Below are 67,603 nucleotides of genomic sequence, written 5' to 3' on the forward strand. Positions count from 1 at the left end.
GCTATCACTACAGGCTCTGTAGAACATAAATGGATAATAAGGGAACACTATAAACAACTCTACCCATATAAATTCAACAACTTGGATGAAATTAACCAATACCTTGAAAACCACAAACTACCTAAACTCACGCAATATGAAACAGATGATATAAAGAATTGATTTGGGCTTCCCTGGTGGCGCAGTGGTTGAGAGTCCGCCTGTCGATGCAGGGGACACGGGTTCGTGCCCCGGTCCGGGAAGATCCCACATGCCGTGAAGCGGCTGGGCCCGTGAGCCATGGCCGCTGAGCCTGCGCTTCCGGAGCCTGTGCTCCGCAATGGGAGAGGCCACAACAGTGAGAGGCGCGCGTACCGCAAAAAAAAAAAAAATTGATCTGTAGTTTCAAAAAAACAACTTCCTATCTCAGTGGCCCCACAACTAGTTTGGTGATTCACTGAAAAGACTCACAGGACTCCATATAAAGTTATACTCAAGGTTAAGATTTATTACAGCAAAGGATGCAGTGCAGGAGCAGCAGGAAAAAGATATTCATAGGCAAAAGCTGGAGGGGTCAAATGCATACTTTCTTATCTCTCTACAGGGATAGCACAGACACACCTTCTCCACGTGCAAACTGCAGGGACATATGTGAGATGTCCTTGCCTAGGAAATTCTACTTGAGTCTTGGAATCCAACATTTTTTTTTAATTTATTTATTTACTTATTTATTTATTTTTGGCTGCATTGGGTCTTCATTGCTGCACATGGGCTTTCTCTAGTTGTGGTGAGTGGGGGCTATTCTTTGTTGTGGTGCACAGGCTTCTCATTGTGGTGGCTTCTCTTGCAGAGCACAGACTCTAGGCATGTGGGCTTCAGTAGTTGTGGCTCGTGGGCTCTAGAGCACAGGCTCAGTAGTTGTGGTGCACGGGCTTAGTTGCTCTGCAGCACGTGGAATCTTCCCAGACCAGGGCTTGAACCCATGTCCCCTGCATTGGCAGGTGGATTCTTAACTACTGCGCCACCAGGGAAGTCCGGAATCCAACATTCTTAAAGGGAGTTGGTCACATACCTGCCATGTGACCAAGCATGGCCCCAAACCAGGCACCAGGGGCACATCATGAATCATTACATTTACTTTAAACATGCTGACAGCCTAGTTCTTCTCAACCCACTACTTGGGGCATATAGAATAACATCTACCCATTGCTATGTGAACATTCCAGAAATGTAGTTCTCAGAGTTTGACCAAGGGTCATCACCATGGATATAGAGACAAGTGAGAAATGAGTAAAACAGACCTGCTGCATTCAACATACACAGATAGTTTCACTGGAGAATTCTACCCATATTTAAAGAAATACTAACACCAATTATACACAATCTCCAGAAAAGAGAAGAAGGCGCACCTTCTACCTTATATTATGAGGCCAGTATTACCATGACAGCAAAACCAAACACTAGAGACATATATTCCCCATAAACACAGATGTAAAATCTTCAACAGAATACTAGCAGATTGAATCCAGTGCTATATAAGAACAATTTTACATCACAACCAATGTAGGGTTAATTCCCAAAATGCAAGGTTGGTTCGATATTCAAAAACCATGCAACTAGAGATTATCATACTAATTGAAGTAAGTCAGAAAGAGAAAGACAAAAACCATATGATATCATATATATGTGGAATCTAAAATATGACACAAATGAACCTATATATGAAACAGAAACAGAATCACGGACATAGAGAACAGACTGGAGCTTGCCAAGGGGGAGGGGGTTGGGGGAAGAATGGAGTGGGAGGCTGGGGTTAGCAGATGTAAGCTTTTATATATAGAATGGATAAACAACAAGGTCTTACTGTATAGCACAGAGAATTATATTCAATATCCTATGATAAACCATAATGGAAAAGAATATTTTAAAAAGAATGTATATATATGTATAACTGAATCACTTTGCTATACAGCAGAAATTAACACAACATTGTAAATCAACTCTACCTTAATTAAAAAAAATTTTAAATGTAATCCACCATATTAACAGGCTAAAGAAGAAAAGCCATACGATCATATCAACTGATATAGAAAAGCGTTTGACAAAATTCAACACCCATTTGTGATAAAAACTCTCAGCTAACTTGGACTAGAAGGGAACTTCTTCAACCCAATAAGGAACATCTACTAAAAACCTACAGTGAACATTATACTTAGTGGTGAAAGCCTGAATGCTTTCCTCCTAATACTGGGAACGAAGCAAAGATTTCTGCTCTCACCACTCTTATTCAATATACTGGAAGACATAACCAAAGCAATAAGGCAAGAAAAGGAAATTAAAAGCATACAGATTGAAAAGGAAGAAATTAAACTGTCCCTATTTTCAGATGATATGATTGTTTACCAAAAAACAAACCCTCAAAAAACAACAACAATTAAAAAAAAAAAACTTCTAGAACTAACAAGTGAGTTCAACAAGGTCTCAGGATACAAGATCAACATACAAAAATTACAATCATGTACACAATAATTACAAATAACACACATCTATTAGAACAACTAAAATGAAAAATACTAACAATAGCAAATACTGGAAAGAATGCAGAGAAATTGGATCTCTCCCATCTTTCCAATGGGACATTCCCTTTTGCCAGATGTCTGGGGCACTATCAAAACCAGAACCACTTTCAGCTAAATTCCCTGCTTGAGTTTTCTTATACCACCTCTGGAATGCAGATTTAGTCTACTATTCCTCAGGGAGGCTAGGTTTGGTTTACTATCTCACCGGAATCTTTTCCCTGTGCCAAAAGAACACAGGTTTACATCTGGTCTAACCTTACCCTGAATCCAAAAGTGTGTTGGGTTAGGGATAGTTGGCTTTTTCTTATCTCTCACCTTAGATGTCCCTTGGACTTTCACTTCTGTCCCTCTCAAGCCATGAGGTAAGCAAAACTGTAATTCAGTTTCATAACAGTTCCCTGCTGAGCTGGTAAATACCTTCAGGGCAAAAGCAGTTTTAAGAGTTCATTCACACATCAAAAGCAAAGGCAAGAAAAGCAAAAATAAACAAGTAAGACTACATCAAAGTAAAAAGCTCTGCACAGCAAAGGAAATCATCAACAAAATGAAAAGGCAACCTATGGAATGGAAGAAAATATTTGCAAGTCATATATCTGATAAGGGGTTAATACTCGAAATATATAAAGTACTCATACAACTCAACTGCAAAAAACAAACAAATAATCTGATCAAAAAATGGGCAAAGGACCTGAACAGACATTTCTCCAAACAAGACAACAAATGGCCAACGGGTACATGAAAAAGTTCTCAACATTACTAATCATCAGGAAAATGCAAATCAAAACCACAATGAGATATCACCTGATACCTCTTAGAATAGCTATTATCAAAAAAGGCAGAGATAACAAGTGTTGGCAAGGATGTGGAGAAAAGGGAACCCTTGTGCACTGTTTTTGGGAACGTAAATTAGTGCAGCCACTATGGAAAACAGTACGGTGGTTCCTCAAAAATTTAAAAATAAAACCACTGTATGATCTAGCAATTCCACTTCTGGGTCTTTATCTGAAAAATGAAAAAGAAAACACTAACTCAAAAAGATATCTGCACCTCCATGTTCATTGCAGCATTATTTACAACAGCCAAGATTTGGAATAACCATATGTGGTGATGGATGTTAACTATTAACTACACTTACTGTGGTCATCATTTCACGATATTATATACACATATATAGGATCATTGTGTTGTACACCTGAAACTAATATCATGTTATATGTCAAGTATATCTCAATTTTTTAAAAAAATGTATTTACCACCTCTGAGTCTGTCTTCTAAATCATGGCCTGGTAATGTTTTGCTATCTTTGTTAGGTCTTTAGTGTTTTCAAAATGCTTTATTAGATGTCAGCTAGCATTTTAGTTGCCCTCAGTGGGAAGGTTGGCCTGAATAACCTAGGAAGTGGAAATGTCCACAGCATACAAACACCCTGTTCACTCTGTTTAAGATGACCTTCTCCACCTAACGAGCATATCCTTTATGACCCAGCCAAAACTTTCTCAAGTCTTCTAAGAAGAGTTCCCAAAGCACTGCACACACTGCACCGTTACAGGCTTTGTGTTTCTCTATTGTTGGTATGAGTCTCAAGAAGTATGGTCTGTGTCTTCTTCATTCATAAATCATCAGGCACTGAGTTTGGTTGAGGACATGTAGACACGAACTTTAGTCCCTGACCTCAAAGGAGTCACAGCTTTTAAAAGAGAAATAGAGAGATTTATAATTATACATGATGGGAGCTGAGAGAGCTGGGAGCAGAAGAGGCTGCAGAAATCCACAGGAGAGACGCCTCACTGAGACCAAGAGGGTATCCCAAGAGGGATACTTGAGCTTAATCTTGAAAGACATCTAAGAGTTAATGGGCCAAAGAGGGAATTAGCCCTCAGCAAAGGGAGCTATCTGTGCAAAGGTCCAGAAGTATGAGAGATCCTGGTGTAAGTAGAACAGTTATGGGAGGTGAGACAGGACCAAGAAAATCTGAAACTGAGCAGTGTCAGGAACTGGTCTGCTGTTGAGAAGATTCTTCTGGTAGCAGGGAGCAGACAGCCCATGCAGTGCGGAGGGTAATGACCCAAGACCAAGAGCAAGTCGATAGCAGAAGTGCTGCTGAAGTTACTAATCGTCTCTGTCCTGTATGTCAGTCTCTCCTCTGCTGGCGCTTCCCCCACTGGTACTTGACCATGTGCAGGTCTCTTTCAATTAATGATTAATGACAATAATCAACTAACTATAATAAATACATATATAAAACTGTACCCACGTGTCCTCCTCTATCTGCCACCTATCTCGTTTCTCCAACCGACTTCCTCCGTTCCCTCTAACTGAACCGCCACAGCACTTCCCTTTTTGCTAAATCCAAGCAATCCTTTTCTTACTTGACTTTGCAGCAGTCTGTGATAATATGGACCCTTCCCTTCTTAAAACTCTTTCCTTGGCTTAGGCATTCATATTCCTGGTTCTCCTCCCATCTCTTGGGCTACTCTTCAACCTTCACTTAAAAGGGTCTCCGACTGTCTCCCTAAGCTCACCTCCTTCTCACTCTCCAGTCCAAGGGAGAAACTGCTTTCTTCCCGTCCTGATGCTGATGCTGCTTGGATCCCCACACGCTGCACAGCACATCCTCCTGATTTCTAAGCCCATCATCCCCAGCATGTGGGTGTCTACTCTTCTTCCGCCACACATCCTGCCCCCTCGCTCTCTGCACCCGCTCTACTTAGCAGACCTGGCGATCCTACCATCAAATATCTCTGGCATCCATTCTCCACCCTCCCTGCTTAATCCAGACCCTCCCTAAATCACTCCTCACAGGATCAATGCATCGCCCCATCTTTCCCTCAATATCATTCTCCCTTGTGCTGCCAGAGTGATTTTGTTAAGACATAAATCTGATCATGCTAGTCTCCTGCTTAGAACTTTCAACAGCTCCCTATTGCCCACTGGATGAAGGCCCAGCTCCTTTAACTTAGCACACAGGCCCTGCATCATCTGGACCCTGCTGCCTCTCTAGCCTCATCCCTCATCCCCTGCCATTCCCTGATAACAGTCCTTTATGGAAACCCTTTATGATTTATTGAGCACCTATTTTTTTTCAGGTAATGTGCATTATTTCATTTGATCCTCAAAACAACAGTATGAAATGGTTATTATTATTTCCATCTTAAAGATGATAAAAATGAGGCTAAGAGATGTTGAGAAACTCGCTCGAGGTCATTCAGCTATTAGGTACTGGACCCGGATCCAACTGGGAGCCGGACTCCAAAGTCGTATTCTTAGCTTTCACCCTAAACTGTGCTTGATCCCTTTCTATGCCTGGCCAGCTACTCCTCAGCTTTCAAAACTCAGTCCTGCCATCACCTCTTCAAAACTTGGCTTTAACTTTCTTGCATTCAAGACCCCTCCCCTCTGTGCTCTCATCATCAGCATAACTGAATGAGAACACTCTGCCCATCATATTGTAATAATTGCTTTACCATTTTCCCTCACTAAACAATGACTTTGTGTTGAGAAGGGTCTGGGTTTTTCCTTATCTTTGTAGTTCTCGCACTTGACATTATACCAGGCACGTGGTGGGTCCTAAATAAAGTTTGTTGGGTTTTTTTTGCCTGCGTTGGGTCTTCATTGCTGTGTGCAGGCTTTCTCTAATTGCGGTGAGTGGGGGCTACTCTTTGTTGCAGCGCGCGGGCTTCTCATTGTAGTAGCTTCTCTTGTTGCGGAGCACGGGCTCTAGGCGCGTGGGCTTCAGTAGTTGTGGCACGCGGGCTCAGGAGTTGTGGCTCATGGGCTTAGTTGCTCCGCGGCATGTGGGATCTTCCCGGACCAGGGCTCGAGCCCATGTCCCCTACATTGGCAGGAGGGTTCTTAACCACAGGGAAGTCCCCTGAATAAAGTTTTACTGTATGGAATTCCTGGCTCTGCTACTTGCTAGCTTGTGGAAACCTAGCAAAGTTATTTCACCTCTTTGTGCCTCAATGTTCTCACCTGAGCTTGTGTCTTCTTCTGGAAAATGGGTATAATAATAGCCACCATGGAGAGTTGCTGGAAGGATGAAGGGAGAATTTATCTGCAGGCCGGTATACAGTAAGTGCTCAAAAAGTAATGCCCGTTATTAGACTGTAATATACACTTTCATGAAGGTTGGCTTCTCTACCCCACCCTTAGGGCTAAACACCTTTATTAACATTTCATGCGAATCAACTGGGACTGGGCTCCTGCCCCACCAGCCCTGAGAGGCTGCAGGGTGTGTGGTCAGAGGAAAGACCCTTCCCCACACCCAGAGCTCCCTGCAGGGTTGTCAGGGCCAGCTAAGGGGGCCGCTCTGGACGCTGAGAGCTGAGGGGAAGTGGGGTGACCCAGGTCTGGCCAGAGCAGGGGAGGAAAGTTCATTGGGGCTCACAGGTCTCCAAGTCTAGCCCCTCACTGAGCACAAGAACTACCACCCCGCGTGCTTCAGAAAGGGCACCGAACGAAGCCCATCTCTGTGCTCCTCCCTCCAGCCCCTCCAGACTCACCAAGTGAGGGAGCTCCCCACCCCCTGTCCCCCGCAAATCCCTGCAGCGGAACACCAGGTAGGGTTATCAGAATGGTGAGGGGCCACAGAACCCTGGCGATCATAGGAGGTGTGCAAAGACCTTTGTTTTAGTGCCTTTTGGAGTTAAGCTCCAGTATCTGAAAAACTCTCTCTGCACTCCACACTCAGAGAGAATGGCAGAAGCCATCAGAGAGGCCAGGGGTGCACAAGGCTTGCCTGGGAACCAGGTCCAGAAGGCTCTGGAACAGAACCCAAGGGAGGATTGCGTTGTGCACTTACCAAGGCTTCGTAAAGAAGATTTTTGTGTAATTAGAAAAAGAAATGAGTTTTCTCATGCAAAATGACTTTTGCATGTTGTTTAGTTTGCCAGGGCTGCCCTAACAAAGTACCACAAACTGGGAAGGGTTCCCAGTTCTGGAGGCTAGAAGCCCAAGATCAAGGTGTTGCAGGGTTAGTTCCTTCTGAGGCCCCTCTCCTTGAGTGGTACGTGGCCATCTTCTCGCTGTGTCCTCACACTTCCGCTCTGTGTGTCCGTGTCCTAATTTCCTCATCTTCTGAGGACACCGGTCATATTGGCTAATGGCCTCATCGTTAACTTAATTACTTCTTTAAAGATCTTATCTCCAAATACAGTCATCCTGGGAGACTGGAGGTTAGGATTTCAACACATGAATTTGGGGGCTCACGATTCAGCCCATAAAGCTCAGGCAATTCCACATTGAACAAAGAGCTTCCAAGCACATACAGATTTATCTAAACTCCAAAGTTCTTTGGGCTTTTCCACTGCTTTCATCTTCTCTCAGCTGTTAAATCAGTAAGAGTCCCAATGTTTTAAAAATACCTTCACAATTTTGACATTTAGGAAGGCTCAATGCCTTAGCTGGCTCTCAGATTTGCCCAGCTTGATATGATCTCATTTTTTTTCAGAGGAAGCAGCCTCTGTTCAGCTTTTAGTCACAGCTGGCCTTCTGGAACATCCTTTCTAGCATCTGAACACTTCCAAGTGGTGGGAGGGGATGTCTTCGAGACTGGAACATGTTGAGTAATCTAGCTCACGCAGACACTCTTCTTCAAGAAGGACTGAGCTACCTAACTTTTTACCAGAAACAGATGATTGTGCGTCAGAATTACTTTTTTAAAAAGCTGATCTACCACGTATCAAAAGAAATATTAGTGCATAGGAAAACCGCTGTGGACCGAGAACCAGGAGACCTAGGAGCTCTGAGAACGTTACTTCACCTCTTCAATCTCGTTTTTTCACTTAAAACACGAGTGGCTGGATTAAAGGTCTTCAGCTCATTCCTGCTATAAAATTCTAAACGTTAGATATGAAACAAACATGCAGCTCTCATCACACCGGCATCCTCCCAATTCACCCTAAAACTACAGATTAAATTCGGACCTTCGCAGAGTTACCCAGCTACCACTCATCTCAGATATTCCTTAGCAACGCGGAGACGTAGCCCCCGGGAGGGGCCGGGATTACAGGGCACAGCCATGACCAGGCTGCAGGGATTTAGAGCCAGCAGGCACGATTCTGTCATGAGGCCTCCCCAGTTAACCAAAACAGATTCTTCTGACTTGGCCCTCACGCTCTCCCAGTGTCTTATGGAGCCCTGCCCCATGACGTACAAAGGTCCTTGCTTTCCTATAGTTATTAGTTTTAGGATCTTTTGAAAACTATGAACCCGTTCTTCTCCCCCAAGTGTATTTGCATATATGTGTATACATTTTTTCCCACATACAATTTTGTGGAGTTCACGAACCCTTTCAAAGCCCAAGTGTAGATACTGTCACCTACCCCCAGGTCAAGGACCCTGGATGTCTGCTGGACTATCAGGGAGCAAAGAGGATGGTGTGTTCAGTGACCAACTTCATTCTCCTCTTATAAAAACAGAGCTCAGCTCAAAACAGATAGCAAACTATTCTAACTATTAGAAGCGTGGCTATTTCTTTGTCAAGCAATTTATGAAATTTTAAAAAATATTTTGGTTTTCAAACTATTGTACTTGTGTTTTATTTTTATTTGTTTATTTATTTGGCCAAGTGGCCTGCAGGATCTTAGTTCCGCGACCAGGGATCAAACCCAGGCCTCGGCAGTGAAAGCACCGAATCCTAACCACTGGACTGCCCAGGAACTCCTTGTACTTGTGTTTTAAAAGGTGTTTTACGAATGAAACTTCACTTAACAAGAATACTGATTGTGGCTATTTAGCTCAGGGTATGAATAATTCCTGCAGCTCTTGGTAGATTATGGTTAGAAATCTTGTACCTACCCCTGCCCTGCAATAAATATTTTTGCTTTCTTCAACAGTAGGTGTCAAAGCAGCTAATTTTGTTGCTCTATCATTGTGTAAGTTCATACTTATGAGGAGGAAATCACTGAAAAAGGCTTGAAACTAACGATCATTTTGCATGAATCATGCATAGTTTATTGAATAAATGAAATTAAAAAAAGGGTGTTTTATACTTTTGAATAATGTCTACAGAACAATGAATGTGTGAATGCATGTGTAAAAACAATGAATGCTTTAATGAAAAACATTTACATTTAAAAATATACTTTGCATCATGTTTTGTTTAATTACTATCTTAAAGTAAATGTGACCTATGTCACCTCCTCCTATTTCCCCAGGTTATCAGAAATTGATGGTGCCTTCTCACTATACTACACAGGTTTCAAGGGAATAATTAAATTATTTAAGTGAGCTGACAACTTCCAAGCATCTTTTTTCATACTGATTTATCTACAAATAGTCACTACTTCAGTAAAGAACATTCCTATTACAAAATGACCCTCAAGGGTTTTTATTAATTAATACTAACCCAGGTCAATTTACAGTACTTGAAAGTGATAAAACTACACACTTTAAAAAAAAAGAAAAAAACTCACAACGTTCAGTGAAAGACCCGCCATAATACTCTCCTCATACACTAATTAGTTTGAATTCATGTGTGAAATTAAAGTGTAGCAACCAGGAAAATAAAGCAATGTAAGTGAGAAATCGGAATAATAATCTAGTATATTCAATAAATTGGATTATTTTTAATATCATGCTAGTATTGTTTAGGGGAGTGTGAAATAATAGAAAATAAATGTATCGGTCTCTGCCCCCTATTCCTGGCACAGAGCTCCTAAAACCCTTGTAATTTCTTAAAAAAAGCACTAGGAGCGTAGGAGCATCTTTTGTTCTGATGTTTGGTGCTCGACCCTGGTTCCTGACACAGGGTTCCTAAATCCCTTGGAATTTCCTGAGTGATAGGAGCGTCTTTAGTTCTAATAGGATGACTCTTGGTGGGTTCCTGAAGGAGAGGCTTGTTACCAGAAAGACCAAGACATGATGAGAAGCCTAGAATTTTCAGCCCCACCCTCATTCTCCAGAGAGGGGAGATGGGCTGGAAGTGGAGTTAATGACCCATCATGCCTACGTGAGGACGCCTCGCTAAAAATCCCAAATGTTTGGGGTTCACAGAGCTGCTGGGTTAAGGCACAAGTCCATGTGCCAGGAGGGTGGTGCACCCCCAACTCAAAGGGAACAGAAACTCCTGAGCTCAGGACCCCTCCAGACCTCAACTTACGTATCTTCTCATCTGGCTGTATTCTTTATTATATAATAAACCGGTAAACGTGTTTGCCTGTGTTCTGTGAGCTGTTCTAGCAGAGTCGAATCCAAGGAGGGATGCTCATGGGAACCTTCAGTTTGTAGCCAAGTCAGACAGGAGTTACAGGTAAACTGGGGAACTATCACTCGAGACTGGCATCTAAAGTTGGGGGGGCCAGTCTTGTGGGACTGAGCCTGTCACCTGCAGGGTCTGTGCTAACTCTAGCGTCAGAACTGAATTGAATGGTAAGACACCCAGCTGGTGTCACAGAGAATTGCTCGGTGTGGGAAAACCCCACACATCTGGTGTCATAAGTGCTGCGATTGTGGTTGTAGCATGAGAGTAAAAGAGAGACCCAACAGGAAGAGTGAGTCTTACACAGGCGGTGAGCCTGGGACTGAGATTATAGAAGAAATAGATGACATAAGATATGAGGAAGTTATACCCTAGGTCTTCAGCAGGCGGAGAGTGATTCAAAAGTTTAGTGAAAATATTATTTCTCAACTACCCTAATGAAAGCATTATCACTTTAAAACAAATTCCATGCTAACCAGATAGGTCCTCTGATAATTGACCTGATTTCTTTGAAAACAAAAGCCCTATGTCCAGACTGGGGCTTCCCATCTTTAGAGAGATGCGGCCCTTTTATTTTCCCTATAGCCGTGTAAGCTCCGTGGCATGTTGTTGGTCAAGATCAAGAGAATAGAGATAAGGGTTTAATGATTTAAATGTATAAAACGTTTTCACTCCTATAATGTGCCAATTTGTTACACTCCCTGCTGTTCAGATAATCCTGGCAAACTATACAGAAAAAGGCAGTTCAGCAGTTGTGGGCCTGGAAATAGACAAAGTAAAGCCTTCAGATGACCATAAAGGGTCCTACTGATGAGAATATGTGTACAGTGTATCTTTCTTTTTATATATGACTGACTTATTTCACTTAGCATGCCTTCAATGTCCATCTATGTTGCCGAAAATGGCAGGATTTCATTCTTTTTTTTACAGCTGGTAGTATTCCATTGTGTATGTATCACATCTTCTTTATCCATTCCCCCATATCTTGGCTATTGTAAATACTGCTGCAATGAACACAGAGGTGCAGATAGCATTTTGAATTAGCGTTTTTGTGTTCTTCAGATAAATACCCAGAAGTGGAGATAGAAGGGTCACATGGTACTTCTATTCCTAGTTTTTTGAGGAATCTCCGTACCATTGAATAAAAGTGGCCAAAGTGGCCTTGTCTTATTCCTGATCTTAGAAAACAAGCTTTCAGGGACTTCCCTGGTGGCACAGTGGTTAAGACTCTGTGCTCCCAAAGCAGGGGGCCTGAGTTCGATCCCTGGTCAGGGAACTAGATCCCACTGCCACAATTAAGACTTTGCATGCCACAACTAAGGAGCCCGCGAGCTGCAACTAAGACCTGGCACAACCAAATAAATAAATTAAATTAATATATTTTAAAAAATAATAAAAACCATTCACTTTAAAAAAAGAAAAAGAAAACAAGCTTTCAGCTTTTCACCTTTGAGTATGATTTTAGCTGTGGGTTTTTCATATATACAGGCTTTCTTATGTTGAGGTATGTTCCCTCAATACTCACTCTGTTAGAGTTTTATGATAAATGGGTGTTGAACTTTGTCAAATGCTTTCTATGCATCTATTGAGATGATGATATGATTTTTATCCTTCATTTTGTTAACGTGATGTATCTTGTTGATTGATTTCTGGATGTTGAACCGTCTGTGCATCCCTGGAATAAATCCCTCTTGATCACGGTCTATGATCCTTTTAATGTATTGCTGGCTTCAGTTTACTAATATTTTGTTGAGGATTTTAGAATCTATGTTCATCAAGGATATTGGCCTGTAGTTTTCTTTTTTTGTGGTGTCCTTGGCTGGTTTTGGTATCAGGGTAATGCTGATAAAATGTGCTGATGAAATGTAAAATGTGTTGGGAAGGTTTCCCTCCAACTAGATATTCTACTTCTTCTGGCAGCTGGAATTCATTGCTGAATAAAAACTCACTGATCCAGAAATTTCTCTTGCCTCTTTCTGATTTTTGCCTCCTTCCCTTTTCCAAATCCTAAGACCAAAGTGGTAAACAGCAAAGGCGATGTCATTCCCAGAACAGACAAGTAGGAAAATCACACCTAAATAGTTTAAGGTACATCTGTTGTTTGCCGGGGGGGTGGGGTGGGGGGAACTTTGTCTGTTATTGCCCTCTGAAACGCACTCATTTGGAAGAGGCACTCCAAATAAATTAAATGAAATTATTCATTGTCTAAATGAATGGCTTTATGGATAATCACCATGGCTGAGAGATAACATTGCTGTGGTAACTACCACTGCTGCCCTGTCTTTTCCACTTTAGTGGCCTGAAAGAGTAAAGTCATTTCTCCATATGCTTACCACACCTCCCCCCATTCCTCATTTCTTTTAAAGTCTTTTTCTGCCCCTGTCACACTAGTGAAATTATTCTAAGCTCTCTAGGCTCTGATAACTATTATAAAATGTTTATTATGTGTGCCAAGTGCTTTACAATCATTATCTCATGTTCCCTCCTCATAACAGATCCACTAGGAAGGCATTCGTATTTTCATCCTGATTTTTCAGCTGATGAAACTGAAGCTTAACTAGATAAGGCAAATTGATCACAGTCACAAGTCTATAGAGAAATGAGGCTCAATTTGACTTTTCCGCTGTCCAGTGGTTCTCAAACTCCAGCGTTCATCGGAACCACCTACAGCATTTGTAAAAATACCGACTGCTGGGCTCCATCACCAGATATCCTAATTCCGCAGGTGTGGAGCCGGGCTCGATAATTCACATTTCTAAACAATTCTCAGGTGATGCCCATGCTGCTAATCTGGGGGACCGAATTTAAGAACCACTGTTTCGGGACTTCCCTGGTGGCACAGAGGTTAAGAATGTGCCTGCCAATTCAGGGGACATGGGTTCGATCCCTGGTCGGGGAGAATCCCACATGCCAAGGAGCAACTAAGCCCGTGAGCCACAATTACTGAGCCTGCGCTCTAAAGCCCGTGAGCCACAACTACTGAGCTCCCGCGCCACAACTACTGAAGCCCATGCACCTAGAGCCCCGTGTTCTGCAACAAGAGAAGCCACCGCAATGAGAAGCCCACGCACCGCAAGGAAGAGTAGCCCCCGCTCGCAGCAACTAGGGAAAGCCCGCGCGCAGCAACGAAGACCCAATGCAGCCAAAAAAGCCCAAAAAAACCAAAAAACCCACTGTTTCACACCCTTGCTCCTCAAAGTGTGTTGGATAATCCACAGCAACGTCCTCTGGGAGCTTATTAGAAACCCAACATCTTGGGCCTAACCCTAAACCTCCTGAATCTGACTCTGCACTTTTAACAAGATCCCAGGTGATTCATGGGCACGTTGTGTGCACTCATCACATACTTTCGAGCCAAGACAGCCTCTAAAGGAGGCAACAGGTAAATTTTAATTTACAGTGGGCCTCGCTGGGGCATGGGTTAGCAAGTAGGACTTCATTCAGCCCGGGGCACAAGGGCGAGTTATGAGGTTCGAGGCTCCCAGGCCTCGGCACCGCCGCCTCCACCTCTCAGTCGTCCCGCGCCCCGCCCCTCCCGCGCCCCGCCCCTCCCGCGCCCCGCCCCTCCCGCGCCCCGCCCCTCCCGCGCCCCGCCCCTCCCGCGCCCCGCCCCTCCCGCGCCCCGCCCCTCCCGCGCCCCGCCCCTCCCGCGCCCCGCCCCTCCCGCGCCCCGCCCCAGGCTTCTCTCGGCTCCGCCTCCCTACGGAGGGCGACTACTGCGCAGAGGCAGACGCCGCGCTCTTCCCCCTCGGGGCTCCCCGGATCCTCCGGATCACCGAGCACTTCTCCTAGAGCAGCCCCTGAGGAGGTGCCTGTACCCACTTCTCCCATCTTCGGGTGCCGACCGAACCGCCACCCGGAAGTGCAAACGTCTCCGAGGTTCTTAGCGTCTTTTTTAGAACGCCTGCCGTTACTCTTTCATTCACCCCACGAACGATTCTTGGGTGTCTGCCCTTTGGCAGAGAGATGAACAAGACACGGCCCCTGTCCACATAAAGGATTGTAGGACTGGGTGATAAATGCTGTACCTCCTAGGGGCTGGAGGCGCGGGGGCCGGATAGAAGAAAGATGTCCCGGAGGGTAACGGCCCTGAGCCCGGCTGCTAGTTGCGGGCCAAGTAGGGGCTCAGGTGTTTGGTGGATGCAGATCTCCGGTTGGAGAACATTCCGGGTGAAAGAAAGGTGGCCGTCCCACGAACACTCTCCGTGTGCAGGGTGCGTGGGTGCCTGGAGATGAAGCTGGAGAGGTAAGCAGAGGCGATCCTGAAGGGCTTCGTATGCATAAGAAATTTAAACAATGTCCTGAGTAGTCTAGACGGTATTTTAATCAGGAGACGATAAGTCTGATTTGCACTTTAAAATGCAGCTGGCAGCCAGGCTGGGTTGGAGGAGGAAAACACGTTTAGGCTGTTAGAGAATGGCGACAGAATGGAGGCAGAGATCACCTCTGCCTATGTATTTATTCGTTAGCTGTCTTTTCTCTTCCACTAAGATGTAACTTACATGGGGGAAGGACTATGTCTGTTTAGTTCATTTCTCTTACCCGGCACTTAGAAGGGTGCCTGGTACACAGTAGACCCTTAACAAATGTTGGTTGGATGGATGAATAAATCAATTTGCGGTTGATAGGACTTCCTAACTAATGAAATAGTAGATGAAAGTGGGAAGTAGAAGAGACAGATCACTGAAGATTGGAAGAACACAAGTAGTGGAACCCTGTTTAGTGGGTGTTTGCTGAGAACTTCTCCTGGGCTGAATACTGACAAGATGCTGTAAGGCCAGCATCTTGTCCAGAACAAGCTCCAATTTCTGGTGTAGTCAAGGGAGGGAATCTGCCACCAAGTACCACTTCTAGGTTTTAGTTCCACCAACAAAAAATGTCCGTTTCTTTTCTGCCCACTCACAGGACTGAATTTGAGAAGTACATACTTTGTTTTGTTTTGAGTATTATCGGCCACAGACCTAGAATCCAGATGACTATGACTTTAAGGCTGTTTATTATTATATTGATGTAACGTAATATTGGTGCGCCATCATTTAATAAAACCATTCCTTGGTGCTTTTTTTGTTTGTTTACCTTCGCAGATATGCAGGAATGAATATCTTTTTTTTCAATAAATTTTCTTTATTCAGCATTACATTTTTTTAGATTTACCATGTTGATAAATGTGTCTGTACTTCATTCATTTTCAGTGTTCTATATTCATTTCTATGTGTATATACCATAAAGTATTCATTCTTAAATTCATATAAAAGGTATTTGGGTTGTTTCCAGTTTGAGGGTTTTTTACCCCTGTGCAAGTTTCTCACTGATGAATAGCTGGCAGTGGAATTCCTAGATCAGAGGTATTCATCTCTTTTTTTTTTTTAATTTTACTTTTTTATACAGCAGGTTTTTTTTTTTTTTTTTTTGCAGTACGCGGGCCTCTCACTGCTGTGGCCTCTCCCGTTGCGGAGCACAGGCTCCGGACGCGCAGGCTCAGCGGCCATGGCTCACGGGCCCAGCCGCTCCACGGCATGTGGGATCCTCCCGGACCGGGGCACGAACCCGTGTCCCCTGCATCGGCAGGCAGACTCTCAACCACTGCGCCACCAGGGAAGCCCGGCAGGTTCTTATTAGTTACCTATTTTACACATATTAGTGTATACATGTCAATCCCAATCTCCCAATTCATCCCACCACCACCCCCATCCCCCCGCCGCTTTCCCCCCTTGGTGTCCATACATTTGTTCTCTACATCTGTGTCTCTATTTCTGCCTTGCAAACCAGTTCATCTGTACCATTTTTCTAGATTCCACAGATATGTGTTAATATATGATATTTTTCTCTTTCTGACTTACTTCACTCTATATGACAGTCTCCAGGTCCATCCACGTCACTACAAATGACCCAATTTCGTTCCTTTTTATGGCTGAGTAATATTCCGTTGTATATATGTACCACATCTTCTTTAAGGATTGAATATCTTCATGTCTTTTCTTTCTTTCTTCTTTTTTTTTTGGCTTTTGTTGAATATTTTTTCCTCACAGGAGTAGATTACTAGTTAAATAATATTTTATCTTATAGCTCTTACTATATATTGCCTGATTCTCTTCCAAAAAGTTAATCATGGCAACAACAATATCCATTTATGCAACAGTTACAAATTGAGTATCTACTGGCGCTAGGCATTGAGCTCCAGGAGCATAAGATGAGCAAGATAGACAGACCCTGCCCTCCTGTCGCTTCCAGTCTAGTACAGGAGGGTGGCATTTATCAGCTCATCACACAATAATTAGAAACTAACACATAGTGTGAACTAAAAATACAGGCCGCTTGCCAAGAGGCAGAAACCAGTTTTACAACAATCTCAGCAGCACTGGTGGTGGTTTGGGGGGTTTTGTTGTCAATTTTACTACCGTATTTTACTAAAAAAATGGTTTATCAGGATTGTTTTGCCTGTTTTGAATTAATCTGAATTTTTCCTTCCTCATTCATCTACTGCTTAAGGGAAGTCCTCTACCATGCAAAACCAAAAAATTACAAATTTACACCTACATTTTTTAAAGATGAAAAACTAGAGAGTACTTACAAACGTGTCATATCCTTTCTTTCTATTTATTCTTTAACTGACTCTTCATCGCGGAAGCTGAAGCAGGACTCGGGTTTGAATCCCAGCTCCTCCACTTCTAGCTCTGTGACCTTGGGCAGATGACTTAAGCTTTTTGAGCCTCTGTTTCCTTATGGATCAAATGGAGCTCATACCTTCCTGGTATGATTTTGGACCACAGGTCATGTGTGAGCATTCCTTTATGGGAGAAAAGAAGAGACGAGAGCAGAATAAAGTCTCTGGCTCCTGGCAGATGTTATTACCATACCCAAAGCAATACTTGTGTGGTTCACAAAAACACAGGGCAAACTAAGAAAGGAAGGAGCGGGTTATCGTTTTATATTCTGGAAATGTAGGACTGGTAATGCTCTGCGTCTCTACAGGAGACCTCACCTAGTCTGGATGCCAGGGAAGGCCTTCCCTAAGGAAGAGCCTTAGCGCTTAGAACTGAGAGTCAGTAGGAGCTCACCAGGTCACTCAGGGCACAAACCTATCTGTCACCCTACCTCCCTCTCACACATCCGATCCATCAGCAGAGCCTGCTGACTCTCCCTTCTGACCATATACCCTGAACCCCTTCTCCCCCACTGCTGCGGCGGTAGACCAGGTCACCACTGCCTCTTGCCTGGGCCACCACAGCAGCCACCAGAGAGATTCCTTTATGATGGATCATTTCACTGTGTTGCCCAAAACCCTCCAGCGTTTTCCCATCACTCATCAAATTAAATCCAGATTCCTTCCCAGAGTCTACAAGGCCTTACGTGATCTGCCCCTGGCTACCTCTCTGCCCTCATTTTCTAAACAACTCGTGTGCGTTCCTTCCTTAAGGCTTTTGCACCTGCCCATTTGTCTGCTTGGAATGTTCTTCCGCCATTTACCTGCATGGCTCATTCACGCCCTTCAGTTCTCTGCCCAGGTGTCACCTCTCCAGGGTGGGCTTCTTTGAGCTCTCCTCCAATAGTATCCTCTTCTTTCACAATCCCTTTCCCCTGCTTTATTTGTTTTCAGAGCATTTTCAACTCCTGCCATTATTGTGTTTTTAGGTATTTACTTGTTCAAGTATTTTTTCTGTTTTCCCCACTAAAATGCAAGTTCCATGAGAACAAGAACTTTATTCGGCACTGATCCCTAGCACTTAAACAGTGCCCGGCACATAGCAGGTGCTCAATGAGTATTTGTTGAATGAATTAAGTCATGAATGAATGGATGAATGAATGAGCCATATAAACAAAGGGAGAGGGGAAAGATGTTCCAGATAGAGGGGACTGCATGTGCAGAGGGCCTGTGGCCACTGGGGGTTTCAGAACTGAAAGAAGGCCTAACAGGGAGAGGCAGTGATGGAGAGATGAGGCAGAGAGGTAAGCACAGAGCAGACTTGAGAGGACCTTCTAGGCTTCGCTACAAGATTTTGGCCTTTATTCTAAGGACAATGAGAAGGCATTAAAGGGTTCCAGATAAATTGAGAATTGTGTTTTTATAAGGTCCCTCTGACTGCTGGGTGGTAAACTGACAGTAACAGGGCAAGAATGAATGCAGGGGACCAGTGAGCTGACTGTCAGTGTCTCCCAAGGCAGAGATGACAATGGTTTGCATTTGGATGCTGCTTGAAGAAGATGGAGAAACATAATTTGGATGTAAAATTAACAGGCACCATTTCTTATCCCTGTGATCCAGGGTGGATGGCTATGCTAACTAGACCAGAGAAACACAAACTCAGACTTAGGATGTCTTCACTGGCACAGAACTGAGCCATGTGAGTAAGGCATTCCTTTTCCCCCACAAATATACATTTAACAAACCCTGATGGAGCTTTTGCCACGTGCCAGGCCTGTGCCAAGAACTGCAACAGATACAAACATGGATAAGGGGCAGCAGGCCACCCGAAGGAAGTAACATCCTGATAGAAATAATGCCCTTTTGGCTTTCTTATATTCCCTGCCTTGCTAGTAGCTGCCCTTTGTGCTCGGTCCTGTTTTCACCCATCTGCTTCGTATTCTGTACATCTTTTTACCCTCTCTGCTTACCTCAAAGCCCAGCCAAAAGTAGCAGCTCAATACATCTTTGAATGAATGTGAATTTTTCTCCTTGACTCTTATGGAGTCAGTTCCCTAAACTGAGGTTTCTCTCGAAGTTTACTGAGCTCATATCACAATAATTTCAACTGTCCAAGCCAAATAGAGAAGAATAACTTGCCAACTTAACTCACAAGGCTATTATGAGGAAAGAAAAAAAAAAAATCAAGGGGTCTTGCAAATGTGAAAGGTGTTTGGATGACAATCCCCTGCACTTGCCCTGCCGTCATTACTACTGTCGGCTTTACTTCCTGTTTATTCAACGAATATTTCTGGAACATTTACCTTGTGCTCGGAGCTGGAGATGCAGATAAACAAGATACAGTCTCTGCTCTCATGGAACTTACATTCACATGTGTACTGGAGCACTGTGGGTCAAGGTAAAAAGAAATTTGAAAATCACTACCTACCCAGTCCCATCACGGTACAGAACACAGATGCCAGAGTGGCGTGCAGCATTTCCCCTTTCCATGCTTCGTTGCTTCTCACTGCCAAGCTCCTTATCGTCCATGACCCCACATGGCAGGCCTTTCCCCCTTGGGTACACCCAGAGGATGCTTTATTAAATAATATTTAGAAGACTGGACCCTCTCTGCAAGCAGTGGCAACCGCTTTTCTTTAAATTCCCATTGATAGCATCCCCCATTATTATGTATTCCAGTTCTGGGTGTATAGTTAACATATCAGTTCTATTTCCTCTTGCATTATAAGAGTCAGCCGGGGCCCTGGAAACCCTGGTACTAGTTATGATTTTCTTGCAGGCACTGAAAAATCACGTAGCCTCTAGGGTCCTAGATATCTGGGAGGGGAGAACTGGGGCGGGGGGGAGCGAGGGAGGGTTATACTGGTTCCTAAAATTATGGGATTCATGCCCAGTTCCCCACCTTCTCTTTTCGCTGTTTTCAGTCTGGGGGCTAACCACCAAGACATAGTCTCAGAGTTTAGTGAGGCAGCCTCCGTACACGGAGGCACACGCAGGGTACCCGGGAAGACGGGCTTGAAGACAGGTCCGGCACCGGGTGCGGCCTGCGAGCCGTGGGCGAACGAGAAGGGCCTGTTGGAGCATGCGCATCAGTGATCCCCGCTGCTCCGCGGCGGCGGCGCGGGGGACGGGGTGGGGGCGGGCTCGCGGCGGCTACGTGAAGCGATTGGCTCTGCGCAGCGGAGGGCGATCCCGCTTCCGCCGGGCGCCGGAAGTAACTCTCCGCCCCGGTCAGTGGGCCATGGAGAAGGTGGCACAGTAGCGTCTGAGTTGTGAGCATTGCGGGGCCGGCGGCCATGGAGGCCGTGCTGAACGAGTTGGTGTCTGTGGAGGACCTACTGGTGAGGCCCGGCCCTAAGGGAGGGAAAAGGAAGATTCGGAAGGGCGGGCCCTGAGGAGAGCCCGGGTAGGGGCCAAACCCTCTTCCCAGCATCAGCTTTGCCTAGGGAAGTCGAACTACGGCTCCCGGCAGCCCCTGCAGCGTCCGGCTCCTGCCCAGAGGTTCCAGTTTGCCCCGAAGGCTAATGGGAGATGTAGTTTCCTGCGCCACCACGCCTCAGCCTGGGGGCCTGGAGTTTGACGGGTGCTGAGTGCATGCAGGAGCTAGGAGGTCAGGGTGCGGGCACCCGATTTTCAGTGCTCCTAAAGTGGCAGGGGGAACACAATGACCACCTTAAACTTTCATATATTAGTCACAGTCCGGCACGGTGCTAATGACCTTTCAGGGGAGATCTCAATCTTTGTAGCTCTGGTAGGAGGTAGGCACTGTTTTTATTCCCGTTTTTCAGATAAGAAAGGGTCCAGATCGGCAGGGTGGGGATGGGAGAAGCAGTCTCCGACGAGGGACCGCGTGGGCTGTTGTTGAGCAGTTCTGACAGCGTGTTTACTGTTCAGCCTTTCGGGGTCAGCTGCTCCGGGAGCGGTGCCTGGAGCCGCCAGCAGGTGGCATCTCCAGTCGGTACCACTAGGGGGAGGGAAGCAGAAGGGAGCCAAGACAGCCCGCCACTAAGAACCAGAATGCCTGGGTCCCAGAGATGGAGATGGCAGAACCTGGGGTACCAGACCCCAAGACCCGCAAGGGAAATGTGGCAGAGGGGAAGATGCAGAGTAACGGGGAAAGGGACACCCAGGTCCTGCTACAGTGTGGCTTGCTCCCTTCACCTCTAAATGACTCCTCTCCTCTCCTATGGCAGAAGTTTGAAAAGAAATTTCAGTCTGAGAAGGCAGCAGGCTCAGTGTCCAAGAGCACGCAGTTTGAATATGCCTGGTGCCTGGTGCGAAGCAAATACAACGATGACATCCGTAAAGGCCTTGCTCTGCTGGAGGGTGAGGTGCTAGGCTGGCTCCCCAGCTCTCCCCTTCCCAACTGCCATCGTCCTCAACCACTGTTGGCCTGGCTCACTCCCTCCATCTCAAGTTCGGGGATCCTTTTTCAGCATGGGACCTCACAGTGCAGTCACCTCACAGTTATTTACCAGTAAACGCACTGTAAAATAAGGGCTATACTTAGCCTGACTTCCACTGTACTTTTGGCTTGCCAGCTCATCGATGATGGTTTTGCCAGACAGAGTCATAGCATGTCAGTCCCCACTGGACTTTGGTGATCTGGTAGTCTAGACGTAAGGAAAGTGACTTGTCTCGGGTCACACAGCTGGTTGATTTATGGCTGAATTGGGACTAGAAGCTCCTGCTTGTGTGTCCCAGTCCCATGCTCTTTGCCCCCCACCCCCACCGTGTTGCTTATTTAGCAGCTTTTGTTGAAAACCTTTTGGGGGGGGGGTGGGTGTGGAAGAAGTACAGAAGACGGTTCCCAAAACCTGTGAGCACGTGGTGCTTTTATGATCAGAATCCTATTTGCTGCTGGTTTTGGATGGGTCACCATTTTTCAGAGGCCACAATACTTGACCTTTAAATTTCTCTGCACCCCCTTTCTCTTGGTCAAGTAGTGGTGTATAAGCAAGCACTGTACTAGCCAAGGATGCCTGTTGCACATCCATAAAAGTAACTCTTCCTTAATGCAAATCATCTCCGCCTCCATTTGTCTATTTCTCAGGTTCCCTCTACAGCAGGGCACAGCTGTAGAATTGGTCTCTAAACATTGCCAGTCTAGTTGAGGAGACAGTACAGACACTTGGGAAGATGTGTAAACACCTGCAAAACCACTTAGCAGCAAATTCTAATGCAGAGTACAACTGAACACATGAGCCTCTGGGAAGTCACTGAACTAAGAGTCAGGTGGGGTCTTTCAGGGAGGGGTGACTGAAGGTGAGTTTGGAGCTGTTTTTTTAAAGGGGGAAGGAGCGCAAACTGATTTTGAACACAATTCTGGTCAGCAAGCTGCTGCAGTTAAAATACACAGCAGATGCCACAGCTGAGTAGAGATGCCTTTTGGCTTCTCTGGTGCCTTGATTTCCTTTCAGTTCACTTGGATGAACCAAAGTTGACTGTAGTGTTGATACCGGGGTGTGGATACTGGGGCATTGGGGCAGCTGGGGTTCATGCTGCCCCAGAGCTCTGGCTGGGAAGCCCGGAGTGACCGGAGCCGAAATGGAGGCTCAGGACAGTGACTTTCTCCCAGGATCTTATAGGTATTCAGGGAGTGGAGGGGGTCTCTGGGACACAGGCACTAGGAAGGGAGAGAAGGGGTTTTTACCCTCTTCCCTCCCCCCCTCCCTAGAGCTGCTGCCCAAAGGGAGCAAAGAGGAGCAGCGGGATTATGTCTTCTACCTGGCTGTGGGCAACTACCGGCTCAAGGTAAGGCGGAGAGCTCCTTCAGCCCCTCCACCCCGCCTGGGTGGCTGAGCTCCCCCTCGTCTCTCTCTCCCCCGTCACAGAGGTGCAGGTTGATAGCAGGATGCTGAGGGAAGGTGAGAGACAGAGGATCCGGTGCCGAGGGTGTGGGGAGCAGTGTGACGTCAGCAGTGGGGTGCAGCCCCAAGCCTTGGGCTGTTATCTCCCTTGGCTTATCAACCCCACACAGTTGGGGTGGTTTGTGGACTCTACTCCACTGGGTGGGGCTGGAGGGAGGGAGGGGGTGGAGGTAGAGGGAAGAGCCCTGGGGCCAGCGGAGGGAAGGCCCTTCTGATGGGTAGGAGAAGGGATAGAATTCTGAGGGGGGTGTGTCATTCTCCCTGAGTGTAGGAATATGAAAAAGCCCTAAAGTATGTGCGAGGGCTGCTGCAGACAGAGCCGCAGAACAACCAGGCCAAGGAACTGGAACAGCTCATCGACAAGGCCATGAAGAAAGGTGAAGGCCGTCCTCTCTGCCCTTCTCCCTCCGTCTCTGTCCACTCCCCACCCTCGTGTCTCCCTGGCCCCCAGCATCCCCAGGTGCCTCTCAACTGTTAAGTCCTCCTCCTTCCCTCGTGCCTGGGCCCTCTGGTCTCTCTTCAGATGGTGCCTTCCAAGCAGTTCCTCTCCAAACCCCCTTCTTTCTCCATCCCTCAGGGGTCCCTCACCCCATGACTCCAGATACAGAGGCACATCCTCTGTTGAGGAGCGGCGGGCAGCAAGATGGTGGCCGAGGTCCCTGCGGGGACTAGGTTTTTGGACTCGTGACGGTCTCCCTTTTCCTCTCCCCAGATGGTCTAGTGGGCATGGCCATTGTTGGAGGTATGGCTCTGGGCGTGGCGGGACTGGCTGGACTCATCGGACTTGCTGTATCCAAGTCCAAATCCTGAACGAGACGGCGTCTCTGCCTCTGCCTGGGGACAGACACGTGGAGCCCATGGAGGACACTGGAAGAGAGGCCCACCCGTCCTCACCACCCCTTTCTTCTTCTGCACCTGTCACTGTCCTCTGTGACCTTCAGCCTCCTCTCCCCTGGGACCTGTCCCCTAGCCCCAAATCATGTGTTTTGGGATGAGTGTAAATAAAATTGGGCTTTGGCTTGGGAACCTCTGTGTCTGTGTTGAGGAAGGGGCAGGTTCTGTTGGGCCCAGGGGTGGGGGTCATGCATGGGCCTTCCCTGCTCTGTGCCCTCCTACTCCTGCCCCCCAGGCTGGTGTGGGGTTCTCCTTTGTCCACTGAGCTGCCCAGACCCTACACGCTTCCTCTCCACCCCCCCCACCCCGCCCAGCCCAGCCCAGCCACGTCCTTGAGCAGTGGCAGGCAGCATAGGGGCGTGCCCTTTGCCCGGATGTAGAATCCTGAGAAAAAGCGGTGACCAGAGGCGGAAAGGGCAGAGCTGAAGGGACACCATCTCCTCTGACCCACTTAGCTGCCTCTCAGCGTGTGGAGTTTTCCACACCAGGGGGGCCCCCACTCAGTTTCCTCCAAAACCTCCACCCTTCCCTCCCTTTGTCTTCCTGCGCCCTCCCCTTCCTCCCCCCCATCCCACTCCTTAGAGGAGAGGGGCCACTGGTTGGGGGAAGGAAATGGGCATTTGGCGTGGAGTCGGCAGAGGTCTTGGGAGAGGTCAGGAACCCAGGACATCCCAGTTGCAGAAGGAAGGTCGGGACCCAGTCCCCACACAGCCTGCTTTGCCCAACACCCGGCCGGTGCCAGGCTCAGCACGGGCCTGCCTTGCTTCACTGCATACTTCTCGTTCCTCAGCCCAGCTTGGGGGGGATTGGGGCGGAGGCGCCCGGGGGAGCACAGAGGAGCCTGACACGGGGAGGAGGGGATAGGGGACTACACCTCAGCGCAGTGATGCCCATGTGACCGCCTGGGTGTAGGACGGGCCCCTTGGACTGAGCCCCAGCCTCACCTGCCAGAAGAGAACCAGAGCTGCCCCAGCCGTGGCCTTGGGGCGGGAACTGAGACCGTCTGTGCCGGGACAGGTGCTCAGCCTCGGTTTGGGGTGGGGACCCAGAGGTTTCTAATCTCTCATAATTAATAGAGCTGGTGACAGTTCTGATAAATCTTTGCTTTTTAGTTTATCAGAGGATCATGTCCTGGGCTTGTGATTTATCCCCCTTGAGGCCCCTTAGCAGCAAGATCAAGCTTCTTGCCGAGAGTCAAAGATCATCCCGACACGGGGGGACCTTCAAGTTCAGGAAGTTGAAGTTTGGGGGAAAGCAACCTCCTTTGGCCTCACCCTGGCCCTTGGGCGCCCAGACCCAGGGCATTCACCAAGTGTCGAGTATCGAGCGATTCATACTTGCGGGGAGCTTTGATCTGTAGTCACGATTCTTATGAAGTGAGAAGTAGTAGTTCTAGTTCACAGAATCGGAAACAAGCTCAAGGGGCTCAAACTTCATGCCCACATCCCTTTGGTAAATGATGGGACCTGGTTTGAATCCAGGTTGGTTGGATTCCAGAGGCATGGGTTTCTCCCAGATTCCCCATCCCCTTTTCGACCTTCATCTTCCTTGGAGACTCAACGCCTCAAGCCCTAGCTCTTTGAGTTTCCTGAATTGTTCTCACCAACATTCAGAGAGGGTGGCTCCGCTCCCTTGGCCCTTCCCCACTGAAAGGTGCAGGGGACCTGCCTGTGGTCAGTCTCCGTCTCTGTCTCTTGTCCCTCTTACTCCATTCTCTGGCCCCTGATTAAAGCTGAGTCAGAGGCGGATGCTTCCCCTCGGCTCCCAGTGCCTCCCGTGGGAACCCTTCCTTGGCAGCATCCGTTAGTCCCTCCCCGGTAAGTCCTCTCCCCACACCCTCGTGGGGCGGGGAGCCCAGGGCAGCCCAGAGACGTGGGGGAGGGGTGGACTTTTGGCCCGTTTCGTTTATTCCGTCCATCTCCTCTTCAACAGCTGCCGTGCACTCTTGTCTCACTCCTCTGACCGACCTGCAGGGAAGCGGAGAGACCCAGAGAGAGGGAAGAGACTAACCAGAGACAGACCTGGGCCAAGGAAGAGGCAGAGGCTGCAGGCTGCCTCCCTCTCTCTCCCCAGCCTGCCTTAACCGCCGTCCTTAGCCAAAGCCCCTTCAAGTTCCCCTGGGGCTCAGCCCCTCCCCTTCTCTGGGGCCCCAGGCTCCCCCCGGGGCCTGTGTCCCACCATGTCGGTGGCTGTGGAGATCTTCGGCTTCTTCATCGCAGCCCTGGGGCTGCTGATGCTAGGGGTGACCCTGACACACAGCAGCTGGCGAGTGTCCACCGTGCACGGGAACGTCATCACCACCAGCACCATCTTCGAGAACCTCTGGTACAGCTGTGCCACCGACTCCCTTGGAGTCTACAACTGCTGGGAGTTTCCGTCCATGCTGGCCCTCTCTGGTACGGGGTGGGGAGAGCTGAGGGGAGCAGAGGGAGGCGGGAAGTTGGAGAGACCCCGGCAAGGGTGGGTGCTGCCTGCGGTCTGACCTTGGGCGCCATACAGATACGGGAGGCCCAATCCAGCTGGGAGACCTGGGTTCCTGAAGCCGGGAGTGCCGGGGGCAGCCCTCTGGAACTGCGGTGGAGGCCTCACCACACGTGGCCCCCTGCTCTGACTTGACCCTGTCTTTGTGGCTACAAGTGCAGGCACTGGGGCCAGAGTGCCGGCTTCCGCACCTGCCTTTGCTCTGTGCCCCGGGCAGGTGACAAAATGAGCTGCATTTGACCCATCTGTGAGATTACGGTCAATGGCACTGGTTCACCGGGTGGTCGTGAGGATGATATGCGATAAAATGCGCAAAATGTTAATGTGATGTGAGCATCTATATTCGCTCAATCAAATTCAGCATTTCAGTTTCAGGGTGGGAGTGCTGGGGCTCGTGGGGTGAAGAGGAAACCTCATCTTGGATTCTTGGGGGGTGAGATACTTAAAAGTCTCCGTAGCTTCGCCAGGCTTCCACTGGAGCATTGGTCTCACCTCCATGGTGAGTTCTAAAGGACTGTTTTAAAGGGAGTCCTCTTGCACATCTCAGTGTCCACTGTAAGCAGGGGTGTGTGTGTGTGTGTGTTTGGGTTTCTTGGGTCAACGTACTTTTTTGAGCTTCTTGGCGGGCTGGAGCCTACAGCTCTTTTGGCCCAGAAAGTTCCTCCGTGGTGGCTGAAGTATCGTCCTGCTCCCTGCTCACCTATGAGTAGCACCCGCATTGTCCCCCAGGAGTCCTTCAGTCGGCCCCTCGCCAGGCCAAGAGGGGATGACAAGAAGCCCTGTGCAGTGCAGCTCCCGTGCCCTCACTGGGTGCTCACGAGGCGTCATGCTTCTCCAGGCCCCCTGCTGCAGGGGCCAGGTGGTAGGGGAAAGAGCCGAGGTCAGCATGCCACGAAATCGCCCCCGTGTATGTCAAAGATGCTCTGAGCCGTTAGGGAGTCCAGGTGGGTCTCTCGTGCCCCCACTATTACCAGAATCTCCTGAGGCAGCTACAGGGGCTTCATGCTTTCATCCCATCCAGGATGCCCGCCCCCCCCGAAAAAAGCCCTCTGTAAAAGTTGAGTACAGTCTGGGCCAGACACCCAGAACGCTGGGTGGCCAGAACAGACATTGGCGGCAGCCACTCAGCAGCCCTGGCCACCCCCTGACTTACCCCTCAACCACACCATGGTGTAAGGAGGGGCCCCAACTTGGACTGCTGCTTGAAACCTCTCGTGAGTGTGCACGAAAGACAATGAAAGACAGGGGTGCGAGGTGTGCTGAGGGGGAGAGCAGAGAGCGCAGCTGCCCAGCCTGAGGTTCCAGGCATCGTGCCACACGCTTCCCATGCGCCATTTCAGTGCTGATAACAGCCCCGCTGTTGGCGCTGTTAGTAACCTCATCTTCCAGAAACTGGGAGACTGCAAGGTGTCCTGCCCAGAGCCACACAGGTGGTAGGGGGGCTGGAATCCAGACTCGTGTGTATCACGAGCCCGCTGATACTTCCTTCCCAGGCTGGTTCTGGTCCTGGGAAGGTTCCTATCAATTATTCACCTCGCAGCCACCCAGCCCATGCTCTTATGGACCCTTCAATAATCTCTCTTTGTCTACGAGAGCTACCTGAGGATCCGGAGCTGGTCTGCCCCAGGTGGGGATGGCTGGCTGGATGGATGGGGAGAGGGTGGGAACTCCGGAAGGAGCGGCTGGGAATAAGAAAATGCTCCCAGAGAACTCTGTCGCTCTTCCCTGCTCCCCAACTCTGGGCTGCTTCACATCCTCCTGGCAGGGACCCAGCCTTTCCCCTTCAACACAGGTGGCATTGCCCCACCCGGTAAAGGGGTGCAAGGTCCTTGGGAGTGCTTGGCAACTATCAAAGACAGAGAAGGAGGAAGGCGGGCCAGAAAGGGAGCAGCCTTTTTCTTGGAGTTTGAGAAAGGGGAAACAGGCACTGAAAGCATGTGCGCTAGACTGACCTGGATTGGTCCTAGGCCCAGGTATCCCACGTTCCAGATAAGAAACTGCCCTTTACCCAGTGACCCGTAGGTCACTGCTGCCCCCTATCGGTCACTCCAGGAAGAGGCTCAGTTCAGGATGTCGGGCACTGCGCTGGGCACTAAATGGGACCTAGTAGATGTGGGGAGAGGGAGGGGGTGCTTGGGTGCAGTGTCTGTAATACCCAGCAGAGCACGGCGGTTCTCAACCTGGGGTGATTTTTTGACGATGTCTAAACATTTTGATTGTCCTGTTTGGGGGGATTGCTACTGGTGCCTAGTGGGCAGAGGCCAAGGATGCTGCTAAACGTCCTACAATGCAGAGAATGCCCCCAGAACAAAGCATTATCCGGCCAAAGTGTCAGTGGCGCCAAGGAGAAGCCCTGTAATGGCGGTAGAGGCGAAGTGCGCCTGCGCAGGCGGGAGGGTCAGGCGGCGCTGAGCCTCGTTGGCACTGAGGTGAGCTCCTGGGATGGAGGGGCGTGTGACCCCTCGGCCTGACCCCTTAGTCTGGATGGGGCCTGAAGGACAGGGAGAGGACTTGAGGGCTTTTAGGGACTGAGGCCTGAGCAGATTGTATAAGGGGCTGCCTGTCGTAGCCGGGAGAGCAGATGGAGGGGAAGGGGCCGGCTCCGGGACCGATGGCTGTGTCCCACCTCCCTAGGGTACATCCAGGCCTGCCGCGCGCTCATGATCACCGCCATCTTCCTGGGCTTCCTGGGCCTCTTCCTAGGCATGGTGGGGCTGCGCTGCACGAACATTGGGGATCTGGAGCCCTCCAGGAAAACCAAGCTGGCGGCCACCGCAGGGGCCCTAAACATACTGGCTGGTAATTGGGGGCAAGTGATGGGGGGACGCTGTGCCGTGGTGGGGGTGAGGTGGCCCGTGGCCCAGACTGCAGGGTTGCCTCACCTTCCCCTTTGCATTGACACCTGCCCTCTCTCCCAGCTCACCCCACTCTCACCCATACTCACCAGAGCCCTTGGTTACAAATCAGTCCATCAGCAATGTTTCTCGAGCCCGCACTAGGAGCCAGGCAGTGGGAGGGACTCCAAAGGTGAGAGTTTCTGCCCTCCAGAGCTTACAGCCTGGATGGGAAGACCAGAGTTAGGACACGCGTGCGCGCGCGCACACACACACACACACACACACACACACACACACGCTGTACACAATAACAGTACCATGTGAGTCACCATCCCTTTTCAATTTGCAAAACATTTCTGCACACATCAGCTCACAACAAGCCTGTGAGGCAGGGCAGGTCTTGTCCTGTTCTCCAGATGTGGAAACAGGCTCAGAAAGGCCAGGTGGCTTGCTGGAAGACAAGCCCCAGGGGGCGGCCAGGCTGGACCTATTGTCCGGGGGCCCGGCTGGCTTCAGGCCTTCATGCACCGAGCGGTGAAGACCTGGCACAGCGCTGAGGGCTCTAGGAGGCCAAGGAAAGGGGGGTCAGGGCAGGCAGGGCTGATGGGGAAGACTGCTTGGGCTTTTGAGGATGGGGAGGACTTGGATGAGCAGATTCCCAGCGAGGAAACTGTGGTCCAGGCGCTAGAGGTAGGAATGCCAGGGCAGATCGGGGATAAACAGGGGGAAGAGGGGCTGAGGAGCAGAGTGGAGACCACAGGAGAGGTGGGCTGCGGTAGGGTCCTGGGGGCTGGATCGAGCAGCCTGCAGTTGACGTAGGAAACATAGGAAACGGAAGAGTCATGAGCTGGAGAGGGGAAACGAAAGGGATCCAGTGAAACTTGCTCTTGGACTTGAGGCCCACGTCCTGCTCTCCGGGCCGCCCTTCCTCCACAGGGCCTAGTGCGGTTCTCCTCTCTCTCCCCCAGGTGTCTGTGGGATTGTGACCATCTCCTGGTACGCCTTCCACATCACCCGGGACTTTTTCGACCCCTTGTACCCCGGAACCAAGTGAGTGTGGGAGCCCCACCCACGGGGGTAGTGGGTGGGCCTCTGCCCCACCCTGAGCTAGCACCACCTGCTCATCGTCCTTGTCCCCAGGTACGAGCTGGGCCCCGCCCTCTACCTGGGCTGGAGCGCCTCCCTGCTCGCCATCCTGGGTGGCATCTGCCTCTTCTCCAACTGCTGCGGCTCTCGGAACCAGGACCAAGGCGCCAGGTAAGGGAGGGCGTGCCGCGAGGGGCGGGGCGCGGGGCGAGGGCTGCATCTCCCTCTGACCCGGGTTCTCTCCCCTGCCAGCATCCGGCTTCCGTACAAGGCCCCGGCAATGCCCGCCAAAAGCCTCGCTGCCCGCCTGCCCACCTCGGCCTCGGATGAAGAAGGCGACAGCAGCTTTGGCAAGTACGGGAAAAACGCTTACGTGTAGGTGGCCTGGCCTGTGGACCCCATTCCCTTCCCACTGCCCCCAGTGGAGAGGGGACCCCGTAAACCCGGGGCTGCAGGCGCAGGCCCCTGCTCGCGGTAACAAGCTCAGGGCCAAGCCACGCTTCAGGCTCCGCCCCGTGCCCGCAAGCCGCGCCCAGCTCTGACCTCAGGCTCCGCCTTCCCTGTTGGAGCTCCGCCCTGGTCACGCCTCTTTCGTCTGGCCCCCTGGATCCTCTCAGGCCAAGAACAAGCTTCCTGAGAACTCACCTCTGGCCCCTGAGGCTGGACCCCTCTTAACCTTCTGAGTCTGGGTTCTGGGCCGTTAAGGGGGCGGAGGCGTCCCCGAGTGTTTGTGGTCTGTATAAATACTTGCATAAATAAATTTGTATTGCGAACTGTTCAGGGGTTGAAGGTGTCATGAGGCAGCTGGCCCAGCAAGGGACCCTGGGTGCCGCCTCAGTTCCTGGACCCCAGGCTGTCACCTGTTCTCCTCTCCATCGCCTTTGGACTGTCCCATCCAGCAGAAGAGGCGAGGAGTGGCAGGTGATTTCTAGACTGTGGCACTGTCAAAACTACCGATAAGGGCCATCAAGGAGCAGATAAGGAATATCCAGCTCTAGGAACCGGAATAGCAGAGATACCCTCTGGCCAGATCTTTCTCACAGCTGTACAAGGAGACAGTTGGTCTAGAGCAGAGTTTCTTTACCTGGGCCTGAGAGTGGATATCAGAAACTGACAAGCCCTTTGAAACTGTGTCAAATCAACCAGGCCTGCAAGTACAGTTTTCTGAGGACGGTTCAATAACTTCCAGAGGGACTTCCCTGGTGACGCAGTTAAGAATCCGCCTGCTAATGCAGGGGACACGGGTTCAAGCCACGGTCCGGGAAGATCCCACATGCCGCGGAGCAGCTAAGCCTGTGCGCCACAACTACTAAGCCTGCGCTCTACAGCCCACGAGCCACACTGCTGAAGCCCGCGTGCCTAGAGCCCGTGCTCCACAACAAGAGAAGCCACCGCAATGGGAAGCCGGCGCACCACAATGAAGAGTAGCCCCCGCTCGCCGCAACTAGAGAAAGCCCGTGCCCAGCAACAAAGACCCAACTCAGCCAAAAATAAATAAATAAATAAATTTATTTTAAAAAATAATAACTTCCAGGGCTTCCCTGGTGGAGCAGTGGTTGAGAGTCTGCCTGCCGATGCAGGGGACATGGGTTCGTGCCCCGGTCCGGGAAGATCCCACATGCCGTGGAGCGGCTGGGCCCGTGAGCCATGGCCACTGAGCCTGCACGTCCGGAGCCTGTGCTCCACAGCGGGAGAGGCCACAACAGTGAGAGGCCCGCGTACCGAAAAAAACCACAAAAAACAAACAAAAAAAAACAATAAAATAAGGCACAAATGAACTATCTACAAAACAGAAACAGACTCATAGACACATGTACCGTTTTCAACACTATTTTCTTCTTTGCTAGAAGCTACAGCAGCAAGACCAGGGCCCTGCCCTCAGAGAACTCACAGGCTGGGAGCAGAAATGCAGACAGCTAGTTACCATGTAATAGGCAAGGTGCTAAGGCTACTCCAGGAATCTTCCAGTTTTTGAGGAACTAGCTATGAGAAACTCAGCAACAAACTGCTTTAGGTCTTGGGCAATGATGTCAACAGCTGAGTACTTACCAGACGCCAGGCACTGGGCTTGGTACAGTCTCATTTAATCCTCACAATTTCTGGGAGGTGGCTGTAACAGAGTCAAAGAGGCAAAGTGACCTGTCCAAGCTAGTAATAATTGGTAGTACAGTAATTAGTAAGTAGTGGGCCCAAGGTCTGAGACTGAAGACCCAAATGCCTGTTTCCCAGAATCCCTGGCTCTCCAAACTAATCCATGTCAATTATTATTATTATTAATATTTTATTTAGTTAGTTAGTTAGTTGTGCCAGGTCTTAGTTGCGGCAAGTGGGCTCCTTAGTTGCAGCTCATGGGCTCCTTAGTTGCAGCACATGGGCTCCTTAGTTGTGGCACATGGGCTCCTTAGTTGTGGCATGCAAACTCCTAGTTGTGGCATGCATGTGGGATCTAGTTCCCTAACCAGGGACTGAACTCAGGCCCCCTGCGTTGGGAGTGCAGAGTCTTAACCACCGCACCACCAGGGAAGTCCCTAATCCATGTCAATTAAATTTAAAGCTCATTGAGGTCTTTAGGTGGGAGCGCCCCAGTCTTCAGCCTTCCAGATCCTAGCATTAACCTCTTCTGCCCCTGCGGGCCCAGGAAGGGTCTGTGCTGCCCTACCACATGACACTGGATCTAGAAGCTTCTAGCCTCTAGAAGCTTTGGCATAGTGTAGATTCCCCAAAGACCAAGGTGTTTCCCAAGGTGGGGACAAAGTCTCCACTAGTACACAGGAGCTGGCAAAAATTGCTCAAGGTTTCCCTTGAGGAGTTAAGGTTTCAAATGGGGTTCTGGAGATCTTTCCTAGAGAAGTTCAATGAATGACTTGGGCACCCAGTCAGCATCAGAGCGTCAGGAGCCCCTGGGGTCTGGCTCTGTCCTATCAAGGTCAGTTGGGGAAGACTGAGTGTGTCACTGAGTAGACAAATCTTACAGCAAGCAGAACCTCTGTGATTCTTTTTATAGCAACAAAATAGGAAACAAAGTCAGTAAATTTAGGAAATAAACCAAAGAGGTTGTGCTGACTCAGTGGAAATCTGACAGGAATTCCGACGCAGGTGATCACAGTGCAGCACAGAAGGTGTTTCTCAGCCCAGAAATGGTCTTTTTTTTTTGGCCATGCCTGTGGCTTGTGGGATCTTAGTTCCCCAACCAGGGATCGAACCCAGGGCCCCGGCAGCAAAAGCACCGAGTCCTAACCATGGGACCACCAGGGAATTCTATTTACTTTCTTGACGATACTTCTTGGTGGAAAGAAAAATAGAAAGGTTAGGATCTAGGAAAGTTTCCCTTCCTGAGAGCAAGATAATTAATCTAGGCCAAGAGTTCGCAGCCAGCAGACTGAATTCCTGATGTCCCAGTTACTATTGCTGTATAACCAGCCATCCCAAGGCTCAAAGGCATAAACCATTTTATTATACACAGAGATTCTGCAAGTCAGGAATTTAGACAGGACACAGCAGAGACAGCCAGTGTCTGCTCCACGATGTTCAGGACACGGCTAGGAAGACTCAAATGGTTGAGGGTAACTTGATGTCTGGGGGTTGGAATCATCAGGAAGCATCTTCACTCCTATGATGGAAGCCTGGGCTGGGATGGCTTGAAGGCTTGGCTCAGCCGGACCCGTCAATGGGAGGACCTGCACGTGGCCTCTGGGTATAGCTGGGCTTCCTCACAGCATGGCAGCTTCAGGATGGTTGTGTTTCTTACATGGTAGCTGAAGGCTCCCAAAGCAAGTGTCCTGGGGACAAGGCAGAAGCTGCACTGCCTTCTACCACCTTGCCTTGAGTGTCATGTGATCACTCTTCTACCACTTTCTACTGGTCCAAGCACTCATAAGCCTGCCCAGATCCCAGGGGAAGGGGACCAAGCACCACCTTTTGATGAAAGGATAGTAAAAAATTTTACAGCCATTTTTCAAAACCACCACACTGAGGACTGTCTCTAAACCCTGTCCTCACCACCACTGAACACGAAGATGTCACCAACACCACTTGCCCAACCAAGTCTCCAGAGGAAGGGCAGGAAGCTCCTCAGGAAGACACTGGGAATATTTGGGCCAACCCCAAGGAAGTCCCCAGTAGTGGGGAGAAGAGCCTAAGACGTTCCTTAACGCCAACTTGGCTGGATCTCATTAATATCTTACTGAAGTAATTTGTGCAACAAATATTTCCTAAGCACCTGGTTGGCTGTGTTGCAACAGGGTACGGGGCCTTAAGACAGCAACTCCAAGGCACTTAAGAGCTCACAGCTTGCAATCCACTTAGAGGAGGTGTGGGTGTAAGAAGCTCTAACAGCACAGAAGTGACAGCGCCCAGGGCCACCGAGAACAGGGGCCTCTATACCGTGAACTTCCTGACGCTTCCCAGAAACTTCTGGGCTCTCTCTGCTGCTAATAATTTCACACACCACAGCCCCTGGTAAGAGGGGCTTCCTAAGGACAAGTGCTGCCTCAGACAGGCAGCACCAAGAATGAGGTCCCAGTCTCTCCCATGTGGTTAAGAACCAGAGGACAAAGACAGTGCTGCTGCCTTCTGTGGCGCCTTCTATACCCCCATCCCCACCCCTCCCCTCACTCCACTTCCCCATAACCAGTCCTGGGAGCCAGCGGTACTCAAAAGATAGCCGGAGGAACTATAGAAACAAAATTAAAAAAAAAAAAAAAACAACTAAATCAATAACCCAAATAGTAACATAAAGCAGCCAAGGGGCTTCCCTGGTGGCGCAGTGGTTGAGAGTCCGCCTGCCAATGCAGGGGACACAGGTTCAATCCCTGGTCCGGGAAGATCCCACATGCTGCAGAGCAACTAAGCCCGTGCGCCACAACCACTGAGCCTGCGCTCTAGAGCCCGTGCTCTGCAATAAGAGAAGCCACCGCAACGAAGAATAACCCCTGCTCACTGCAACTAGAGAAAGCCTGTGCACAGCAATGAAGACCCAACGCGGCCATAAATAAATAAATAAATTTATATATATAAAAAAAAGAAAGAAGCAGCCAAGAAATGCAAAGACCTGGGGGTGGCAGGAGAATGGGACAAAATCTTTCACGGTCAGGGACCATGAGGGGCAGACAGCGGGAGTAGGAAAAGACACAGAGCAGTGAGTTCGAGAGACAGGAGACCCATCAGCCTCACCCCCAAAACCCCACAGGACCACACAGGCAGGCTCCTCCTCGCACAAGACCTTTTATTACAACAGCGCTCTGAGGGCTCGGCCCACTGCCCTGCCACAGTCCCTGGGAGCAAGACTGGTCTTCCCTGGAGGACAGGACACGAGCTTCGTTGGGCTCCTCTCTTGGTCCAGGGGGAGCGCCTTTCCTTTCGGTGATGCCCTCTCCGAGGCCAGGTGATGCACGGAAGGCCTTCCTCTCTGCGGACGCCTAGGGTCATACAGTCCACTTCAGGCACCTGCAAGGCAGAGGAAGCCCAGGATGAGCAGAGGGTCCAGGAGGCTATGGGGGGAGGAGGGGGAGGGTGTGGACCCGGGGGAGGCCCCTCTCACCTGGTCTCCTGGTGGGTGCCCAGGCAGCGCACAGTACAGTAGCGGGCGCCGCAGCTGACACAGGTGTAGGGGGAGGGGAAGCCACAGACAGCGCAGAAGGGGCGCTGGGGCCGGGATGGGGGTCCCGCACAGGCCGTCAGGTAGTTGGGGCCCTCAGCCACACTCAGGTTCTGCAGAGACAAGGGGGCTGGCCCTGTGACCCCTCTGTCCCCTTCCAGGAACACCTGCCGGGGCCAAGGATGTCTGCAGGTGCATCCCTGCCCTGTGGGGTCCTCCCCAGCCAGCTCCTCTCACCTGCTCCTCCAGCAAGGCCTGAAAGTTTTTTCGGAAGCGAAGTTTAAAATGATCACCTCGAGTTTTCTTCTTTTTCTTTCCTAGAGGTCAAGAGCAATGAGTTACTTGGCACGTGCCAAGGAAGACACTGGTTCTTTGCTTCACCATTCCGATCCCCCGTGTCCATTCATTGCCCAGGTGCCCACCTGGGTTCTAAGCCGGCCTCTCTCTACCACCCCTCCCTGCCCCCAACTTCTCCAAGCCAAGCCTTCCTCCATCTCCACCCTCCCTATATCTAGAGCTTTGTGTCCGAGCTCAAGGGATCTCAGAGCTCATCGGCTCCAGCTTCTTCATTCTATTGATACATACAGGAAAGGAAACTGAAGCACAGAAAGGGAGAGCAGCTGGCTCAAAGGAGCCAGAGGAGCTCCTGGATCACCCATCCCCCAGCCTGATGTCCTTACAAACCCTGACCGGGGCAGGCTCTTCCCTCCTCCTGCAGCCTTGTCTCCTGGCACCTGGCCCCCGCTTCCTCCTCCACCCGACTCACCAGTGTCTGCATCATCATCAAACTGAGGCAGCCGCTTGCCGAGCTGGGGGAGCCCTGCGTGGGGGTCATCCTGGAAGTTGTCATTCTCCAAGGCCTCGAGCTGCCTGTTGATGCGGCGTTGCCGGGCCGCCCGGTCCAGCACCCGCCGCTGTCCAGGGTCCTGGGAGCGAACTAGATGGGATGGGGCCAGAAGAGTTATGGGGTCAGAGAAGAGAGAAGCTGGGGCGGCCTTGGCTCTGGGCCGTGTGTGGAAGACGTCCAGGGGTTGGGGAGGCACAGCTCTCTGATCTCATCCTAGTCCCCCAGCCCTTGGCCCCTGTATCTTCTCCCAAAATATCACCCACTCTGGCTGCTTCCTTCCCAGCTACCTAAGGCTGCCGTTTCAGTCACTCATGCCTCTTTTCTTTTTTAAAAAATATTTATTTATTTACTTATTTATTTATTCGCCTGCGCTGGGTCTTAGTTGCGGCACGCAGGATCTTCATTGTTGCATGTGGGACCTTTAGTTGTGGCATGCGGGATTCTTAGTTGCGGCATGTGAACTCTTAGTTAAGGCATGCAGGATCCAGTTCCCTGACCAGGGAACGAACCTGGGCGCCCTGAACTGGGAGCGTGGACTCTTAGCCACTGGACCACCAGGTAAGTCCCCATTCATGCCTGTTTTCTATCCTTTTGGCCCCAGCCTTTCCTCCCAATCCCAGACCCAGCCAATGAAATGCCTCCTGGAGACCTCTCACTGCTGGCCGAAATCACACAACCATGGTGACGGAGACCACAGTACACTCGGGGCTTCCAGGCTCCACTGGGACCTTGATGCACTCAGACTTCACACTCAGCAATCTCATTTCCCACCTAAAAGGAACTGAGCCACCATGGAGAGATGCTCAACCATCAGCCTACCCTCAATCATAACTGCATGGGTACCCCCGTCCCTCCATTTCAAGTGGATGCACCCCCAAGTCCCACTGCTGAACCCAAACCCTCTACCTCTAGCTCGAGTCCTCCCTGACTCTTGCATCTTCAACCCCTCCCACTCAACTGGTACTTTCCCCTCCATAGAAAAACCTGATCAACTCTCACGTGTCTATCCAACTTCATACCTACTCTGCTTTGAGAGCGCAGTCCATGGTAAGTTTTATTTCCTTACCTCCCATCCACTCCTAACCAACCCCTGGCAAACCAACTTCCATTCAATGGGAACCACTCACACTCAGGACACCAGTGACCATCTAGGGCCAAATCCAGTGTGTTTGCTTGAGCTCTCCATAGCCTGAGACTGTGTCTATATGTCACATTTTAGTAATTCTTGCAATATTTCACACGTTTTCATTATTATTATCTTCGTTATGGTGATCTGTGACCAGTGATCTTTGATGTTACTATTGTAATTGTTTTCGGGCATCACAAATGGCGCCCATACAAGACGGCAAACTTGACTGATAAATGTGTGTGTGTTCTGACTGCTCTGGCAGTCGGCTGACCCAAGTCTCTCTCCCTGTCCTCGGGCTTCCCGATTCCCTGAGACCCAACAGTATTGAAATCAGGCCAATTAATAACCTTACAGTGGCCTCTAAGATTTCAAGTGAAAGGAAGAGCTACACGTCTCTCACTTTAAATCAAAAGCTAGAAATGATTATGCTTAGTGAGGAAGGCATGTCAGAAGCTGAGACAGGCCAAAAGCTAGGCCTCTTGCACCAAACAGCTAAGTTGTGAATGCAAAGGAAAAGTTCTTGAAGAAAATTAAAAGTGCTAGTTCAGTCAACAGCTGAATGACAAGGAAGCAAAACAGCCTTACTGCTCATATGGAGAAAGATTTAGTGGTCTGGATAGAAGATCAAACCAGCCACAACATTCCCTTAATCCAAAGCCTAATACAGAGCAAGGCCCTAACTCTCTTCAATTCTACAAGGGCTGAGAGAGGTGAGGAAGCAGCAGAAACAAAGTGTGAAGCGAGCAGAGGTTGGTTCATGAGGTTTGAGGAAAGAAGCCAGGGACTTCCCGGGTGGCGGAGTGGTTAAGAATCCACCTGCCAATGCAGGGGACATGGGTTCGATCCCTGGTCCGGGAAGATCCCACATGCCGCGGAGCAACTAAGCTCGTGCGCTGCAACTACTGAGCTTGCGCTCTAGAGCCCACGAGCCACAACTACTGAGCCTGCGTGCTACAACTACTGAAGCCCGTGTGCCTAGAGCCCGTGCTCCGCAATAAGAGAAGCCACCTCAATGAGAAGCCCACGCACCGCGATGAAGAGTAGCCCCCACTCGCTGTAACCAGAGAAAGCCCGTGCGCAGCAACAAAGACCCAACGCAGCCAAAAATAAATAAATAAATACGTAAATTTATTTTAAAAAAAAAATTTTTTTTTTAAATAGGAAAGAAGCCGTCTCCATAACATAAAAGTGCAAGTTGAAGCAGCAAGTGCTGAGGTAGAGGGACTTCCCTGGCGTCCTGTGGCTAAGACTCCACACTCCCAATGCAGGGAGCCTGGGTTCGATCCCTGGGCAGGGAACTAGATCCCACATGCTGCAACTAAGAGTTCGCATGCCGCAATTAAAGACCCGGCACAGCCAAATAAATAAATAAATATATTTTTTTAAAGTGCTGTTGTAGAAGCTACAGTAAGTTATTCAGAAGCTCTAACTAAGGGAATTCCCTGGTGGTCCAGTGGTTAGGACTGTGCGCTTTCACTGCTGTGGGCCCGGGTTCGATCCCTGACTGAGGAACTAAGATCCCGCAAGCTGCGCAGCACAGCCAAAAAAAAAAAAAAAAAAAAATCAGAAGATCTACCTAAGATAATTAATGAAGGTGGCAACACTAAACAACAGACTTCCAATGTAGACAAAACTGCCTTCTATTAGAAGAAGCCATCCAGGACTTTCATAGCTAGAGAGGAGAAGTCAATGCCTGGCTTCAAAGCTTCAAAGGATAGGATGACTCTCTTGTTAGGGGCTAAAGCAGCTAGCTGGTAACTTTAAGTTGAAGCCAATGCTCACTTACCCTTCTGAACATCCTAGGGCCCTTAAGAATTAGGCTAGATCTATTCGCCTGTGCTCTATAAATGGAAAAACAAAGCCTGGATGCCAGCACATTTGTTTACAACACAGTTTACCGAATATTTGAAGTCCATTGTTGATACCTACTTCTCAGAAAAAAAAGATACTTTTCAAAATATTACTGCTCATGGACAATGCACTTGCTCACCCAAGAGATGTACAACAAGATGTACAACAAGATCAATGTTGTTTTCACGCCTGCTAACACAATATCCATTCTGCAGCCCATGGATTAAGAAGTAATTTTGACTTTCAAGTCTTATTATCTAAGAAATATATTTCATAAGGCTATAGCTGCCATAGATAATGATTCCTCTGATGGAGCTGGGCAGAGTCAATTGAAAACCTTCTGGAAAGGATTCACCATTCCAGATGACATGAAGAACATTTGTGATTCATGGGAAGAGGTCAAAATGTCAACATTAACAGGAGTTTGGAAGAAGTTGATTCCGACCCTCATGGATGACTTTGAGGGATTCAAGACTTCAGCGGAAGTAACTGCAGATGTGGTGGAAACAGCAAGAGAACTATAATTAGAAGGGGAGCCTGAAGATGTGACTGAATTGCTGAAATCTCATGATAAAACTCATGGATGAGGAGTTGCTTCTGCTGGATGAGCCAAGAAAGTGGTTTCTTTTTTTTTTTTTTTTTTGCGGTACGCGGGCCTCTCACCGCTGCGGCCTCTCCCGCTGCAGAGCACAGGCTCCAGACACGCAGGCTCAGCGGCCATGACTCACGGGCCTAGCCGCTCCGCGGACTAGGGGCACGAACCCATGTCCCCTGCATCGGCAGGCGGACTCTCAACCACCGCACCACCAGGGAAGCCCAAGAAAGATAAGATTAGATTTTATCTTGAGATAAAATCTACTCGTGGTGAAGATGTGTGAGGATTGTTGAAACAACAACAAATGATTCACAGTATCACATAACAGGGAATTCCCTGGCAGTCCAGGGGTTAGGACTATGAGCTCCCATTGCAGTGGGCCAGGGTTCAATCCCTAGCTGAGGAACTAAGATTCTGCAAGCTGTGTGGGGACAGAAGGAAGGAAGGAAGGGAGGGAGGGAGGGAGGAGAAAGAAAGGGAAAGGAAAGGAAAGGAAAAAACAAAGACTTTAAAAAAATAGAATATTATATAACTTACTTGATAAAGCAGTGACAGGCTGAGAGGATTGATTCCAATTTTGAACGAAGTTCTACTCTGGGTAAAACGCTATCAAACAGCATTGCAGGCTACAGAGAAAACCTTCACGAAAGGAAGAGTCAATCAATGTGGCAAACGTCACTGCTGTCTTACTTTAAGCGACTGCCACGGCCACCCCAGCCTTCAGTAACCGTCACCCTGATCAGTCAGCAGCCATCCACACTGAGGCAAGACCCTCCATCAGCAAAAGAAGTTACAACGCGCTGAAGTCTCACGCGATGGCTAGCATTTCCTAGCAATAAAGTACTTTTAAATTAAGGCATGTACATTTTTAAAAGACATAATGCTATTGCACACTTAACTGACTATAACGCAAAAATAAAAAAGATTTCTTTTGGCCGCGCCGAGCAGCATGTGGAATCTTAGTTCCCCGACCAGGGACTGAACCCGTGCCCCCTGCAGTGGAAGCGTGAAGTCTTAACCGCCGGATAGCCAGGGAAGTCCCTAAACATAATTTTTATATGCACTGGGAAATAAAAAAATTTATGTGACTCACTTTATTGCGATATTTGCTTTATTGCAGTGGTTTAGAACCAAACCTGCATATCTCTGAGATCTGCCTGTACTAAGCTCTTTGCATAAATGGAATTCTTTAATCTTTACGTCAACCTTATGAAATAGGTATCATTATCATCCCCAGTTTACTGGAGTTCAGAGGTTAAGAAACCTGTCCAAAGTTTACACAGCTATTAATAAGCACCTGGGTCAGAATTCAAACCCAGAACTGCCCAGCATCAAAAAAGATCCTCTTCAGCGCTGTACTATACTGCCTCCCTTCCAAGTACCAGGCGGTTCTGGGAATACAACCAGAGCTTACAGTCAGGTGGGGAATATAAATGATCAAATAAACAAGCACAGTATAGGATAGTACATGCTAGGACAGGGAAGTACAAAGTACTACAAAGCACATGACAGAAACACATAACCGGGGCTTGGGGTAGTCAGTCAGGAAGATTTTCCAGAGGAAAGAATAGAAGTTAGCCTGATTGCGATGGGGGTGGGGTGTCTTAGGCCTTGGTACCAGCATGAGGGAAGGCCTGGATGAAAGACTGCAGTGCCTTCAATAAATTTTTTAAAGTTCTGTATGGCTGGTACATAAAGTATGTGTGTGTGGCGGGGGATGGGGATATGAAGTTAGGCAGACCATTAAGAATCTTACCTTTAAGTATCTAAAGGAATTTGGCTTTGGGACTTCCCTGGTGGTCCACTGGATAAGACTCCGAGCTCCCAATGCAGGGAGCCCGCGTTCGATCCCTGGTCAGGGAACTAGATCCCACATGCATGCTGCAACTAAGAGTTCACATGCCACAACTAAGGGGCCCGCCTGCTGCAACTAAGACCCAGCGCAACCAAATAAATTAAAACATTAAAAAAATAATAAAATAAAGGAATTTGGATTTGGGGATTTTATGGTGAGGGTGATGGAGATCCAGTGAGGGGTTTAAAGATGACATGACTGTATTTATTACAAGTCAATCTGGCAGAGTGTTCTGACCCTCATCTCTTTTTATCTGGATTCCTCAACAGCTTCCTAACTGGCCTTCCAATCTCTGAACCTGCACTACACAATAGAGCAGCCACTAGTCACATGAGGCTACTGAAATTTACATGTAGATTAATTAAGATGTAATTAATTGGGCTTCCCTGGTGGCGCAGCGGTTGAGAGTCCGCCTGCCAATGCAGGGGATACGGGTTCGTGCCCGGACCCGTGAGCCATGGTCGCTGGGCCTGCGCGTCCGGAGCCTGTGCTCCGCAATGGGAGAGGCCACAGCAGTGAGAGGCCCGCGTACCACAAAAAAAAAAAAAAAAAAAGATGTAATTAATTAAGATACATAAAATTTTAAATTCAGTTTCTCAATCTTGCCACATTTCAAGCGCTCAATAGCCACATGTGGCTACTGGCTGCCATACTGAATAGTGCTGATTAAGAACATTCCCATCATCCCAGAAATTTCTATTGGACGACGCAGCTCTAGTCGCTCCAATCCATCCTCCGCATTGAAGCTGAACTCCCTTTCTAAGAGATAAATTTGTCTGGGTCACTCCCCTGCCTTAAAAGACCTTGATGGCTCTCCACCGCCCTCTCCAGAGAGTTCAAACTCTTCAGCAGTGTATACAGTGCCTTTCAAGGGTACCTTTTCCTAGCCTTCCAGCCTCTCTCCTCTGCAAGCCCCAGAACTGTGAACTTGGCTTCCTAAGCGATTTGCTTTTTCTTGCTCTCCTACCTTGGCAGGTGCGGTTCCCGCTGCAGGGAAGGAGTCCCCACGCACCTGCACTGAGCGAAATTGTGACTTTCAGGACTCAATCCAAGCGTTTTCCTTCCCTCCAGTCCCCTCCTTCCCAGAAGCTGGGTTGGATGCCACTCCTCCCCAAGCCCAGGCACCCTGCATCCCTCTACCATAGCACGTATCACTCTGAAAGGCAGTGGTAAGTCTGCGCGTCTGCCCAGCTCCCGGAAAGCCAGTTCTTGGATGCTAAGGATCTTTTTTTCTTTCTCCATCCCCAGGGCCCGGCTTGCAGCAGGCATGAATAAAACGTGAACGGATGGTTTGGGGGTCTGCCCCGACGTCAGGACCCGAGGTCCTGGGTAGGAATTTAAGACTAATAACTGGTTGAGGGAATCCTAGGCCAGGTTCGATTTTAGAGGAGGCTAGGGGGCCAACAGCCAGGGGCTCACATACCCGAAGTTTTCTTCTCCACCATTTTCACAACACAGCCGCCAGCTGAGCCTACTGCGCACGCGTTCTAAATCACGCGCTGTGGTTGGGTCATCACGACTTCCTGTGGCGCGTGCCCCTACGCGTGCGCAGTGTAATCCACCGCTTTGACTACGTAATGTTTCCTTAGAGACCAGAAAGCTTTCCGCCATATTTTATACGGGCAAAACTACTTCCGACCTCGGTGTAGTTGTGTATTTTGCGGGACCCTCGAAATGGGTCATTTTAAAGAGATGTTGCCAGTGATCTTTCAAGAAACGTCATTTTCCTTGGGTCTGTCTGAAGATACAGTCATCACAAAGGCATCCCATGGAGCTTCTCCCCTGGGCAGTGAAGATGATGGGCCGGAGTACCAAAGAACTTGGCTTCAGTGGGCAATCCCAGAGGTCCCCGGTGACCCTCTGCCTAAACCTCAACCCCCAGATCCCTTGGGGCCGCAGACTCCTCGGCCTTCTCCCTCCCTGCCGTCAAACCCGCTCCGCGCGTCCCCACCGCCTCTTTCTGGGTCTTCCGCCCGGCTGCTCGAGGCAGGGTTGTGGCAAAGACCCGCCTCCGCATTCCGCCGGACCCGCAAGGGGTCACTTCCCCTCTCCGCGTTACACTTTCCTGAAGTGTTAGGCGCTGTGGGCCGGGCTGGCTCTAAAAGTCCTCGGCTCGGGATCGCCAGCCCTAGTCCCCGCCCCTACCCCGCCTCCGGGCTGGGCGCCCCCTCCCGATCGTTCAGTTCTGCCCACCGCCCGGGACAATCCTCGCCTTGTCTAAGGCCCGGCATCTCGAGTTTTCTGTAACCTCCGGGTACGCTTTTTTTTTTCCCCAGGGCGGAGCCCCAAGCCGGCTTCTCCTAGCTGCGGGCCGCACAGCAGCCCCCATCCTTTTTCCCAGAGCCTCTCTCCGGAGTTGGGGTCCAGGCGCACAGCCAGAGCCCGGTGCGGGCCTGTGTGCCCCTCGGCCAGCTCCCCGTCATGGCCTCGGGCCCGGGACTCCGGCTCCTGCTGCTACTGCTGCTACTGCTGTCGCCGCCTCCTGAGGCCTCGGCTTCAAATCGTCCCCGGGGCAGCGACCCTGTCAACCCAGGTGAGAACCCGGGGAGGGGCGAGTGGCGCCAGGCTGACCCCGGAGAGAGGGTCGAGGCGGGCCTCTCCCACGCCCAGCGGGCTCTCTAGGGCCGAATCACACGGCCCCTCGCCCACTCCTCGCTCTGAACTGTTTCCACCCTCCCCATGGGAACTGATCCTGAGTTTCTGGGTGTTACTCCCATCCCGCTTTCACTGGGGTCAAGTTTCCCTGGGTTGGAAGAGTTTAAGAGGGAATGCGGAAAAGAGGGGAGGAACTGGAGCAGAGTCAGAGGGAGGGGAAGGGGGCCTGCGGTGAGTGGAGCGCGCCGGGCAGCGAGCTGGGCGAGTGGGTCCTGAGTGTCAATTCCTGGCTGGTGACAGAGAAGCTGCTGGTGATCACCGTGGCCACAGGCGAGACAGAAGGATACCGGCGTTTCCTGCGGTCAGCGGAGTTTTTCAACTACACTGTGCGGGTGAGGAGAGGAACACACTCATGGCCTCTAGAAGGGGTGCGGGTGGGGTCTAGCCTAGGAGCGGGCTGAGGGCTGGATGCCTGGGACCCCACGGTGAGCCTGGTCAGGGCGGTGGGACCGCCTGGCCGCCTGAGCCCCTCCCTGGCATTCTGGGTCTCCTCCACAGACCCTGGGCCTGGGACAGGAGTGGCGAGGGGGCGATGTAGCCCGAACGGTTGGTGGAGGACAGAAGGTCAGGTGGCTGAAGAAGGAAATGGAGAAATATGCAGACAGGGGGGATATGGTCATCATGTTTGTGGACAGGTAAAGGGGCTGGGGCTGGGGAGAAAGAAGAGGGGTGGACAGAAAGAGGGGGTGAGGAGACTGAGGTTCCTAGTGGCTGTCCTGCTCATCCTCCCCTTCCTCCCCCAGCTACGATGTCATTCTGGCTGGCAGCCCCTCGGAGCTGCTGAAGAAGTTTGTCCAGAGTGGCAGCCGCCTGCTCTTCTCTGCAGAGGCCTTCTGCTGGCCCGAGTGGGGGCTGGCGGAGCAGTACCCTGAGGTGGGCACGGGGAAGCGCTTCCTCAACTCTGGTGGTGAGTGGCAGAGTGTCCAAAAGTGGTGGGGCATGGAGTGTTCCAGGTGCCTGAGGGCTGGAGAGGGAGTGGGGACAGGTCCTGGGACCCTGGGAATCTTGGAGTCAGCACCTCCCCTCCCCCCACCCAGGATTCATTGGCTTCGCCCCCGCTATCCACCAAATCGTCCGCCAGTGGAAGTACAAAGATGACGATGACGATCAGCTGTTCTACACTCGGCTCTACCTGGACCCAGGACTGAGGGTAGGGAGGGGCAGAAGAGGGGGCCCGACTTGAAGCTCTGGAGGTGGCAGGCCTCTCAGGCTGAATGGGAGGGAAGGGGTAAAGAGGCTTCTTGAAAGACGTAAAGAGAAAAGAGTGGGAAATGGTGTCCCACCGCCTCTTTAATTACCTGCCCCATCTCATCCCATCCAGGAGAAACTCAGCCTTAATCTGGATCATAAATCGCAGATCTTTCAGAACCTCAACGGGGCTTTAGGTGAGGAAGAGGCAATCCGAAGGGGTGATGGGAGGCTGCTGGGGGTCCTGAATGTGGGAGAGGCTCCTGGTACAACTGGGGTGATCTTCAACTCACCTCGATGTTAACTTCATCAAACGTCCGAATGGCTGATAGAGTTAGTTGCGCTGTGCTAATAGTAACAGAAGCAGCAGTGGTCGTACCTAATGTCTGTTTGACATACTACGTGGCAGGGCTCTGGGCCAGGGCTTTACTTCTGTAATTTCATTTAACACAACAATTCTACAAAGGGCAGTTCTGTGGTTATCCACCTGTTACAGATGGGGAAACTGCCTCTTTGAGGGGCCAGTGACTTGCCCAGGTCACACAGGTAGTAAGTGGTGGGGTGCCCCAGGGTGACAGCAGCCTGGTCAGTGCCCTCAGAGAGAAGGTGTCCCATCCCCGCCCCACGGGTCACAGTCCTTCATCCTCTAGAGAAGCTGGGCAGCCCCCGCCCCCCCATATTTAGAAGCACATGCTGTTTGGCAGCTTTGGGGGAAAGGGAGTCTGAAGCCTGGCCTTTCTTCCCCAGATGAGGTGGTCTTAAAGTTTGGTCGGAATCGCGTGCGTATCCGGAACGTGGCCTATGACACACTTCCTGTTGTGGTCCATGGGAACGGCCCCACTAAGGTGCCCAGGTTGCTTATACCCTCAGCCCCAGCCCCAGTCAGTCCTGCCCGCACAGCCCCAGCCCCCAGGTTCCTCCAGCCCTTCCAGGTAGTGAGTCCTCCCCAACCCCAGAAGCACAGGTGCTGGGAGGGTTTCTCAGTGGCCACCGCTCCCCATCCTGCCCTGCCCCCTCCCTGTCTGCCCACCTCCCTCACCTCTGGCCCTGGACTCGTCAGCCTCAGCCTCTCACCGTCTCTCCCAACAGCTGCAGCTGAATTACCTGGGAAACTACGTCCCCAACGGCTGGACTCCTGAGGGAGGCTGTGGGTTCTGTGACCAGGACCGGAGGCCACTCCCGGGGGGGCAGGTGAGGAGGGGGTGCCAGCGTGGGTGGGAGAGCGCTTGGAAGCAGGAGGTGCAGGGAGGGCATTCCAGGCAGCAGTGGGTGGGGGCAAAGCCCCTGGAGACCCGCAAACCTGCCAGGGTTGTGGAGGACAGACTGGCGGGCTTTCCTCTGAGCCCCATCACGTTGTATCTTCCAGACTCCCCCCCGGGTGCTTCTGGCAGTGTTTGTGGAACAACCTACCCCATTCCTGCCCCGCTTCCTCCAGCGGCTGCTGCTCCTGGACTATCCATCCGACAGGGTCACCCTCTTCCTGCACAACAACGTGAGACACCCCGACTGACAGCCTCTCCCTCCCAAGGGACCCCGCCCCTGCCCTCATCAGAACTCCCACTCCCTATATCCCAGACTCCTTCCTGCACCCTTTCTGCTCACCTCCTTCCCTGCTCCTGTCCCTCAGGCACCATCTTTTCTGCCCTCTCGGTCTCCCCATCTCCCCCTTCTCCCCCCGCCATCTCCAGGAGGTGTACCACGAGCCCCACATTGCTGACTCCTGGCCCCAGCTGCAGGACCACTTCTCAGCTGTGAAGCTGGTGGGGCCCGAGGAGGGCCTGACGCCAGGCGAGGCCAGGGACATGGCCATGTGAGTGAGCCTCGGGCGGGCGTTGGGGGGGGCGGGGGTGAAAGCAGGGGGGGAGGGGCTGCCACCCGCTGCAAGCCCCCTTCCCTCTCCGTTCCCCATCCAGCCTCTCCTCGGCCTCCACAGTGGCGCACTTCCAGCCACTACGTGTGCTGTCCCTCCCTTGCCCCGCACAGATGGAAGAATCTGGGGGTCCTGGGCGAGGAGGCACAGAGGCCTCGGCCTCCCCCTTTCCCGCCCTCCCCCTCCCCCCCCAGTCTTTTTCTCCCTCCTGTCCTCTTGCTGATGCTTCTACCCACTTTCCTCCTCTTCTCCTCAGCGGGTAGGGGGAGTTCCACCCTCTCTACAGTTCCCTCTCCCCCTCACCTGCTCCGGTTTCAGCTCATCTGTCTGTTGGTCTGTCACCTCCAGGGACATTTGTCGGCAGGACCCCAAGTGTGAATTCTACTTCAGCCTGGACGCAGACGCGGTCATCAGCAACCCGCAGACCCTGCGCATCCTCATTGAAGAGAACAGGTCACTCACCTGGTTCAGCCAGAGGGCCCCCAGATAGTCCCCAGGGAACCCCCCACTCCTCCCCTGGGCGTGGGGCACAACTCCGCCCGGCCCTCACCTCTGCTCGTCCACAGGAAGGTGATAGCGCCCATGCTGTCCCGCCACGGGAAGCTGTGGTCCAATTTCTGGGGAGCCCTGAGCCCCGATGAGTACTACGCGCGCTCCGAGGATTACGTAGAGCTGGTGCAGCGGAAGCGAGTGTGAGTCCTGAAGCCCCTCCCCTCCCCGGCCTGGGCCCTCGGAGCCCCCTGCATCCTGCCGCATAGCCCCAGTCTCGGGGGTCCAGGGGGGGCTGTGGGCAGGGACTGACCGTGCAGGGGGCACGAGAGGCTTGACGGGGGAAGCCAGCGGGACCTAGCAGCTCACAGCCCTCGAGGGAAGGGGCCCCTGGGAGGAACAGGGCAGGACTGTGGAGCTCGCCCACCTAGCTGACCGGTGTGGGTGCCTCCAGGGGCGTGTGGAACGTGCCCTACATATCCCAGGCCTATGTGATCCGCGGGGAGACCCTGAGGACGGAGCTGCCCCAGAGGGAGGTGTTCTCGGGCAGTGACACTGACCCAGACATGGCCTTCTGCAAGAGCCTGCGGGATAAGGTGAGTGGGCCTGGGGCTCGAGGCGGGGCAAGGCCCTTGCTCCCTGTCACCCTTCTCACACCCGCCCCCCACGCCAGGGCGTCTTTCTCCACCTCAGCAATCAGCACGAGTTTGGGCGCCTCCTGGCCACTTCCCGGTATGACACGGACCACCTGCACCCTGACCTCTGGCAGATCTTCGACAACCCCCTGGTGAGTAGGCGGCCCTGCGCTCAGAAGGCAGTTTCCCTTCCTTCGCTAAAGGAGGATGCCCCAGACCTACCGCACGCCTGTGCGCGCTGTGCAGGCTCTCCTGGTGCCTGGGGAGGGGGCTTCCCGGGTGGGAGCAGATGGAATGAAGAGGGCCCGGGTCAAGGTGCACCTCCCCCCATCCCCCAGGACTGGAAGGAGCAGTACATTCACGAGAACTACAGCCGGGCCCTGGAAGGGGAGGGACTCGTGGAACAGGTGAGCCCCGCTCAGGACCCCGAGCCATCGCATGGCCACCACCCCCTGGGTCCACCCCCTGGGTCCACCGCCTGGATTAGTGGTGCCTCAGGGTTTTCTGCTCAGGCATTGAGGGCAAAGGCGGAGCAGACAGGCCTGCAGCCCCCATCCTGGCATTGATCAGGGTGGTCCTCTCTTGTCTGTTGGGTATATTGGTGTATGGGTGAAATGATACTTTTTAAGATGAGTTTGAAATCCACTCTCCTAGAACCCGGGGCTCCAGGACCCCCGTGCCATTTGCGCCACGTTTTCAGCGCTGCTCCCACCTTCTCTGGCCCAGCGCCTCCTGGCCCGTCCCCACGCTCAGATCCCCATTCCTGCAGATTCTCTCATCTCCTGGCTTCCCTTTCTGCTCCCTGCTTTCTCTCCCTTCCTTTGGCTGCCTGTCCGCTCCCCGAGCATGACGCGGCCCTGCTGTTCTCGCCCTGTCCCGCCCGTCCGCAGCCCTGCCCGGACGTGTACTGGTTCCCTCTGCTGTCTGAGCAAATGTGCGATGAGCTGGTGGAAGAAACGGAGCATTACGGCCAGTGGTCAGGAGGCCGGCATGAGGTGAGGGGCTGGGGCAGGGGGGAGGGGGGCCCCAGGAGGAGGGAGGTGAAACTTCCCTGATTGAGGAAAAATGGAATCCAGAGAGTGGGAGCAAAGAGGGGTCCCCAGGGGGGAGGGCCCCACAGGAGGCACAGCTGTATTCATTCACTCATCCATTCGTTCAAGTAACATTTACGGGGTGGGTCCTAGACGCCAGCCCCTGACCTGGGCGGTGCAGGTCGAGCTCTGCCCTCCTGGGTCTCACCTGCTGTCAGCAGCAGCAGCAACCCAGCTTCTAAAGGCTGTGATGGGCAGCCCGGGTGCTGCAGGAGTCTCAGGAGGGACCCTTGACCCAGACGTGGGGGGACCAAGGGGCTTCACAGAAGAGGTGACATCTTAGCTGACACTTAGAGGACAGGAGGAGTGAGTCAAGCTAAGAAGTGGTCGAGACTTCCAGACGGAGGGAATACAGGCTTTAAGGCCTGGGAGCAAGAGGAGGGGGAGGCTGGCACTGCCCTGTCGGCTCAGTGCCCGCTGCCCACAGGACTCAAGGCTGGCTGGAGGCTACGAGAACGTGCCCACCGTGGACATCCACATGAAGCAGGTGGGCTATGAGGACCAGTGGCTGCAGCTGCTGAGGACGTACGTGGGGCCCATGACCGAGAGCCTGTTCCCCGGCTACCACACCAAGGTGGGCTGCTGCACTCGCCACCCCTGCACCTCCACCTTCCCACACCCCGTCCGGTTGGACGTCTCCACATGATGCCTTTTTGGCCCCCGTGGTGTTTGGGGCCCCATAAAACGAGATCCTACAGGAGGGCAGCCCTGGGGGAGGCAGCCCGCAGGTACCAGTGAGAACCCCTCCCCTCCCCCGGACCTGATGGCCATCCCTCCAGCCTCTCCTTCCGTGTCCCTGTCACAGACCCGGGCGGTGATGAACTTCGTGGTCCGCTACCGGCCAGATGAGCAGCCGTCTCTGCGGCCACATCACGACTCGTCCACCTTCACCCTCAACGTCGCCCTCAACCACAAGGGCCTGGATTACGAGGTGAGTCCCTACTGCCCTCCACTTCGGGGCGCCCCCAGGGCCCCTCCCCACACGCAGGACCCTGTGTCCCGCCCCCTCACCATCCCTGCACACACCCCTCGTCACCTCCCGCCCCCTTGTCTGCCTTCTCTATATTTCTCAGTGACTTCGTGGGTATCCTCTGGACCCCTTCCAGGCTGGCAGCCTCACCCTGTCTCCTGGGTCCCCCATCTGCTAATGCCCAAACCTCCTGTGTCCTCCCTCCCTGATTCCCCCGGTCGGGCTCTCCCCGCTCTGGCAGCCCGCCGCCCAGTCCCCGCTTCCGCTCACTCTGCACTCCTGCCCCTTCTCGTCTTCCCAGGGAGGTGGCTGCCGCTTCCTGCGCTACGACTGCGTGGTGTCGTCCCCCCGGAAGGGCTGGGGGCTCCTGCACCCTGGCCGCCTCACCCACTACCACGAGGGGCTGCCCACCACTCGAGGCACTCGCTACATCATGGTGTCCTTTGTGGACCCCTGACGCTCCACCACTCTGCCCAAGCTTCCCTGCCATTGTGCCTTCCTGTGCCCCCCTCCTCCTCGGAGGGGGTCTGTCCGGCTCCTCGCCTCCTGGGTGTATGTTCCGTGTGCCTGGGACTGAATGTGTCACCTCGCTCCCCGCCACGCGGCCCTCAGGAAGCTCAGGGAGCCCCCTGGCTCCACCCCTCAGCCCCCAAGAGTTCCCAGGGAGAGGGCTTCTGGGTGTTCACCATGTGATAAATTATTGTTTTTCAGTCTCCCTCTCAATAAAAGAGGATTTGTAATTCTTGAGTCCATTTATTCTTTCATCTACCTGTGGACCCCGTATCCCTCCCGCCGCCCAGTGTAGAGGGGAGACCCGGGATCTTCCAGAGGAAATGAACAGAGAAGAAGAAAAGGCAGAAACATGATTTTAGAGCAGAGCGGGAGCCTGGAAGCTTCCCTGGCTCCCATGTCTGACTCCCTGTCATTGCCAGAGCTGGGGGAGGACGTGAGGAGGGCCAGACCGAAAGAAGGACTTCCCTTGCTGGGCTGAGGTGAGAACCCCCCATCCCCACCCCTGCAAAGCCCCCAAGCTCTCCTCCCTGATTCTCTCCTCACCTGACGGCATCTTCTCCAGTGCATAACGTGTGGGGTGGCACAGCCCTAAGCTAAGCTCCAGGGACACTGCTGGGGAAGTAAGTCCCCCTGGGGGCGTGTGTTCTTTGAGGGAAGACAGGCTGGAACCTTCCTGTGGCTTCTTGCATCTAAGCTGTTAGGTGGAGTCAGGAGAGGGGAATCCTAAGGGTCAGCCCAGGAAAGCTTCCTGGAAGAGGGGGGATGGGATGCAGCCTTGCAAAAGACAAGACTGGGACTTTTTTTTTTTTTTACCGGAACTTCTAGTGGTCCAGTGGTTAGGACTCCTGGCTTGCACTGCAGGGACCATGGGTTCCATCCCTGGTGAGGGAACTAAGATCCCACAAGGCAAGGTGCAGCCAAAAAAACCCCAAAACAAGTGACGTTCCCTGACCTGGAAAAAGTGCTGGCTCTGCAGGCCTCTGGTCAATGTTGAACAGGGCCACGGTCACAGTGATGACTGGCCCCAGCCCACTGGAGGGTGTGCCCACAGACCAGTGGGCTCTCTCTTGGAGGGGTTCCCCAATCCTTAGCCTCTCCCATAAAACCCTTCCCTCTGGAGGTCTCCCCACAGAGGCCTAAGCTACTCCTTAGGGAATATATCCTCCTGCAGGTCACCTACCGTTTAGGCGCCAGGTCCGGGTGACAAATGGGGAGCACTGCTCTTCAGGGTACACACACATGGCAACCCCTGCTGGCCCAGACCTCTCCCAACCCTGCTCCTCACAGGGAGCCGGTCCTGACTTCCACAAAGCTAAACACCTTCCTCACCCCCAGGCTCCAAGCCACAGCCCTGGTCTTTCCTTTCGGTCCTACTGGTCACAGCCCTGTGAGCCCCAGTAGTGGTTAACCCTTCCATGTCGGGGTTCACAGTGCTCCAATGTGCAGGTCAGCAGCGGGGGCGGAAGCGAGGGCAGAATCCAGGCCAGGGGTCAGGACCAGTGGGTTGGGTCAAAGAAGGTACGCTTCACGGCCGTGGTGGCTCCTGGGTGACTCCCCTCTGCATCCTCCTCCAGCCACTTCTTCCGGGGCCTCCAAGTGTTTGCCGTCCTGCAATGGGTCTTCCCCTTTTGGGGGGCTCACTGAGTCCCTGAAGACCTGAGGAACCCTGCGCCTGGCACTCTGCTTCCCCATTCCCATACGGGAGGGAGGGAGGCAGGGCAGGGGTCTGTGGGGTGGAGAGAGGGAGAAAGACGTAGATTGGACAGATGCGCCTGAAACCATGGAACAGGGAAGGGGGAAAGCGGGGGACCTGGGATTCGAACCTCTGGATCCTGAGTCCCCACACCCCCCCACGTACTGCCACCACCTCCCGCCCAGGTGTGCCTGGGACTCGAACCTCTGGATCCTGAGTCCCCACAACCCCCCACGCACTGCCACCACCTCCCGCCCAGGTGTCCCTGGCTGCCTTGCTCCTGTATTCCTGGGCCGGGCCTGGATCCTAGCGGTCCTCGACCTGGTCTGACTCCATGGAGATAGAAACACACCTGGGGCAGGGGGCCGCTGCTCTGCCTGGGTCCACAACTGGGCCATCCGGAGACATATCCGTGACCACCTCCCCATCTCGGCAAGGCGCTCGGGAACGGTGCGCTGGCTGGGAGCAGGGCTTCAGAATGGACTCTCGGGACCTTCACCCCCGAAGTCCAATGTCAGCTCCCCAGTGGGGTGTCCCCCAGCTGGTTAAAACCGCAGATCCAGGTCCCTCCTGGAACTACCTGTTTGGCTTCCACCCTCACGGGGTCCTGGTCAGCGGGGCCTGCAGCAACTTCTGCACAGAGGCCACTGGCTTCTCCCACCTCTTCCCTCACCTCCAGCCCCACCTGCTCACGCTGCCCTGTTGGTTCCAGCTCCCTGTCTTCCGGGACTACATCATGTGTGCTGGTGAGGAGAGCGCTGCGTCTCAGGAGCCCCAGTGCCTGCTGTCACCTCCTAACTGCCCTCCTCCTCCCGCATGCGGGCACTTGGTCCCACCTCTACTTACCTTCCCAGAGCCCTGCGCCCTCTTTTCTGGAAGAATCAGGCGTCAGGTCCCCCAGCCTCCGCCCTCTCTCGCAGGATCAGTGCCCTCGGACAAGGCCAGCGCCTCCTATCTCTTGTCCCTGCCCGGGGTCCTCCTGGCCGTGGGAGGGCCCCTGGAGGCGTGGGAGGCAAAGCCCGGAGCGCTGAGCTTGCGAATTCGGAATCAGAAGAGATTTGTCAAGTTGGCGCTGGAAGAGGACAGCGCTGCCCGGGAGGGAGCGCAGCGCGCGCCGGGCGGGGTCCGGAGTCAGTTGCTCCCCCAGGGCCTCCCTGGTGCCAGCCTTCTCTTTCGGAGAGAACTAGCTCATCCAGCAGTTTCCGAACCCGCCGGGCTCATGGGTGCGAAGGACACAGGAAGCGCTGCAGCCACTGCTGAGAATGGCCCTGCCGCTGTTCCACGGCCCCCGGGGCCTCCTCCTGCCCTTCCGCACGCCCATCCACACCGTCGGCGAGCCCCGGCCTCTACCCGCTCCGCTATCCGGCCCGCCCACCTGCTTCTCCCGGGCTGAAGGCCCCTGCACCCTTCCCGCGCCGGAGGTGAAGGTCCCCCCTGTTGGGGCGTGAAATCCTGGATTCCGGCCACGCCTCCAGGCTGCCTTTGGCAACCGCGCCAGCCCTGAACTCTGTCCCAGTTAATCGCGGCGAGCGAGAAGGTGACCTGCGGGCGGCTGCTAGCGACCATCCCTCTGGCCTCCTGTTCCGCCCACAGTGGGGGCCCCAATCCCGGCGCAGCGAACCCCGCGGCCCAGCCGGGCGCAGGTGGACGCGCAGCACGAGGTCTACTTGGAGCGGCTCAAGCAGCTGTTGAAAGAGCACAAGGCGCGCTCTGGCGTCCCCGCCGACAGGCACCTCCCCCCACCTAGACGCGCCGCCGGCCCCCACCGGTGCCCTCGGTGACTGCGGGTGAGGACTGAAATTAAAGGCGGGTACAGACCTGCGGTGTGTGTGTGTGTGTGTTTGTACTTGGCGGGGCAAGTTCGCGCGCCTGGCCGGGCCTCGGAGGGGACCAGACACTCCCGGAGACCCGCAAACACACCCGGGGCGCGCGTCCAGGATCTGCCGGCCGCACTTGAGATCAAAGAGTCTCGGCTGGGACCCAGTCGGTGGGCTCTCCGGCTTCTTCTGCGACCGCTCCCCACAACGATTCCTAATGCACGCGGGGGTGGACCTCCAGCGCACGGCCCCTACCCCGGCTCCCAGCCCCGCCCAGCGGCCAGCCCAGACCTACCGTATGGAGTTCAAAGATCAGTGTGTGAAGACCTGTGGCGCTCCGGATCCCAAGGTCTCCCCATCCACACAGCCCTCTACAAGCAACTCCGGGAGGCCCCAGGGGCGTGGCCACTCGGACGAGAAAGGCTTCCCCGGCTCGTACCGAAATCTTCATCGTTTGTCCTCCGGGTCCTGGAGCCCTGCTGGCAGAAGGGGAGCGAATGGGAGTCTCCACAGCCCCGCCGCCCTCCCGCAGTATGAAAACCCTGAAGAAGCGGCGGCTAGAAGTACTGAGCTCCTGCTATACTGAGCGCCTGCTATACTGAGCGCCTGCTATACTGCGCGCCTACTATACTGAGCGCCTACTGCTACGTGCGCACTTGCCTCTTCACGGGTGAGTGGTGCCCGGGGTCCACTGGGGAAGGAGGCAAGTGGGAGGGTGGGGGGAGAAAGGCTGGAGCCCCACCTGCCAGGATGTCCGAGGGTCAAGGGAAGGGGGTGGGGCCAGAGGTCCAGCTGGGAGATGGCCAGTGATCTCATTGGTGAGGGTGGAGGGGAGGAGCCACTGGAGTTTCAAAAGCTATAGTTCATTTTTCTTTCCCATGTTTCCCCCAGGCTCCTTCTGTTCCCTTCTTCTCTTCCTCCTCTTCACGTCGCTCTGGTATTTCTCTGTTCTCTGCTTGGTGTGGTTCTTCCTGGACCGGGACACACACCCCGCCCCCCAGGTGAGCACTAAACAAGGACCCAAGTAGTGAGAGGTGATAAATGGTGACTCCAGGAACTCTCCCACCCTCATCTGTCTGCCCAAGGAGGAAGACGTTCTGAGTGGATGAGGAACTGGACTGTTTGGAAGCACCTAAGGGATTATTTTCCCATTAAGGCAACAGGCCACCCTCCAAGGAGATGCTCTGGTTCCTCCCTTTCCCCTATGTACCCCCCCTACTCACCCCTCCCTATGCTGGAGTCTGAGCCCCCCAGCTGCCTAAGTTCAGGCAATGGGGGAGGGGTGGGATGGTGTACCAGAGGGGGCCCCTTGTGCCCTTGACCCCATCGTAGGACCTTGAACTCTAACCCTAAATTAAGTCTGTTGGTGTGGAGGGAATTCTGTTCAGCAGGTAGCCTGCTGTCTATGCTTTCTTCCCCTCCTCCTGCCCACTGCCCCCAAAACTGGTGAAAACGGTAGAGCTGCCCCCTGACCGGAACTACCTGCTGGTCGCTCACCCACATGGAATCATGGCCATGGGAATCCTCTGTAACTTCTCCACTGAGAGCTCCAGCTTCTCCCAGCAGTTCCCCAGGCTTCGGCCCTTGACGGCCATGCTGAATGGCCTCCTCCATTTCCCAGTCTACCGAGGCTACCTTCTATCCTTTGCTGAGTCTTGAGCTAAGGGGAGGAGGCAGCCACCCCCCCACAGTGACCCCCACCCACCATTCCGCCCAGGGACCTGGCTTGAACGTTGGCCAGGCTCACAGTGGGCGTCGGTGAATGGCTTTGGAGCAAGCGTCCTGCATCCTTGCTGGGAGAGGTGCTGCAGGGCGCACTGACATGGGCACAGGGGTAGGGGAGCTTGGAAGGAAAGGGATGGGGGGCTCACCCTTCCTAGGCTAAGGGGTGGAGCCAAGGACGGGGTGGTGACTGTTCCCACACCTCCTCGTACCTGCGGGAGGATGTTCCGTGGACCAGCAGAGCCTGGATTTTATTCTGTCTCAGCCTCACGTCGGGCAGGCTGTGGTCGTCCTGGTTAGGGGGCCCACGAGTCCCTGTATGCCGTCTCAGGGGAGCACTGCCTCACTGTCCAGAATCGGAAAGGCTTTGTCCACCTGGCACTGAGGCACGGGTGAGTGGGTGCCCAGGGGTGCTGCCCTGAATGCTCAGAAGCCACAGTGCGTCTGGGGATCTGCACTGTCTGTCCCTACACACCCGCACCCCTGTAGGTGGGCCTGTGTGTCCCCAGAGCTTACACTGTGACCACACCTAGAGGGCGCTCTTGCCCCTTGAGCGTTTCCTCTGTGCCAAGCACCGGTGCCAGTTCCCCAGGCTTCCTCCCAGGCGGAGAGAGACAGGATCACAGTGCAAGTCACAGGACCCCGGGGCTCAGACGCCCTTGGTTCAAATTCTTTTATGACACCCTCTCAAAGGCAAATGCTTGCACGCTTCCTTACTTGTGAAATAGGGTTAATACCTACCTGGCCACCATGTTGCACAGTCTTTCCTCAAGAAATGTAAATCCCTCTTTCAGATCTCTTTTGTAGCCACTGTCATTTGCTTCAAATGGCCTTGCGAAGTGGAATCATGCGAGGGAGGAATTTGGGGCACGCCCTGAGACACTGATCTGACCACCCGTCTTCTCTCTTGCCGCCCCTTCCCAGCACTTCTCTGGTGCCCGTGTACTCCTTTGGGGAGAATGATATCTTCAGAGTTAAGGCTTTTGCCCCAGACTTGTGGCAGCATCTGTGCTAGAAGATGCTGGGCTTCAAGAAGCTCCTGGGCTTTTCTCCTTGCATCTTCCGGGGCTGTGGTCTCTTCTCAGCCAACTGCTGGGGCCTGGTGCCCTTCTCCAGGCCCATGACCACTGTGGGTGAGTGTGCCCGTCTCCAGGGGAGAAGGCTGCCATCAGCTTCATAAGCAGCACGTCACCTGTGTCTCCCCTCTCCCCTCAGTGGGCTGCCCCATCCCGGTGCCCCAGTGTCTCGGGCCCACCGAGGAACAGGTTGACCACTCTCACATGCTCTACGTGAAGGCTCTGGAGCAGCTGTTTGATGAGCACAAGGAAAGCTGCAGTGTCCCAGCTTCCACTCGCCCCACCTTCATCTAGCCCCGGCCTTACCCCTCCCCCCACACTCACCAGCCCCACCAGCCCCTGATCCCAGTGCCATGAGACCCCCACCTACTGCCATACTACTGCACCAATAAAAGGTAGTTCTCTCACACCACTACTTCATAGAATCGGACGCCCACCATCGGATTCCCAGCTCCACCAGCAACTGACCGTAGCCTTATCCAAGTCACTTAAGCTTTTCAAACCTCAGTTTCCTCCTTATAACACGGGGCTACCTACTTCAGAGTTGCAGGGTTTCTAATTTTTATTGAAATACAACACAGAGAAGTGCACAGATCACAAGGGCACGGCTTGATTTTTCATCCACTGAACATACACGGGGTTGTCCTGGGAAGTGAATGAGATGTACTCAGGCTCATGGGACGGCTGCACTGGCATCCTTGTGTATGGATTGAGAAGAACTGTCAGCCATCGTCCTCCCACCCATCTCTACCCTTGGATTTCTCTGCTGGGTGGGTGCCCACTCACTCAGGATGGAGCCAGAAGGAAACATCTGGAAGCCTTTTCAGAGAAAGAAGAGAGCGAGCGGTCAGCACTTGGATGGGCTGGGCTGGGGACGAGCCTTTTGAATGGGTAGAGGAGTCGACCCAGCAGGCTGGAGGAGGTTAGGGTCCATTAGAGCGTCATTACAGCTGTTTCGGAAGCTCCAGCCCCAGACAGTGAGAATCCCACTGCGCCCGGGGCTATCCCCACTCACCTGCCACCCATGCAGACCCTAATGTGGGCTCTTCTACAGACCTATTTCTGGTCATTCTTCCAGAGCTCCAGCCCCAGTGGGTCCTCCCCTACTGCTAGTCCTTGCAGCCCTGAAAAGCCAACCCATCTGTAGACAAAACATAGCATCTGCGTATCCGAGGAGCTTAATATCCTGCACTGCCCGCTGCCACCAGACGTTATCATTCCCCGGCAACATGCTAGGGATGCCAGAATCACCCTCACCGCCTTCCTCTCTCCCCACCTTCCAGAACCCCAGTCACACTTCCTGGCCTCCTGTCTTCTTCTTCCTGTCTTCTTAGCTGCTTCTCTTACTCCAGGCCCCCATCCCTCCCGTGGACTTCCTCTGGGACCATTCCTCAGAGAGGAGGGGTCTTGCCTCTCATCTCCCATCTAACACCTTCTCACGCTGGCAAGATGCTCTCCCTAAAACACTGTTTTCATCATGCCATTCCTCCTGTTCACTGGGACCGGATCCTCATTGTCAGAAGGTGTGAACTCCTCAGCACAGCATTGGAGACACCCCACAAACAGAGCCCTACCCTGTAGACACACAGGGTACCAGACACAGAAAAGTGCTGTCTGCTTTTGCCTGGGTGCTGCATCCAGCGAGACGTGGTCTTTGTGCAAATTAGACAAAGAATGTTCCAGGTTGGGCGGTGACAAACATTTGCTATGGGATCTTTTCTTTGGGGGCCGGTGCCACGTGCACAGAGAGAAGATGGGTCACTAAACTGCCTAAAGGATCTATTGTAGTTTCAAGAGCTCTGGACTCCACAGTACAGAGCCGTCAAGGTTACCTGTCCCATTTCTCCTGCCGTGTATCTGGATAATAACCCCCAACACTGTGTGGTTTCTCCTCCTATCTGGAAGAGTCTAACTTACAAATATATGAATATACGCCTTAGGAGCACAGCTCCTTGCCTCCTGGCAGGCCTTCTTCCTTCCCTGCCATTGTCCATGTGGCCACCAGAGGGCAACCTCTACTCACAAGGCCAATCTGTCACTCTCCTGTTTAAAGCCCTCCCCTGGCTGGCCAGCCCCTACCTACAGGATGGGTGCAACCCAGAATTGCTTGTTCTTGCCAAGCAGGCTGTTTCTCAGCTTTGGGCTTTGCTCAGGCTTCCCCTTGCGCAGGAGGGACCCTGCCCTTCTTTGTCATCTGGAGGGGATTTTTTTTTTTCTTGCCTCACCCCGTGGCATGTGGGATCTTAATTCCCAGACCAGGGATCGAAGCAGCTCCCCGGCCCCGGCATTGGAAACGCGGAGTTTTAACCACTGGACCGCCAGGAAAGTCCCCAGAGGGGAATTTCTAAGACGCACTTCCCTTGACCAGCCAACGTGTCAGGCTGGTCCAGGGCATCCTCTGCTCCGCATCCGCGTAGTGCTTCCTGAAGATCTAGCGCGATCCTCTGTGTCGCTTTAAAACATCAATTTATCAAAAAAGTTGGCTAGCTTCAACATTCGTAAGGGCCATAACAGCACTGGATTGCAGCACATTAAGCCTGTTTAAAATCAATGGGTTCATGACGGTCTGAAAGTAATAACTGATCACCACTGAAGGATGCTGAGGAACGACCACATTATTTGAACAGTTAACAAATAAAGGGAAAAATGTAAGCATTTATCCGGTCTTTCCTTCAACAAACTACCTCTAAGGGTAATCATAGTAGAAGAGAACAAGTTTCCTTTTATAGGCATATTCCAACCGGGGTGGGGGTGGGGGGACCCAGAATGACAGATTAAGAATATCGCCGTTTTGTAACCCCTAATAAATGATTGGATTTAGGTCAAACATCAATATTCGATAAAATTTCAGTAAGACAACCATATTTGAGCCTTTAGGGGAAGAATGCAACACCACCTATAGCTTGGACATGAAAAAACTGGAACTTTGGGAAACTTTCAATTCTGATTGGTTGAGGAAACTAGAGGTGGGTGAATGTTGGACCAATCCAAGCGTTTCTGGTGGCAGAGGGGAGCCTTCTGGTGAAAGAGAAGGAATTAGGGTGTGATCGCATCTCCTTTCGGCCACTAGTGACGTTTTCCTCCAGCACCTTTAACTTTTGGAGGTCCTTTCCCACACTGGAATGTATTCCACCTTGACTGCAGCTTTGTGAGATGCACAGTGTGTTAGCAGTTTCAAAAAATCAGAAATGGGGGGAAGTCTTATTTTTAAAAAAAGGTTGAGTGACCTATTTATTGGCCTATTGGCCTTGAAGTCAAGAGATGACTCTGATCCCTTTAACTCTTGGGGTGGCTTTGTGTGTGGAAGTCCAGGAACACGATCCTCCATCTTTTCACATTAGCACAGCCAGTGGGATTACCAGGTTATGGAGTGATTACCTTGGAAAGTATAAAACTGGGATGAGGTAGGTGAGAGGTCAACTTCTGTGGGAAGCGGGGGGGGGGGGGGGGGGGCGGGGTATGGGAGCTGGGCAGGAACGAGAGTGGAGACAAGGGGGTGGTGTCCCATCCTCTGCAGCACTTTACAGGTTTTAAAGGACGTTCACATCCATCCCTTGCCTGGTTCCTTGCAGGTAGAACTGCAGGTGTTCTTGTCTCACTTTATGGGGTGGGGAGCTCCCAGGAGTTAAGAGCCTGGGTCACCAGCTTGTCCAGAGTCAACAGCAGAGCTGCAGCCACTCCGGTTCCGGGTCTGCACTGCGCTCTCCCTCCCCCCCTTCGTCCACCCACCGGGTTAGCACGGGTGCCCAGCCGTGTGCACAGAGGTCTGTGTTCTTGTACTCGGGTGTCCCCAGGTATACATTGAAGTCTTTCTCTCTGCGTGCTGCCCCGCGGGGGCCTTGCTGCCTGATGGCAGGTGAGATGCCCGCGGCTGAGATGTCCGTGGCTGAGTGGAGCGGAGCCTGCCAGTGCGGAGGGCTGGGAGGGGGGCGTGAGGCTGCTCGGCGACCCCCGGGGAGTGGTGGCCCGGCTGACCCGTCTTGGCCTTGCTCTGCTCCTTTCAGCTCTTGGCTTCTGCCACTTGGTGTCTCTACCCTTCCTGATCTTCATGGGTTTCCAATTTCCTCTATCAGTTTCTCCGACCAGGTCCCCAGAGTGTTGGGGTCCGCGTCCCCTTTCCAGCCGCTGTTACTTGTCTAGCAGCCGGAGGTCAGAGAATGGGGCTGACGTTGCGGGAGGTAGGGGCGTGGCTCCCGGAGAAGGGGGACTGGGCGTGGGGGGTATTCCCGGACTCAACATAGAGATGCTGCGGGCATGGGGCCATAACTAAGCCAGCAATCAGGCCCCTCCACCGACGCTCAAGACGCCTCCCCACCCTCAGTCCCGCCCCCCACCGGGACAAGGGGCGGACTCTCGTCTGCAAGGCTAGAGGCCACCCAGCAGCGCCCACCTCGCCGCCCAGGGGCCACTCCGCTTTCCCAGGCGCCCCGCCACCCCACCGCCTGCCCCCAGCGCCCGCCAGCCCCCGGTGGCAACCTAGTCCGCTCCAGATCCGCGCCACGTTTCCTCTGCATCACCGGGGTTTCCTCCCCTCGGCCGAGCCCGAGCAGAGCAGCGACCGCGCGTACCGCCCGAATCCCGAAGCTCTGGGCGCCCGAGCCCGCGTGCAGGACTGAGCAGACCCGGCCTTCGCATCGGAACTCCGAGTCGGGACCGGACGGCGACGGCCGGGTCCCCGCGCGTCATCGGAATTTGACCCTCGGAGCTCCGAGGTGACCCCGCTCTAGGTACCGTTCGCTGTCTGCGCGGCTGGCCCCGATCGGCTTCTCAGCAGCCAGTCCCTGGCCCTGGCTTGAGAGAGGTAGGGGGGCAGCCAGGCCTGGGGGCGAGGGGCTGGCATGCTCCTCCCCCGCGGAATGGGGGCAGCAGAAAGCCACGCCCCTCAGGGGAAGAGAGCCTCTGCGCCTCCTACCGCCCAACCCATCCCATCCCCGCGTCCCAGATAACTTGAGACCCGACTTCGCCCAGGTGTTCAGAGGAGCTTTCCCTCCGCCTCCCATCGTCATTTGGCTCCCACCTGTCCCAGTCTGGTGGGACTGGTGCCCAGGGGGCCCCCTGCCTAGTACACAGCTTCCTTCGGGATCTCCCTCCCGCCTGCTTCCCCAAAAGACCGGGGACCACCCTCCAATACAGCCGCCCCTTCTCCATGATCGTGGCCCTCTGAGGCACTCCCTCTCCCCAGTTCGTTGGTCCATCTTCCTCATCCCCTGCCCCTGCCTCACTTCATCTTGTCTCCCCTGCCTCTGCTCTCAAGTCTCTGTTCTCTTCCAGCCTCTGCTGATTTTCTCCTCCCCGTGACCCCTTTCCCCACCACACACCACGGGGAGAAGGGGGTGTGTCAAGCTGCTTTCTATTTCTGGTCTCCTTGGGGAGGGGGCGCGTGCTAGGACTTGTTTGGCATCTGCTGTGCCCTGTGTCACGAGGTGTCATGTCTGTGACTTGGTATCAGTGCCTCTCCCCCACCCCCCATCGTCTCCAGGTTGCCTTGGTCTCCTTTCTGCCTCGGCTCCAGTCCTTTTCGCTCTCTTCTTTGGGCGCTTTGTGTAGCTGCGGTCTCTTTGACTCCGCCTCTCCTCTCTCTGCTTCCTCTGCTCCGTGTTCCAGCTCAGAGAAGCTGCGACCTCAGGGCCATCAATATTTCAGGTGTGTTTGGTGGGAGAGAGATGGGGTGGGGGATGGGCTCCCGGCATGCCCAGCGACGACTCCAATCATCCTCTCGCCAGAGTGGATCATTCATATTTATGAGATTGAGAGAAAGGATACAAGGATGATAAGGAAATGCTGCCCCCTTTCCTGGAGCTTGGTCCAGGGGGTGCTTGGACTACATTTCCCATAGTGCCCAGGGGCACAGGGCTGCCTCTGTCTCTGCCTAGACACCTAATGGGAGTTAGAATTCAAGGAGCCACACTGGAGGGTGGGAAGGGATCAGAGTGTGGAGCAAGGGCTGTGGGGCCAGCTGGCTGCTTTCACTTGGCCTGTTACCCCTGACCTGCTTTTTTCCCAGCTCCCACCTCCTCCAGGGTTGAAGGACCTTAGAACTTTTGCATCTCCCCCAACGGGAATAGGAGTAGAGTGCCAGGGAAGAAAAGATGCAGGGTGAATTAGCAAGTTCCCCGTTCTTTCCTGTGACCCTGGGAATCCCCTCCCCTTACACACATTTTATCTGAGATGCAGACACTCTTTGGCAATAGTCTCCCCATCTTGAAAGTAAGAGGGAAAATGGAGCCTAATGTCTGCACCTAGTAGGATGTGTTCCCGTCTACAAGTTGCTCACATTCTGCCCCCTTATGGGGGCAGTGGGGAATTGCTGGAATATCCCTGAAGTACCAGCCTGTATGTTCCAGGGACCCATGAACAGCTGATGAGATTGTCTGGAGATCCAGATGGGAGCCACAAGCTAACCTGCTCCTCTCTGGGACTCATCATCCCCAGAACCTGGCACAAGTAATCTGACTGAGCTCATTTTTGGCATAGAAATTATTGACGGTAGGGAGAGGGCAGTGTGTGTTCCTCCCGCAATCTCATCTCTGCTTCTGAGTCAGCTTAACCCTTAGCACTTGGAAACTTTGACTCCTGCCAAGGACCCAGTCATGCCTATCCTTGCTCTTCAGGCTGGGGTCGGAGATCTCCCCACTGGCCTGAGATCCAGGAAGATTTAACTTTTAGCCCAGCTTTGTCCAAGCTGACTCACCTTAGGCAAGATCTTAACCATCTCGGGCCTTGATTGATTTCCTCTCTGTGAAAGGAATGGGTTGAACGTGACGGTCCCTAGTGGCCATAGCAGGGGCTCTAAGATCCTCTAAGAGCCTGTGCTTCTCCCTGCCCTCTGATGATACTGGCCTGAGCTGTCTTAACGTCACCCCAGCTTACCTGGGAGAGCCTTAAGCCTAAGAATTAGACGGAAAAGAAAGCGGGAGATGGAGCCCTGGTTTTGAAGCTTGTTTGTGTTGGAACCACACTGTGCTTACATAAGCCATGTTTGTGACATGGAAGCTGAAATTAATCTAACCCACCCCTTGGTGCCCCTGCTGGTCCCATCTCCTAAACCTAGGTCATGTTCTTGTAAAAAAAAAAAAAAAAGTCTAATCACCCTCCTCAAAGTAGCTGGTATGTGTGTCCCCTGGGATGTTGGTTACTGAGGCTTATGTAGGTTATGTGAGTGGACAATTCTAATTGGCTGAAAGAGAGAAGAGGGGACTTGATTGGTTGATTTGGTTGGTCTGGAGGAGAGAGATCTGGAAATGAGGAATCATCCGGACTTGGGGACAGGCCTTTCTCTTTCGTCCTGTCTCTGGGCAGGGGAAAAAGAAGAGCTGGATGCCAAAGGGGTACCAGATCCACAGGCCATTGACCCAAAAAGGAAACTCTGAGGAATGGGAAGAGCAGGGGTAGCCTGAGTGGGAGATGAAGCAAGGATTACAGGAAGAAATTTCCCAAAAAGAAGACAAGAAGAGAGAGAAGGGCGTGTGGATCCAGGGGCCCAGCCAGTGAGGGTGCGTGGCGGATGTGTAGAACTCGGAATAGCGGAGGAACCTGACAGCCTCTGTAATTTAGAATTCCGAGCACAGAAAGAGGGGAGCAGACAAGAGGGGGTAGTCTGGGGTTGGGAGCAGCTAGAATGGGGTCTGGACCCCTGAGTAGACTGAACTCTCGCACAAGAGGGCCTGAATGCAGGAGCAGCTAAGAGATGGGCTCCGGGGCGGAGCTAAGAGGAAGCTGGGAGTAGCAGGCTCCTGGGAGTGGAGCCAAAGAAAGGGGGCGTGGCGAGTGGGCAAGGACCTGATGCTCAGGGGTCTGGAGCATCTCAAGAGGTGGAAGAGACGCCCGCGAATGATCTTTCCGCGGGCTCTTGAATCCAAGACCCAAGTGCTGAGGAGAGCTCCCTGGGCAGGCCCCGGGTCTGGCCCAGCGCTCGGGGTGGTGACGACGGAGTGCTCAGCGTGTGGGAAGAGGCGAGCCCTTTGAACGGAGAGCCCTGGCAGGGGCGAAGGCGGGGCGGGGGCCCCCTAACGGCCTCGGCCCGCAGATCGCCCTGGGGTCGGTGCACGTGATCGACGCTGGGGAGACGGCTCTGGTGGAGGGGCTGCGCGCGGCGCCCTGGGAGTGCGGCAAGGGCGTGGCTGGGATGCTGCAGCGCCTCTGCTCGCAGCTGGTCAAGCGAAGGCACCCGGGGATCAAGGTGGCACGACTCACCCGGGACGACCAGCTGGGGTCCCGGGAGCTGAAGCAATAGCACCTAATCACCAAGCAGGTGAGAAGGACAAGGGAGCTCGGATGGGCGGGCCTGTCTCCGAGGGGCCTCCGGGCGTTGTCACCCTATATGCAGCCAGTTGCCGGCTTTCCTTCGCTCCCGGCTCTGCCGAGTGGGGGCGCCCATGAGCCCTGCCCTGGGACTCCCAGTCCTTACCCAGGCCCTTTTGCCCAGGGAAAGTCAAACAGCTCCCGACTTCCCGTCTTTAAATCCTCCATCCTTACTCCAGGAGGCCGGAGCCCAGGCGTCCCGACTTAGTGTCCCCGCCTCTCCTCAGGGACGCAAACATCCTAATCTGAGCCTTTGTCCTTCCCCTCCGTCTCCCGCATCCTACTGACTGATCAGCTTCCCTTGCTTCCACTCTTGGGGTCCACATCCCCACGACCCTGACTACTCCACATTGATCTCCACTCTCATTGGGGATCCAGGTTTTCGGAGGCCTTGCCCCTGGTTCCTGCATGCTCTCACATACCCCACTTCACCCGGCCCCGCACGGTCGGACCTCGAGGGGCCCAGGTGGGAGCCCGTGGGTGTGAATGTGGGAGTGACGGTGCCAAGAGAAGCCGGGCTCGCAGCCCTCCCGCCGCCCGCCCCGCGATCACTCGTGCCCCCCCGCAGGGCATCCTTTTGGTCCAGCTCAACGTGTCGGCCCTGCTGGAGGGGCTGGGCGCGCGGCTGGCGGCTCTGCGGGCCTTCTCGCCGCTGCCCACGGAGGCCGTGTCGGAGGCTGGCGGCGTCGTGGCACGCCTCCCCTGCTGTCGCCCTCTGTGCAGCGCGACGTGCTTCCGGGCGGGACCATCATCCAGGACTGGCAGCCCTACCGGCCGAGCGAGAGTAACTTGAGCCTGCTGGCGGCCAGGGGCCTGGAGTGGCGCGTGAACAGCCGCGCGCGCCCGCGCGTGCTCACGCTGTGCACGCGCCCCTTCCCCATCCCACCTGGCGGCAACGGCACGTGGCGCTACGTCAACATCTACACCTTCGTCAGCGAAGGCGCGCAGGTTCAGAGCCAGCTTCTGTGGCATCTGCAGCGCCAGGCCCCGCGTCTCGTCCACCTCAACGTCATGTGCCAGCTCTTCCTGGCGCCCCAGCTGTGGTTACAGCTGGCTGATTTCTGCCAGGCTGGCTTGGGGCTCGAGCTGGTCAAGGGTTATACCGAACAATACCTGCTGGAGGCCGACATCTAAGGCCTCT

The 67,603-nt window shown here is 52.8% G+C and overlaps 7 protein-coding genes and 1 long non-coding RNA gene across 8 annotated transcripts; 6 read left to right on the plus strand and 2 right to left on the minus strand.

Annotated features, from left to right (window-relative positions):
- Positions 1-17,158: 17,158 nt before the first annotated feature.
- LOC307198235 lies at positions 17,159-20,453 on the minus strand. The gene is made up of 3 exons (XR_013831584.1): positions 20,304-20,453; positions 19,705-19,787; positions 17,159-17,545 (listed from the first exon to the last, which is right to left on the minus strand). It is a non-coding gene; the product is annotated as an uncharacterized lncRNA (long non-coding RNA).
- Positions 20,454-20,608: 155 nt separating this feature from the next.
- FIS1 (fission, mitochondrial 1) lies at positions 20,609-24,290 on the plus strand. Its single transcript, XM_079945241.1, has 5 exons — positions 20,609-20,742; positions 21,595-21,727; positions 23,079-23,155; positions 23,543-23,648; positions 23,984-24,290. The coding sequence occupies exons 1-5, from the start codon at positions 20,698-20,700 to the stop codon at positions 24,079-24,081; spliced, it is 459 nt and encodes a 152-aa protein (XP_079801367.1). The 5' UTR covers positions 20,609-20,697; the 3' UTR covers positions 24,082-24,290.
- A 1,891-nt stretch (positions 24,291-26,181) lies between these two features.
- CLDN15 (claudin 15) lies at positions 26,182-30,990 on the plus strand. Its single transcript, XM_079945167.1, has 5 exons — positions 26,182-26,561; positions 29,281-29,445; positions 30,452-30,533; positions 30,624-30,740; positions 30,822-30,990. The coding sequence occupies exons 1-5, from the start codon at positions 26,345-26,347 to the stop codon at positions 30,946-30,948; spliced, it is 708 nt and encodes a 235-aa protein (XP_079801293.1). The 5' UTR covers positions 26,182-26,344; the 3' UTR covers positions 30,949-30,990.
- A 4,615-nt stretch (positions 30,991-35,605) lies between these two features.
- On the minus strand, positions 35,606-44,348 carry ZNHIT1 (zinc finger HIT-type containing 1). The gene is made up of 5 exons (XM_079899054.1): positions 43,866-44,348; positions 36,932-37,102; positions 36,403-36,482; positions 36,109-36,278; positions 35,606-36,014 (listed from the first exon to the last, which is right to left on the minus strand). Exons 1-5 carry the CDS (start codon positions 43,885-43,887, stop codon positions 35,993-35,995), a joined length of 465 nt encoding a protein of 154 aa, XP_079755180.1. The 5' UTR covers positions 43,888-44,348; the 3' UTR covers positions 35,606-35,992.
- A 47-nt stretch (positions 44,349-44,395) lies between these two features.
- On the plus strand, positions 44,396-52,092 carry PLOD3 (procollagen-lysine,2-oxoglutarate 5-dioxygenase 3). Its single transcript, XM_079899053.1, has 19 exons — positions 44,396-44,975; positions 45,338-45,429; positions 45,596-45,732; positions 45,841-46,004; positions 46,135-46,247; positions 46,419-46,482; positions 47,033-47,130; positions 47,375-47,476; positions 47,652-47,777; positions 47,974-48,095; positions 48,504-48,608; positions 48,722-48,847; positions 49,099-49,240; positions 49,318-49,431; positions 49,618-49,686; positions 50,170-50,274; positions 50,798-50,944; positions 51,176-51,301; positions 51,642-52,092. Exons 1-19 carry the CDS (start codon positions 44,864-44,866, stop codon positions 51,795-51,797), a joined length of 2,220 nt encoding a protein of 739 aa, XP_079755179.1. The 5' UTR covers positions 44,396-44,863; the 3' UTR covers positions 51,798-52,092.
- A 627-nt stretch (positions 52,093-52,719) lies between these two features.
- Positions 52,720-55,965, plus strand: LOC307198526 (putative diacylglycerol O-acyltransferase 2-like protein DGAT2L7P; the record flags this gene model as incomplete). The annotated part of the gene is given in 7 exon segments (XM_079945485.1): positions 52,720-52,735; positions 53,806-53,873; positions 53,877-53,996; positions 54,088-54,292; positions 54,467-54,676; positions 55,140-55,323; positions 55,896-55,965. Coding segments are annotated over 7 exon segments (873 nt in total).
- Positions 55,966-56,175: 210 nt separating this feature from the next.
- LOC307198527 (2-acylglycerol O-acyltransferase 3-like) lies at positions 56,176-58,457 on the plus strand. The gene is given in 8 exon segments (XM_079945486.1): positions 56,176-56,364; positions 56,445-56,519; positions 56,759-57,014; positions 57,307-57,381; positions 57,384-57,477; positions 58,010-58,097; positions 58,101-58,218; positions 58,301-58,457. Coding segments are annotated over 8 exon segments (984 nt in total). The 5' UTR covers positions 56,176-56,241; the 3' UTR covers positions 58,456-58,457.
- Positions 58,458-62,010: 3,553 nt separating this feature from the next.
- Positions 62,011-67,596, plus strand: NAT16 (N-acetyltransferase 16 (putative); the record flags this gene model as incomplete). The annotated part of the gene is given in 6 exon segments (XM_079945487.1): positions 62,011-62,017; positions 62,584-62,765; positions 66,188-66,391; positions 66,395-66,412; positions 67,031-67,162; positions 67,165-67,596. Coding segments are annotated over 6 exon segments (975 nt in total).
- Between the last annotated feature and the right edge of the window lie 7 nt (positions 67,597-67,603).

Source organism: Stenella coeruleoalba, assembly GCF_951394435.1.
Source record: "Stenella coeruleoalba genome assembly, chromosome: 15".
Classification (NCBI taxonomy): Eukaryota; Metazoa; Chordata; class Mammalia; order Artiodactyla; family Delphinidae; genus Stenella; species Stenella coeruleoalba.

Excerpts from the sequence above, each read along its gene's own strand:
- FIS1 (XM_079945241.1), top strand. The coding sequence starts at position 20,698 with ATGGAGGCCGTGCTGAACGAGTTGGTGTCTGTGGAGGACCTACTG. Across the intron at positions 20,743-21,594 it reads TGTCTGTGGAGGACCTACTG|AAGTTTGAAAAGAAATTTCA; the intron begins GTGAGGCCCGGC and ends CTCCTATGGCAG. Across the intron at positions 23,156-23,542 it reads TGGGCAACTACCGGCTCAAG|GAATATGAAAAAGCCCTAAA; the intron begins GTAAGGCGGAGA and ends CCCTGAGTGTAG.
- CLDN15 (XM_079945167.1), top strand. The coding sequence starts at position 26,345 with ATGTCGGTGGCTGTGGAGATCTTCGGCTTCTTCATCGCAGCCCTGGGG. Across the intron at positions 30,534-30,623 it reads CCCTTGTACCCCGGAACCAA|GTACGAGCTGGGCCCCGCCC; the intron begins GTGAGTGTGGGA and ends CCTTGTCCCCAG. Across the intron at positions 30,741-30,821 it reads AACCAGGACCAAGGCGCCAG|CATCCGGCTTCCGTACAAGG; the intron begins GTAAGGGAGGGC and ends CTCCCCTGCCAG.
- ZNHIT1 (XM_079899054.1), bottom strand. The coding sequence starts at position 43,887 with ATGGTGGAGAAGAAAACTTCGG. Across the intron at positions 36,483-36,931 it reads TGATGATGATGCAGACACTG|GAAAGAAAAAGAAGAAAACT; the intron begins GTGAGTCGGGTG and ends CTTGACCTCTAG. Across the intron at positions 36,279-36,402 it reads AGGCCTTGCTGGAGGAGCAG|AACCTGAGTGTGGCTGAGGG; the intron begins GTGAGAGGAGCT and ends TTGTCTCTGCAG.
- PLOD3 (XM_079899053.1), top strand. The coding sequence starts at position 44,864 with ATGGCCTCGGGCCCGGGACTCCGGCTCCTGCTGCTACTGCTGCTACTG. Across the intron at positions 49,241-49,317 it reads GCAAGAGCCTGCGGGATAAG|GGCGTCTTTCTCCACCTCAG; the intron begins GTGAGTGGGCCT and ends CCCCCACGCCAG. Across the intron at positions 49,687-50,169 it reads GGGAGGGACTCGTGGAACAG|CCCTGCCCGGACGTGTACTG; the intron begins GTGAGCCCCGCT and ends GCCCGTCCGCAG.